The sequence below is a fragment of the Lactuca saligna genome, chromosome 4 (assembly GCF_052625555.1).
Source record: "Lactuca saligna cultivar CGN05327 chromosome 4, ASM5262555v1, whole genome shotgun sequence".
Classification (NCBI taxonomy): domain Eukaryota; kingdom Viridiplantae; phylum Streptophyta; class Magnoliopsida; order Asterales; family Asteraceae; genus Lactuca; species Lactuca saligna.
In genome coordinates this window covers 8,133,968-8,203,635 of record NC_136420.1, presented here as the reverse complement: position 1 = coordinate 8,203,635, position 69,668 = coordinate 8,133,968, and the positions used below count along the sequence as shown (strand labels likewise).

At 39.9% G+C, this 69,668-nt stretch overlaps 1 protein-coding gene across 1 annotated transcript; it reads left to right on the top strand.

Annotated features, from left to right (window-relative positions):
• The first annotated feature begins 23,327 nt into the window (after positions 1 to 23,327).
• Positions 23,328 to 24,035, top strand: LOC145039249 (uncharacterized). Its single transcript, XM_078987327.1, has one exon. The coding sequence runs from the start codon at positions 23,328 to 23,330 to the stop codon at positions 24,033 to 24,035; it is 708 nt and encodes a 235-aa protein (XP_078843453.1).
• Positions 24,036 to 69,668: the final 45,633 nt, after the last annotated feature.

Sequence of the window (69,668 nt, the reverse complement as noted above, 5' to 3'; positions counted from 1 at the left end):
CTTGTCTTGGCAATAGAAGCACGTTGCTTCCTTCGGATCGGAAGAGGGAGGAGCAGAACCGGAATTTGCTTTGGATCCACTAGAGGACCCTTCATGGGACTTTCCCTTCCAACTTGATTTAGAGGGAGATTTCCTCTTCTTCCCCTTTCCTGGTCCAATGGCTTGGACATGAGTGGAATCAGTAGGAATGGGAATGATATTTTTCCCTTTTAAACCACTTTCAGTGGCTCTCAGCAGACCTTGAAGTTTGCTCAAGGTGACTTCGTCAATAGCCAAATCTTCATCAAAGTTTACATTTAGCTTGAGCATACGATCCGCATACCTCTGCATACGTTGCAGGTGGGTCGTGATGGCATCCTTCATCTTGGTCATGATGAATTGTGTCACTATCTCGTACCTTTCTTGACGTGCTCTTTGATGGTAATTTTCCATCAAGTCCTGGCACATCTCTTGGGGCCAATAGTCTTCATAGAACCACTACAGTTCGGGAATCATAGTGGCAACCATGATACACGACACTTTGGTCGTGTCCTTGACATGGGCCTTATGTTCAACAATTTCTTTGGGAGTTGACTTTGACTCATCAATCTCGTTCAGCTCCTTATCGAGGACATACTCTTTGTCTTCGAATCGCAAGGCCATTCAAATGTTGCAGATCCAATCATTGAAATTGGACCCATCGAATGTCACCTTCGCGTGGATGCTTAAGAGTGATAATGAGTTGGAGGAGTTGTTGTTGTTTAAGGATTCAGAAACGTTGTTTGAAGAAGACATTTGCAAAAGAACAAGGACAAGTTGTTGATTAGATATGGAAATCCTCTTTATATAACACCCAAATGAAATATCAAAGCTAGGACCCAACACAATAATTCACAATTCGGAAGAGGGATGTCGTAATCCAATTGTAAATTATTTGAAGGTAGGTAAATGACGATTTACCAATTCCACCATGAAAACGAAATTTAAACAAGATAGGTTTTATTAAATGAAATTCCTTGATCTTTTGATATTCATTGAACCTCTCAATGGCATGTTTAATCTCGATTATGCCCTTAAAGTTTGTGACTGGGATACCGATGATCACAAACAAGGTATGAATAACCATACAAATTAGCTTGGTACTCTTGTTGTCATTTACCACCTAATCAATGTGTCGGTTAACCACACACTCTCTATTGATCAATGATAATTTACGAGCTACCCATTTCCACGCTTTGCTAGTCCGAGTTAGTGTGTTGGTTAACCACACACACTCCACTAATGACTTGGCAAAGTGCAATGTGCAAATTCATGGATTAGCATCAAATTCACATTTTCCTAAAGTAACAAAGACTGGGAATTTATAAAAACATTTAGTTACTTTATATATATCGTTATACTTATTAATGTGAGAATTAATTTCCTATACTACCTGTTCGGCTAACGACCTTCCACTAGTCACGAGCGTGGTGGGTAAGAGTGGATACCCAACGACGATCATTTTATAGGTCGCTTCCTTAAACACCCCTTATAGACCAGCTTCGTGAATGAAGCCTACTAATGGTAAGACTAACTCATCTGATACATATATATATATATATATATATATATATTAATTTTTTAATATTATAATAGTATAAGGGTTGTATGTTAAACTGTAATGCTCAGTCTAGGTATTATTTACATTTTGGTCCCTTATATGTTGAATTATTGTTTTTGGACTTTTTAATTAGTAAGTTTGGAGGAAGGAGGGAATATTTCTGCCAAATCAGAATTTTGGAGGCGGAGGCCGAACGCGGGGCGTTCCCCTGATGAAAGCATTGCGTTCCCGTGCTGAATGCAAACCCTAACTCTTAGGGTTTGGTACCTATATAAAGAACATTGTGTCCCATACCTCAGCCTCCTTACCAGCCTCCCAATCTCAAAAAACCCTAGAAAGCCTAACATTCCTCATCCTTGTGTGATTTTGATCTTATAGAGTTCATTGTGGTGTTTTGAAGCTTAGAAGGAGAAAGAAGAAGTTAGTGAAGAAGAAATTGAGTATCTTGAGCTCAAAGATATGGGATAGCATCATCCTTTGGTACTCTTATGAGGTAAGAAGCTCACAACTTGCCTCATGTATGCTTAGATCTACAGTAATCGTGTTGTGGACCGTTTTGGTCCCAATAATGGATTTTTATGGTTCAAATCCGTTTCTAGGCTTAAGGTTGCCACCCTTGGTGCAATTTGACTCGTTAAGACAGAAAAGTTGCCATCTTTAAGGTCTTAATGGGTTAATAAGAGTTATGACCATCTTTATGGAAGTTGATTACTATTTCTTGAGATTAGGACTTTTAGGTGCATGAAAAGACACCAAGTCCGTGACTTTATGATTTTAGGGGTCCTAGATAGCTTGGATCTATGTGTGGATAGCATGGATTAAGCATTAAGTGCTTAATGGCCGGTTTTGGAGTCTAGATGCGAACGCCCTACGTAAGGATCAGGAATGCGCTACGTTCCCGTTGGGACTCGCGATCTGAATTGAAGAGGAATGCCCAACATTCCACAAGGGAATGCCCTGCATTCGCTACGTCAATGGGTTTATTTGGGCTATTTCCTTGGACCTTACTACTATGGGCCTAGTGGATCATTCTTTCGGGTTGTTATTGGACTATATCATATGTTGGGCTTAAGGAAGGCCCATTTGAGAAGTTGGGCCCAATTTAGAAAATTGGGTCGTAAGTGGGCCGTTAGTGGGCTTGGAAACCCTATATTGAATTGGGCCCTTCATGTTATGAATTTGGGCCTAGGTCATGGACCAAATTAGATCAGGGGTAAAATGGTCATTTTACCCTAAGAAGGATTATTTGATTTTGACTAAGTGTTAGTTGGTAATGATAGCTCGGGAAGTCTTAGAGCAGTCGTTAGAGATCCCTTACCGTAAGATTCTGCATTCAACTTTGTTAGGTGAGTTTCCTCCTGTATGAACGGGTCGAAGGCACCAATGTCGGCTCGTATATGTATGCTAGTATGTTCTGGACCAAGGTCCGATGACAGGCACTGCCAGATGTAGATTTATATGTTTTTGGATTTCGATCCGATTTTTGGTGGTCCCCGAGGAATGTTTGTATGCTTGATGTCTTCGTGATTCTTGCATGTGTTTGTTTTGTATGTTTCCGGATTATGGTCCGATGCAGGGCAAGGCCCGGGGGATGTTTGTATGCTTTCGGATTTCGGTTCGATGCTGAGCGGGGCCCGAGTAATGTTTATATGCTTATGTTATGTGATTATTTATGTGTATTTATTGATATGTTTAAGTAACGAACCGATTTTTCAAAAGAAAATTTTCATTTTTGATTAACCAAAATACTTTCCACAACCCATGAAATCGTAAATACAATTGTTTTCAAAATTCAGATCAAACACAATTTTATTTCAAATCATCAGAGTGTCCCATAAAAACACCTGAGAGAGAGAGAGAGTGCACTTCGTGCCATCAAGCCTTGCCCTTGCCCTTAGGCTCAGATGTACCTGAAACAAATCCACAAATTATAAGCTAATGCTTAGTGAGCTCCCCAGAGCATACCCCAAACATAATCCACATAACACATATCATATAAGCTATAAAAGCTACATATATCACATAAGCCATGCATACAAACATATAAGGATGCCATGGGTCCCCCCATATCGTCTTATACCAAACTGTCATGGGCTTCCCCATGGTCTTTAACTGACAAGACATGGGCTCCACCACATGGTCTTTCATTCGACTACCATAGGCTTCCCCATGGTCTTTAACCATCAAGCCATGGGCTCCCAAACATGGTTTTATCCAAGTGCCATGGGCTCCCCCCATTGTCTTCCCTGGAAGTTGATGGGTTTTGAGCATTCTAACACTTCCTAAGTGTACATGCAACCCTAATAACCTTGGATCTATGTTTGTCTAATTATCATGCAAAGTTGAATTCTAAGGTTATATTCCTATCTAGCATACATGGGGAACAATTTTAACATAAAGTATAGATAGAATAACTTACCTTGTTGTTGTTTGTGTTCCTTGAAACCTTGTGAGCCTAGCACCCCAAGTGTGATGCCTCAAATGCTTCACACAACACCAAATGCTCTTGGAAGAACTATTGAGAGGACACACACTTCTCAAAATCGGCCAAGCCCTCTTGTTTCTTAGTGTAGCCGATTTTAGGTGGAGAACATGTTACTTATATAGTGTTGACACATCTAGGGTTAAACCCTAATGTGTCATGACTCTTCATTTCCATGACCCATGGGTTTGTAACTCCCATGGAGCATCCATGGAGCATCCTATGGGTGGAACCCAACTTGATAGTCCATGGAGCCTTTTAGCCCACTATACAAGATATGGATGATTTACATAATCAATCCATATATTTAATTAGTTATCTTTTGACCACATAATTAATTCTAAATTAATTCTTGATCAAACTAATCAAATAATATTATTAATATATTAGAACTTATAATATATTAATAATCTCCAAGTGTTATTTCTCTCATTTAGTCTATCCAATTGCATGGTGCCATGCAACCCAAATGGACCATGCCGGTTCGGGTCAAGTACATACCAGAAATAGTTATGGACTTAGACACCTTATCCAACAGTCTCCCACTTGGATAAGTCTAATAACTATTACTGCAAGTATGACTTCAGGAACCGATCAGCAATCGTAGCTCTTTACAAGGTTTCTCGAAACTGAGAAGATGATGGTACGCCATTTAAGATAAGTGATCATATAATCCTCTGTTCTAGATATCAGTCGGACAAATACATGGAACAATGTCTTACTTATTGTCCAACAGTTTGTTTCCCGATTTCCGATTTGTTTGACAAAGAACTTCATTGAACACATCAATTTAGTTCTGACCGGGCCCGGTACATAGGTCAAAACAAAATCATCGAGGGGCCCAGATATCAGCTTCTAATCCAAGAAGGAACAGATAAACTTCGACTCATATGTTTGTTCTACTACTCATTGAATTACACACAAGAGCGCGATTTATAACATCGAGTTACCAATGCATTTTTCGTACAATCAATGCATAACCAACTTGTAAGTAACAAATCATATCTCTAGGTTTAAAGACTTATATGATATTACCGTCTCACGATCACTCGAGATAGAATTCCATGAAGTGATTCCAGTGAGCGTGGGTTGAGTCCAATGCTCAGAACTTATGAGCACTCATGATTGTTGTAGCCTTGTCCAAGACCTCTACAACCAAACATGACAGTCTTGATTCATACCTACTTCCGACATATGACCGACTGTGGAGGTTTGAATAATATGTTACACCAAACAAAATTATTCTGGAAGTCAAAACATGCAAAAGAAATATAGTAAACGATCGACAAGAGATAGCAACACTTTACTCATAAATAAAACACTTTTATTCATCATCAAATGTCAATTACACTTTACAAATTTCGAGGTTATCTAACTACTAAATCTAATATCATCCTTCAGCCCTATGCTCCGAGCATGCTGGAGATGCTTAACCCGAGTCAGTCCCTTCGTGAGGGGATCTGCCGGATTCTCATCTGATGATACCCTCTTTGCCACGAGGAGTCCTTCTTCGATCCGATGTCTGATGAAATGGTATTTTCTGTCGATGTGTCTGGATCTCCCGTGATCCCTTGGTTCCTTGGCTAAGGCAACAACACTTTCACTATCACAGAAAATTTCCATTGGCTCTTTAATAGCTGGTACAACTCCAAGGTCTCCAATGAAGTTCCTCAGCCATAACGCCTCCTTTGCCGCCTCGCTAGCTGCAATATACTCTGATTCACAAGTAGAATCTGCCACTGTCTCTTGCTTGGAACTCTTCCAAGAAATTGCTCCTCCATTTAGGGTAAAGACCCAGCCCGACTGAGAGCGGAAGTTATCCCTATCAGTCTGGAAGCTAGCATCACTATACCCTACAACTCTCAAGTCATCACTCCCACCGAGGGTAAGGACCCAGTCCTTAGTCCTTCGTAGGTACTTGAGAATATTCTTTACCGCAGTCCAGTGTGCCTTGCCAGGGTTCCCCTGAAACCTGCTAACCATGCTCAGGGCAAAAGCTACATCAGGTCGAGTACACGTCATAGCATACATGATCGATCCTACAGCCGAAGCATAAGGTACTCGACTCATTTGTGCTATCTCAGCCTCAGTGCTAGGGCTTTGTGTCTTACTCAGTTTGGCGTTACTCTGGATGGGCAACTCTCCTTTATTGGAGTCTTGCATGCTGAATCTCTTCAGCACCTTATCCAAGTAGGTACTTTGACTAAGTCCAATTAGTCTTTTACTCCGATCTCTCAAGATCCTTATCCCCAAAATATAGGCAGCTTCACCAAGGTCCTTCATAGCGAAACACTTTCCAAGCCAGGACTTTACTTCCTGCAGGGTTGGAATGTCGTTTCCTATGAGTAGTATGTCATCCACATACAATACCAAAAAGCTAACTATACTCCCACTAGCCTTGACATACACATAAGATCCATCTTCACTCCTAGAAAAGCCAAATTCCTTGACCTTTTCATCAAAGCAAAGATTCCATCTGCGAGGTGCTTGCTTTAATCCATAAATGGATTTCTCAAGCTTACACACTCTATTGGGGTACTTGTTGCTGACAAAACCCTCTGGCTGACTCATGTAAACATCTTCAGCCAACTTTCCATTAAGGAAAGCGGTTTTGACATCCATTTGCCAAATTTCATAGTCATGAAATGCGGCTATGGCTAACAGAACCCGAATAGACTTAATCTTGGCTACCGGAGAAAACGTCTCATCATAATCCACTCCAGGAATTTGAGAGAAGCCCTTTGCAACCAGTCTAGCCTTATAAGTGTGTACTTTACCATCCATGTCGGTCTTCTTCTTGAAGACCCATTTGCACCCTACAGTCTTTCGACCTGGTACATTCTCAACCAAGTTCCAAACTTGATTGTCATACATGGATTGTATCTCGCTATCCATAGCCTCTTTCCATTTAGCAGACTCAGGGCCTGCCATGGCTTCCTCGTAGCTGTTAGGGTCATCTTGACTTACTAGTGTTCCATCACTAATAAGTGTCTCACCTTCTGCAGTAATATGGAATCGATAGTAATGCTCAGGTGCACTCCTAACTCTCGTGGAACGCCTCAGAGGTACAGATTCGTCAATTGGCTCAACAGGAGTTTCCTCCTCAGGTTGAGGGCTAGAGTTTGAAGTTCCTTCACCACTTGACTCTTGAATTTCTTCAAGATCAACTTGCCTCCCACTGTCTCCTTGGCTTATAAACTCTCTTTCTCGAAAGACTCCTCTTCTTGCTACAAAGACCACATTGTCACTAGGTCTGTAGAAGAGGTAACCAAAGGATTGCTGTGGGTAGCCGATGATAATACACCTCTCGCTTCGAGGTTCAAGCTTATCATGAGTCTCGCGTCTCACGAAAGCCTCGCAACCCCAAATCTTGATGTGGTCTAGTTTAGGTACTTTACCAGTCCACATCTCGTGAGGAGTTTTGGCAACTTTCTTTGTAGGGACTAGATTAAGGATATGGGCGGCAGTCTCTAAGGCATACCCCCAGAATGAGATTGGTAGCGAAGCTCGACTCATCATGGAACGAACCATGTCCAACAAGGTTCGATTACGCCTCTCAGCCACACCATTCAACTGCGGTGTCCTGGGAGGTGTCAATTGTGAGACAATCCCACATTCCCTTAGATAGTCAAGGAACTCTGAACTAAGATACTCACCACCCCGATCGGATCGAAGCATCTTAATGTTCCTGCCCAATTGATTCTCGACTTCCTGTTTAAATTCCTTAAACTTCTCGCAAGTCTCTGACTTATGCTTGATTAAGTAGACATATCCATATCTACTGTAATCATCAGTAAAAGTCAAATAATAACGATTAGCATCCCTTGTGGCATGTTTGAATGGTCCACACACATCCGTGTGTATAAGGTCCAACAAACCTTCACCCCTTTCACACGAGCCTGTGAAGGGTGACTTTGTCATTTTTCCAAGTAAGCATGATTCGCAACTATCATTTGACTTTAGGTCAAACGACTCCAAGACTCCATCCTTTTGGAGTTGGCCTATGTGTTTCTTGCTTATATGTCCAAGACGACAATGCCATAATGATGCTTTATCCAAGTTATTATTATTAGTAGAATCAATACACAAAACATTATTTCCTAAGTTATCTACAACAGATACAGCTTCATACACACCATCACAAGGTAATGCTTTAAAATAAAGAACATTATTAAAGAAAGCATTAATTGAACCAACTTCATTATCAAACGAAAAGGTGAAACCTTGTTTGTACAATGCATGAAAGGAAATAATATTTCTTGCCATTTCTGGCGAATAACAACATTTATTCAAATCTAAATTTAACCCACTACTTAGCGATAAAGTATAAACTCCAATCTTGGTGACAGGTGTAACTTTCCTATTTCCCATGATTAGGTTTATTCTTCCTTGCTCCACATTCTCACTTCTTCCTAGTCCCTGCAAGTCACAACAAATATGAATACCGCAACCGGTATCAAGGACCCAAGATTTCGAATGGGGTGAGTTATTAGAAATGATAGTGTAAATACCTGCATGGTTGGGTTTGACTTTCCCATCCTTCACATCCTGCTGGTACTTTGGGCAGTTCCGCTTCCAATGAGCTTTTTCATGGCAATAGAAGCATTCAGCCTCTTTTGGGTCAGAAGAAGGAGTAATGAAACCTTTCTTGGTTCCACTTGAAGAAGAGCCATCAAGGGTCCGAGCCTTGGTACCCTTCAAAGATCTCTTTCTCTTCCTCCCTCGACTTTGCCCGATTGCCAAGACCGGAGTTGAGTCTGGAGTAGGAGTGATAGCAACCGACTTCCCCTTAAGACCTGTTTCTGCGGTCTTGAGAAGTCCCTGAAGTTTGCTGAGGGTGACCTCTTCCTTGTTCATGTGATATGTCATGCAGAATTGATCATAGCACGATGGTAAGGAGTGCAAAATGATATCTATTGCAAGCTCCTCAGGGAAGTTCACATTAAGCTTCAGCGAACGATCCACATACCTTTGCATTTTCTGCATGTGGCTCGTGACGGAATCCCCGTCCTTCATCATGGTTGTTATCATGGAGCAGATGACTTCGTACCTCTCTTGTCGTGCACTTTGATGGTATCTTTTCATCAAATCTTGGTGCATTTCATAAGGGTAGAAATCCTCATAAGACTTTTGGAGTTCAGCTGTCATTGTGGCCAACATGATGCAAGCCACCTTGGTTGCATCTCTTTCATGAGTATGAAAGTCAGCGATCTCCTGGGGAGTTGCAGTGGACCCATCAATTTCCTTAAGCTCCTTGTCAAGGACATATTCTTTGTCCTCGTAGCGGGTAATCATCCTGATGTTTCTGATCCATTTATTGAAGTTGGATCCATCAAAGGTGACTTTCCCACACAGACTCATAAGAGTAAAGGAGCCATTGGGATTCGATCCAGAAGCATTATTTGAAGACATCTGAAAGAGAAGAACAAGTTTAGTATAGATTTAAGAGAGTCCTTAATAAAACACCCAAATGTAATATTAAGGCTAGGATCCAATCACAATATAATATAACTTAGAAGAGGTATGCAGTAATCTAAGCTATACCATATTTGAAAGGTAGGTGAATGACGATTCACCAATTTCCACCACGAAAACCGAAATATTAGATATTTAGTTTTTTATTGGTTTTAGAAATTCCTAGATTCTTTGAGATCCAATGAACTTTTTCAAAGGCATGTTTCAATCTCGAGAGTGCCCTCCAAGTTTTGTGACTGGGATACCAAGGATCACAAAACAAGGTGTGAAGTAACCATGCAAATCACTTGGTACCCTTAAAGTTTATCACTCAATCGATGTGCCGGTAAACCACACACGCTCCACCGATATTATAATAAACCTTAAGTCACCCTTTACCTACCTTGTTAAGTCCAAGTTAGTGTGCCGGTTAACCACACATGCTCCACCAACGACTTAGACAAAGTGTAAAGTGTAATTTCATGGATTAGCACCTTATTCACATTTTCCTAAAGTAACTAAGATTGGGAATTTAATAAAACATTTAGTTACTTTATTATATTCATCATACTTTGAATGAGAATTTATAAGTCCTTGTCTTACCCGTTCGGCTAACGACCCTCCACCAGTCAAGCAAGCGGTGGGTGAGAGTAAACACCCATTAAGTCACCATTTTATAGGCAACAACCTTATACCCACCTTATAGACCGGCTTCGTGAATGAGGCGTACTAGCGGTAAGATGACTTTATTCTTATACATATATATATATATATATATATATATATATATATATATATATATATATATATATATAATTATTAAATCATCATAATATAAGTATAAGGGTTGAATTTTAACTTTTAAAATTCTAGGGGTTGGAACTTAAAGTTTTTAAGTTAACTTTACTTGTTCCAAAACTTGAGGGCAAGTTTTGTAACTTTCAAAACTTTTCATTTCTTGTAACTTATGAGTTTAATAGAGTAATAAAATGAAGACTCTTCATTTTTCTAACTCTTGTATTTGTTTTAACGGTTTTAACTCAAGTGTGACTCTTGGTTTTCCATAACTTAAGGATAAGTTATGGACTCCATTAAAACACATTATGATCAAGAATTAATCTACCACATAGGTTACAAATAATTCCTATGATCATCTAAAACATCATAAGAACAAGAACATGAATATGAACACAATCAAAAATTACATTTAAAACTTTGTAATTTTGATAATTAGTTGTTGTAAATGAATTAGCAAAGACATTACACCACCAAAAACAAGTATTCAATTACCAAAACAGTTTAGGGTAATGTTTCTAATTCATTTCCAGCAACTAAATCGAAATTCTGCACTCAGTCGACCCTACTCGCCGAGTGCATGAACTCACTCGCCGAGTTGGTTGAAGATACTCATGAACTCGACGAGTCCCCCTATAGACTCGATGAGTCCATTCGCAGACAGCAAGATTTCCGATTCTTTTTTCAACTTTTAAGCACAAATAAGAGCAAACAAGCCTAGGCTCTGATACCACTGATGGGTTTTGAGCATTCTAACACTTCCTAAGTGTACATGCAACCCTAATAACCTTGGATCTATGTTTGTCTAATTATCATGCAAAGTTGAATTCCAAGGTTATATTCCTATCTAGCATACATGGGGAACAATTTTAACATAAAGTATAGATAGAATAACTTACCTTGTTGTTGTTTGTGTTCCTTGAAACCTTGTGAGCCTAGCACCCCAAGTGTGATGCCTCAAATGCTTCACACAACACCAAATGCTCTTGGAAGAACTATTGAGAGGACACACACTTCTCAAAATCGGCCAAGCCCTCTTGTTTCTTAGTGTAGCCGATTTTAGGTGGAGAACATGTTACTTATATAGTGTTGACACATCTAGGGTTAAACCCTAATGTGTCATGACTCTTCATTTCCATGACCCATGGGTTTGTAACTCCCATGGAGCATCCATGGAGCATCCTATGGGTGGAACCCAACTTGATAGTCCATGGAGCCTTTTAGCCCACTATACAAGATATGGATGATTTACATAATCAACCCATATATTTAATTAGTTATCTTTTGACCACATAATTAATTCTAAATTAATTCTTGATCAAACTAATCAAATAATATTATTAATATATTAGAACTTATAATATATTAATAATCTCCAAGTGTTATTTCTCTCATTTAGTCTATCCAATTGCATGGTGCCATGCAACCCAAATGGACCATGCCGGGTCGGGTCAAGTACATACCAGAAATAGTTATGGACTTAGACACCTTATCCAACAGAAGTATCATATAATCACTAGCATACCACTTAGCATACAACTAACTATCATACCACATATCTTTACTACAGCTAGTGTACCACATATCATAAAATGGGATGGATTTGGTGCCTTACCCCATTGGTATGGTGAGGAGACTCACCTCTGTTTGCTGAATCCAAAAGCTGCTTGCCTAACAGTCTGTAACCATTCGTGCTGAACAATAATATCATTAACCCAAGTTAAGGTCAGACATAATCTAAACTCGAGGACCCAAACCCCAAGTCCTTTTTACAATTTCCCAAAAGTCTTCCTTTGCTAATGGGCCCAAAGTCCATGTCCAAATCATTAATGGGCGTCATGGCCCAATAAAGCCCAGCCTTAGGATCCATGACCCAAAAAAGATAAATTGACCCACTAACTCAACACATGACCATGGCCAATGACCAATTAAGGCCCAAAGGCTTACAAGCCCAAAACAAGTCCGAGTCCATCTGTTGTGTGTACGCCTTGCGTACCACCCCGGTACACACAACATACCGAGTCTCTAAGTCGTACACACTACGTACTCGAAGTTACACCCAGCGTACAAACAGATTAAGCACATTTTTCATTAAGTGATTAATACTTGATGTTCTAACGTCCAAACTTTATATCTGAGTTCATTAAGACCTCCTAAGGCATAAAGTTGGCAACTTTATGCCTTTGCATGTCCCCTATGCTCCCAATAACCCATTAAGACCTTTCCAAGATTCTTTATCCATGCATGAGGTCAAAACATACATAAAGACTCCATTTTTATGCTATGAATGGACCAAAGGACTTCATATCTATCCTTCGTAAGCTCTAGAGTTGCTCAAACTCTCAAGAGGTGGTTCAAGAACACAAAAAGAGACTAAGAAGAAAACCTTAGCTCTAGAAATGGAAATGATAACCAAGGTGAAAGCTTTTTACCTTCTTAAAGTCCCTAGACTACTGAAAATGTAAGATCCAAAAGCTCCTCTTTGTTTAAGCTTGAATGCTCATCTTCTTAGTGGCTAACACACAAAAAGGATGGTGTTTAATCACTCAAAAGCTCAAGAACACACTCTCTAATTATTTTAGGGTTTTCAGGGATGTTTGAAGGTGAAGGAGGTTGGTTAGGGCGAAGCTCAAATGAGATAAGCCTGCTTATATAGGTCTCAAGTCCGGAAATTAGGGTTTGAACATCCGTCACATACGCCCCACATACCCTTTGTACGCCCAACGTACATGTTGTCCATCCACGATCATCCATGCATGGTACGGTAAGCGTACCCATGAAGTACGCCCAATGTACTTAAGGGACTTATTATGAAATATTTAAAATTTCAAGGGCTTCAAAGGTAATACCTGATTCAGAGTGTTACATTTTATATGTATACCGAGATTTGATCGATGTTGGGCGGGGCTCGATGCCGGATTTCGGTCCGATGTCGGGCGGGGCCCTATGCCAGACATTGTTCGATGTCGGGCGGGGCCTAATGAAGCGGGCAAGGCCCATGTTATGTTATTATGTGATTATATGATTATGTGTATGTTATTTTGTAGTTTGGGGAGACTCACTAAGCTTTGTGCTTATAGTTTTCTGTTTTGGTTTTAGGTACTTCCGGTAGCAAAGGGAAGAGCTCGGACTTACTGTAGTGCACACACCATTATGTTTAACCTAGGATGTTTTACCCTGATATATATATATATATATATATATATATATATATATATATATATATATATATTAGTCGCCTCATACGACTTGTGAATAGATTCCTTCTGTAGAACTAGCTACCACTAATTACCATGCCACTGAGGCCCTAATAACTTTCTGATCTAACTGATCGAGTCCATACGTCGAATCCTGATGTCACCAAACCCAAGGCTAAAAGTGATTGCTACATGACCATTGGTAGCCTCATGTCATAAATGACCTTAAACAGTCCACTGCTTCCTTACTCTCATCTCTGTAGTGGGGCTTCTACAATCTTATCACTGGCTTAACCCTGTCTAATCTGTCTGGGAAACTCCGAAACCCAATATGTGGATTTCCATATCCTCACTGCTATACCCAAACTGGTGGGTACTATTGCATTCCCGCATCCTAACGATGCACTCACGCTATCTAATAACCTAGTGAATGCTACAACCACACCCGTAGACTTACAACACTTTATCAATATCTGCTGCTAGTGAATGTTACAGCTACTCCCGCAGACTTGCAACTCTCTAACACTATCTGGAAACTAGTGAATGCTACGGCTACACCCGCAGACTTACAACACTCTAACATTATCTGAATGGGTCGAACACACGCTTGACCCGTACTCAGCTGAACTCGTATCCTGACTGGAATCCCCAACTGGATTCCCTAAGGCTTGCTAGAAAACATTACGGGAACGCGATCTCCTTATTGGCAAGTTTTTCCAAATTTCCATCTCACACTATCATCAAACCATACAGTCGCTCAAGATGTCTTCCTTCCTGACAAGGATACAAAATTTATTCTAGTCTCAAAACTGCTCCCGCTTCTGAATCCTTGGGCGATTCTCCCCCACTTTAATTCAGCTAATGCCTTATAGCATACCAGACTGGAAGAATTCCCAATCCTTCTCATCACCCATGACCAATCTGCTAGAACTCACGCTTATCCGTGCTAGGGTTTCAACACCAGCTAATCCAAAAGATCACACAACTTCTAAAAAATCCAAATAAATCTCCGGTAATAACCCACTAGACCCAGGAAGCTCCGAATCTCAATTGGAGACCTCGGAATCTCCCATTGCATCACGGCCTCTATCTTGGTCGGATCGACTAGAATATTTTTCTGATTGACAAGGTGCCCAAGAAATTGCACCCCGCGCAACCAGAACTTACAATTAGAGAACCTTGCGAAAATTCTCTCCCTCCTCAAAGTCTTTATCACCTCCCCTAGGTGCTTCTTGTGCAACTCCTCAGTCTTGGAATAAACCAAGATGACGTTGTACTCTCCTACTCCCGCAAGTGTTGCACCGAATCTGGTCCTGCTGGTCTCTAGAAAGCTGATCCGAAATCTTGGGTCTCCTCTCAAGACCCTTCTATATAATCAACTGCTCTAGTTCCCTCTTACCCATGTGCTCCAAGTCCATATCCCATTCTTTATCTCTAGAAGTCATATCATTCAGGGTCTTGCACCCTTAGATACTCACGATCTCCCTGCTATCATTCTACAGTATGTTCTGATAACTTACCTTCTTCATTTCCTCATCTGCTGCATACTGCGATACCATATAAGCTCTTTCTCGAGACTTGGCAGTGATCTTTGCCACAGTCTCAGTCATTTGGTGGAGATCTAACAACTCTTGCGCCAAGTTCCACGCCTTAAAAGTCTGGGCACACTCTTCCCAGAATCTAGTCTGAAAGTCATCCCATGACATAGCATCAACCGCATCATTACTCAACTCATTACCAACCTTTTCCTATCAATCTCGTGCTCTATCCCTCAAGATATAGGAAGAAAGTCAGATCTTGTCTCCTTTCGAGACGTCTGGTACGAAAAATGTTGGCGACATATGCCACTCATCTGCGGCTAACAATGGGGTCCCTAACCCCCATGACAATCTGAAGCTTCACAAACTCTGAATTCCTGAAACATCAACGTACAGGTCCCTATCATGTCTGCAACCTCAGTGCAGAAAGTGCTCGGCCTCTCATCACAAATCTCTATAATGCCATCCTTGATCATACTGAGGATTAGGGATGTCAAAAAGTCCCGTGGGGGCTCCGTCCTGTTTGGTGGATATTTTTTTAAAAAATTGGGGGCGGGTGCAAAGTTAACCCCCGTTTTAATTTCGGGGGCGGAGGCGGGGGTAGGAAATCTCGTCCCGAAATCCCCATGGGGACCCCGTTAATAAATTACACATATATTAACTATATAAATATAATAAACAATACCATTATTTTGAGCTTCCAAAATTCATCAAAAAATATGTTTTTAAGTTGTTAGTATAATTTTTTAAAATGCCATAACTTTTTTATTTTTAACATATAAATTCTTCTATAAATAATTATCTGTTATCTAAAAAATAGTTTCTTTTAGACTAAATAACAACTTCTTTTTGCCAAAAAAAAAGTAGCCCAAAATCAATCGGGGGCGGGGGTAATAAAGGGGATTCGGGGGCGGGGGCGGGGGTAGGAAGGCTGAACATTCCGGGGGCGGGGGATGCACTCCCCGCCCCGTTTGCCCCCGTTGACATCCCTACTGAGGATCACAGGAGTCTGGTCAATGATGTTGCGCATAACCTCATATGGAAGGAACTCTTTCACCTGATCATCGAGCTGCCCTGCTACAGAGTTCGAGCCTGATCCCTCGTCGACACCAGAACTACCATCTGGTCTACCACATAGCATCACTATACTTGGAAATATACCATCACTAACATCACAATACTTATCCAAACTCGAGGGATCTCACACACTACAAGTTCTCTGGTTTCATCTCATCCTTCCTTGATTCGAGTACAGATCCTCCGCTTTCAGTAGTATGGGCCCCTACTACCTTCCACATCTATCCGTACTTTCCTCAAGAACTGCACTCCACCAAGTCCCTTCTACTACTACTACTGATATCATGCTAATCTCATCCTAGGCTTGCCCTAGGGAAATCTCTGACTCCACTAACTCACTCCCCACCATCAGCTGCATAAGAAGTTCCTACTTTCTTCCCCTAACTAGCTTGCGAATACTATTACATATTACTCAGACTAGATAATTCTTCGAATGAGAGACCCTACCCTACAACGGTTGGACTCAGAAAAGAGCTACGAAATAGGGCTAGGCCTAACCTTCGGAAATTATTTAGTCCTTGCAATATGTAACTTATCATATTCGTTTACTAGTTAGTGAAACACAACTAGAACTCCTAGGAGCACAAAGCAAGCAGCATTCGGGCGTTGAGTACACATACTAAAGCATATACTACTCTAGCTATCATACTGGCTACTTTGTACTAGCATGCATCTCTCAATAAGCTGGTACACATATAACAGGCACATAAGGCATCCTCCTTAGATCTTTAGCCCTAACTAGCATGCAATTCTCATAGAGCTGATACACATATAATAAGCACATAAAACATCCTTCCTAGATCCTTAGCCCTATTCTAGCATGTTGTTCTACTGAAACTGAAATTGATATTCATAACATAAAATTGTATGGGTAATTTGGGAGTACTTACTTGAGCTCGGCTGATTGCATGCACCACACCTTTTCTCTTTTCAAAACTCTTTTCGCTTTTTCTAAAACTCTTTTCTTTATACTTTTTCTAAAATTGTTTTCTTTTCTCAAAATTATTTTGTAACCATGGTTTTTCTCTTGAAAACTTTATACCACTTCCTTAGTTTGAGTTCAGACACACTCGGAAGTGCGCCCGAATCCCTCAAACCAAGGCTCTGATACCAACTTGTAACATCCTAAAAATACAGTCTGAAAATTTTGTTCAATTTAATAATAAAGACCATAGTCGATAAACCTCATATAAAAATCATAAGCAATGTATCTCAAAATATTATAACAAACATAGTATAAACATCCCAGGCTGAACAAATGGTGTGTGCACTGCAATCTTTCCGAGCTCCTCTTTGAATACTGAGTACCTGAAACCAAAACTGAAACTGTAAGCACGAAGCTTAGTGAGCTCCCCCAAACTACCACATACCATATAATAACATATAACACATACTGGGCCTTGCCCACTGCATCGGACCGAAGTCCGGAAAATGCATTGGACCGAAGTCCGGAACTAACCATGGCCTTGCCCTCTGCATCGGACCGAAGTCCGGGACTAACTACATCGGACCGAAGTCCGGAACTGACTGGGACCTTGTCCCCTGCATCGGACCGAAGTCCGAAACTAACTGCATAGGACTGAAGTCCAGAAACTAACCGGGCATAACATAGCATAACATAAACCTATCAACTAGGATGAACACATAAACTGCATACTGCATCGGGGTCGTAGCCCGGAACACATAACACATAAACCCTATCTGAGCCACGAAGGCATCAAACATTCTACCTACTGCATCGGACTGAGGTCCGGAAACTAATATTAATTAAACGGGCTGACATTGTGGCCTTAGACCCGTTCCTACTGGAAGGAAACTCACCTCACACTGCTGAAGTCCCGTAGACTCAATCTCACACTGCTGAAGCCCCGTAGACTCGACCCCAGCTGCTAGATGACAGATTCCCGATCTGTCAACATCAAAATAACACCCAATTAATAATTGGGTTCCACTACATAACTATAATTACATACTTTAGATAATTACTACATTACCCTAAGCTTGGCTTACCCAAGCCCCAGGTCCAATCCATAGGCCCAAAGTTAACTAGGGATCAAAGCCCAACATATGGCCCAATTTTCCAAATTGGGCCCAAACCTCCACATGGACTTCCCTTAAGGTCCAATTGCTCATTCCGGTCCAACATGTCTCATTCTAAGGGCCCAATATCGTACAACTATCTAGGCCCAAACTATAACCATTTATGGCCTAATTTTCCAAATTAGGCCCAATCCTTCATATGGGCCTTATCCTAGAGCCCAACTAATTACTCTAGTCCATTTAATTATTCTTGGATGGCCCAACACAAAGCCCAAGTGAAATTAGGTTTTCTCATAAAATAATAATTAAGGTTAAGTGTTTCTCACTTAACCCATTAAGGGCTTAACCCACTAAGGACTTAATCCATTAAGTCCATTATTGCTTAGATTAATTTCTGCCAATGATTATTATTTAATATTTCACTTATAAATAATTCCCATGTGTGTGTCCTGATAATTTTTCAAATGTTAGTATTTTCTCAATTAGCCCATTAAGGACTTAGTCCATTAAGTTCTTTACTCTACTAGATAAATGACATGGAATAGTTTGGGCTTAATTCACAATCTAAACCCAATGGCCCAAAAGTGGGTCCAAAAAGGTCCAAGGCTCAAATGCTAACAATTAGGGTCTTCCACCCAAACATGGCTCAATAGGCCCAACACCAATCTCTAAGCCCATTAGGGTTTGCTAGTGGGGCACCACCCACTACCACCTCAGGTAGTGGTAGTTGATGGCGGCTCACGGTGGTGGTTACTATTATTTTTATTATTCATGCTAATTACAATTACAATGTTTTTATCCAAAAATAAACATGCACACACACTAACACACACTAACTAACACACACACGCTAAACAACATAAACACACACACAACCACCTTGTGGTGGTTGGTGGTGGGAGATGGTGGCAGAAAATGGTTTCAGGGAATCAACCACCATGGTCGGCGGCCATGGTGGGTTTTTCTCTCAATCTTCGGCTAAGCTTACACATACACATAAGAAACATAATCAGCAACAGCATCACGCTAACTTGAACAAACCCCCACTTAGAGATGTGCAACGGGTGGAGGTCGGCAACAGTACGAAACAGCCGCTGGGGTGGCAGTGGCGTGAGATGACGAACAACAGAGGCAGATACGGCAACAGCAACGGCGGATTCCGATGACAACAACCACGTTCAGCTCTTCTAGTCTCTCCCAAGGGTCCCATCGCCCGATCTCGATAAACCTTGTTCATGCCGGCAACAGATCAATGGCGGCGTTAATGCAACAGAACAGCTGCAATAGTAGCGGTTGGAGTAGACGTCATAATCGCAGCGATGAAACAACGGGACAACAACCATTGCTCGTCGTCGTCTGCAATGGAACATCAACAACATTGACATCGACTGTCGTGGATAGCAGCAACAGTAGGAGGAAGAAGGAGACGGTGTCCGATCTTGGTTCTCGTTAGCAGTGGGACGAAGACGTGCTGGAGGGTGGCTCTTACCGATGGCATGGACGCTGGTGGCCGTCGGGTCTTCGTATCGCCGAAAAAACGTGAAGGAGTTGGTTGCAGCTGGATGAGGTCAAGGGTGTAGAGAAGTTGGCGGCTGCATATAACACTCCATAGGGTTAGGGTTTCGGGGAATTATATCTGCTATATACCCACTGCCATAACACTCTTTATCCCATATGGGCAGGAATGGTCCCTTTTTTATTAAATCCTTTCAAACCAAGGCCCCTAAGTTACCTTTTCTACCCCAACTTCGGAAATTCCCTTCAAATTTTGTACCTGATTTACCAAACAGCCCCTAGACCTCCAAAATCTCTTTAATGAAGTCCCAATAATTACCATTTAGTCCATGTCTTCATAAATACTTACAAAACTAATCTAGAACATACACTTTTAACCCTTAACTGCTAAACTTCTTCACAAATTAGTCTGGGACTTACTTTTATTAATTTATTTAAATAAACGGGCGTTACAACATACATTTCAGTCAATTTTTTTTTGGGGGAAAATGAAATATTTAATACTCAACCAACCATTCCATGTACCTATTGTTGGAAATTTAGTATAAATATGTAACACCCCAAAATACGAGCCAAAAATTTCATTTTTGAAAACATATTTTTAACAAAACATTCGAATTAAAACATTTACTGATCAAAGTATTTTAATAAGATATCGCATGTCTGGAAAACATTTCAATAAACATAATAATGTCAAAGTACAATTCCCCAAGAAGTTCTCATGATGCGGAATATGAAGCATGTGTGTGATGGGCCGCTACCACGCCGGCTCCTTCCCCTTCGAAGAAGAGGTACCTGAAACCAAAACTGAAAACTGTAATCACGAAGCTTAGTGAGTTCCCCCAACCTACCACATACCATACAATCACATAACATGCATATATCGTCAGGCATATAAGGGTGCCCGCCCTACCCCTTCGGTCCTCTCGACCAGATACTGTCTAGCATAACCAGGAGCTTGCCTCCCCTTCGGTCCTCTCGACCGGATGCTGACTAGCATATCTGGGTACTAGTCTCCCCTTAGGTCCTCTCGACCGGATACTGACTAGCATATCTGGGTGCTGGTCTCCCCCTTCGGTCCTCTCGACCGGATACTGGGGACTATTTCACCCCCTACTATTACCACATAACACATATATCTCGTAATCTATCTAGCATGGCTGGGCATGACCGCCCCTTCGGCCCTCTCGACCGGTAATCTGGGGACTATCTCCCCCTACTGTCACTAGCACATACAACTCCTACTGGTGGGCCGGCATTGTAGTCGTAGACCCACCGCTACTGGAAGGTAGCTCACCTCAACGTAGCTGTTGATTTGATCGGGAACTGACTGTCTACTGCTGCTGCTGCTCCGAATGTCCTCCGGCTATAAATCCCACAAAATGATCAATCAAACATTGCTAGATGTTCTTAGGGTAAAATGACCCTTTTACCCTTGACCAGGTCGAAATCCAAGTCAAAGTCAACTTCCAGTTGACTGGACTCACCGAGTTCCTCGAGCGGATCCCCTACTCGCTTCCAATCCACACCAGAACACCCCATACGAGGGTTTGGGGGTTTCAGGGACTTCGTTACACGGTTAATTCCGCGTGCGGTTATGAAGGGTTGACCCTTCAACGCTTAAACCCCTCTTGCTCTGCGAAAGTTCATATGACTCACCGAGTTTGAAGAACAACTCGGCGAGCTCCAGGCAATCTTCTTAGGACTCGCCGAGTTGTTCATCCAACTCGCCGAGTCTAAGACCATCTTCATAGAACTCGCCGAGTTCCACTTTGGGACTCACCGAGTCCCTCGACCTATTTCCCGATTAGGCCAGATGTGAGACATGCAATGCTTCAAAACCACAGATTTATGGTCCTAGGTCATGTTTACCACGTAAAGTTGCAAACTTTACGTGCATGCACGGCCCTATGAGCTCAAACATGCAATTCCAAGCTCTTTAAGAGGACCTCAATCACCTCAACCACAGAGACTTTATGCTACTAGGATGTCCTAAAGGTCCAAATCCGAAGTCCTTGCAAAAAATTAACCATAAACACATAGAGATTTAGGTTCTTAGGGCTTAAAACCTCTTTTTAGGGACAAGGAGGGGGGTTCAATGGACTAAAGATCAAGGTAGGAACTTTTCTACCTGAATAGAATCCCCTCACAGAGTAGATTCCGGATCTTCTTCTCTTCTTGCACTCCTCAACCTTCTCCTTCTTCTCCCAAGCTCCAAACCACCTTCACAATGTTAAAAAAAATCACCCACAAGGACATAAAGGGCTAGGGTTTTGTTCTACAGATCTCTGGGAGTGCTAGGGGAAATGGAGGCTTGGTTAGATCATTTAAATAGGGTGCAAACACCCGGGTTAGGGTTTCAGTCCAGATAGGGTCTACTCGCCGAGTCCCACGAACCTACTCGCCGAGTAGACAGAGCTGATCCCGTGTCTAGTCCTGCTCCTACTCGGCGAGTTAGCCCTTCAACTCGCCGAGTCGAAGATTAAAATGCAATACATAAGGAAAGTTAATAATCAAGAATACATACCAGGAACCAGGTGCTACAAAATATTTATAATTTTTTACTAACATTGGACATATATAAATATATACATATGTTGTATATATAACGAACTCTAAGTGGGTTTATGTTCTCCTCAATGAGGAATTTGAAACGATATATTATATGTCCAAAATAGAGTATAAGTGAATGAGATATCGATACTCAAAGATGCGTATTCGAGAATAATTTTAGCAAAAGAGAGGAATGTGGGAATGAGTCCCACATTGGTATAGAGACCAAACTCAACAAAGTTTATAAGCTTCGTTGAAAGGAAGGCTTACAAGCTTGTGTCTATGGTTATGCAAAAATTCCTACCCACGCGCAAGGGGGTGAAAATCTTGGTTCCGTAGACCAAAAACACCGAACTCGTCCATGGGCACGACCTGCAGACACAAATGCAGCTCCGAAAACTTGGGCACGCGCTACCCTGATTTTGTTAAACTTGACAGTTTTGGTACCTATTTTTGAATTCTATAACGGATGCATTAATTGCGTAATTAATGACATTTATTGCCATTAAACACTCAATCAATTAGTGATTTGTTTCCGTTTCACGATTCAACTATAAAAGAAGACCTTGCCTTCTCATTCAGACACACGAATGAAATTACTCTTCTTCTTCTTCCTTCTCTGCATTCCTGCTTCCGGCGATTCTTTCAGGCAAGTGGTGATATCCGGCAGTACACAATACTATTTAGGTTGTTGTACCATGGGAACAGATGGCGAATCTGTTTAAGGGAATTGAGTCCAACTCGAGCCTCAACCACATCGTTTGCATCTAATTTTTCTTTATAGGAACCTCTCAAGGACGAAAACAAAGACACTATTCTAACAATCTTAAACAGATTCATTCTTTGTTCTAATACTTTCGTTTTCTGTTCTTTTATTCTAAAATCGAGTTTGTATCGATTTTTTTTCCTGTACTAATATATTTGATTGTGATTGCGATTCTTTCAGAATGTCTGCGACTCCCGTTGGTACTAGAACTCCTGTTGTTGGTGCTACCCCTGTTGTGAACCCAAATGCACCGGTTCCAAACATCATGGCTAATCATGTTGAAAGACCTAGAAAAAATTTTGGTCTGAACTTCAAGAGGTGGAAATAGAAGATGCGGTTCTACTTGACCACCTTGAACCTGGCTCGATTCCTAACAGAAATTGCTCCTGTAATTGCTGAGGGGCAGGCTAATGCTCAATCTGTGACTGCAGTGAATGCATGGAAGCATTCAGAATTTTTGTGCCGCAACTATGTGTTGAATGGGCTAACAGATACACTTTACAATGTTTATTGTAAAGTTGCAACTACTAAGGAACTATGGGAGTCGTTGGAAAGGAAGTATAAGACAGAAGATGCTGGAACTAAGAAGCATGTTGTTGCTAAGTTCTTGGAATACAAAATGGTTGACTCGAAATCTATTATGAGTCAAGTCCAAGACCTTCAGGTCATCATACATGATAACAATGCAGAAGGGATGGATCTTAATGAATCATTCCAAGTTGCATCAATGGTTGAAAAGATTCCTCCTAGTTGGATAGACTTCAAAAATTACCTTAAGCATAAGCAAAAGGAGATGTCTGTGGAGGAACTGGTGGTGCGTCTTCGCATTGAAGAAGATAATAGAATAACCTTGAAGAAAGGCAGTGAAGTTGAGTCTTCTAAGGTTCATGTGGTGGAACCTGGTCAAACTTCCAAAAGCGAAGGAAAGGGACCTCACAAAGGGAAAGCAAAGGGCAAAAAACCTAGGCCCCAAGACAGGAACTTTCAAGAAGAAGTTCAAGTGCTACAACTGTGGCCAACCGGGTTACAAGACTTCTAAGTGCCCTCAACCTAAGAGGGAAAACCGTCAAGCAAACATGTTTAATGATAACATGGAGTTGGTGGCCATGATAACTGATCTCACGGCTATGGTTTCTGAAGTGAATCCCATGAATACAAATTCAAAGGAGTGGTGGATTGACACGGGAGCTACTCGTCATGTGTGTCATGACAAAAGTGTTTTCAACACCTACAAAGAAGTTGAAGATGGTGAAAAGCTCTACATGGGAAATGCTGGATATCAAAGGTGTTGGTGATGTCATTCTAAAAATGACTTCGGGGAAAGAAGTGAAGCTTAGGGATGTCTTGTATGTTCCTGAACTTCGTAAGAATCTAGTGTCGGGTGTTTTGTTGAACCAATTTGGTTTTAAGCTAGTGTTTGAGTCGAACAAGTTTGTTTTGTCCAAAAATGGTATGTTTGTGGGAAAAGGATATGCCTTGAATGGCATGTTTAAATTGAATGTAATGGTGACAAACAAAATGAATAATGAAAGTTCTAGTTCTGCTTATTTGCTTGAGTGTTCAAATGTTTGGCATGGTCGCTTAGGACATGTAAATTATAATTCAATTAAGCAATTAATTAAACTAGAATACATACCAAAACTTAATATTGACTCAAATCACAAATTCCCCACATGTGTTAAAGCTAAACAAACTAGATTGTCTTTCCAAACAATCAAAAGAAACACCGAACCTCTTGATTTAATTCACATTGATGTGTGTGATCTAAAGTCAATTCCTACTCAAGGTGGGAACAAATACTTCAATAGCTTCATCGATGATAGCACGAAATATTGCTACATATATTTACTTAAGAGTAAAGATGAAGCAATAGACAAGTTTCTCTTGTACAAAAATGAAGTTGAGAATCAACTCAACAAGAGAATTAAAGTGGTTAGAGGTGATAGGGGTGGGGAATATGTTTCTCCCTATGCTAATTTTTGTGCTAAAAATGGAATTCATCATGAATTCACATCACCCTATTCACCTCAATCCAATGGAATTGCTGAAAGAAAGAAACATACCTTGAAATAAATGGTCAATGCCATGATAATTAGTTCGGGTGTAAACCAGTCAATATGGGGGGAAGCTATTTTGTCAGCTAACTATCTTTTAAATAAGATACCTCACAAAGAAAAGAATGAAACACCGTATGAACTTTGGATGGGTAGAAAGCCATTGTATAAGTACTTACGAGTGTGGGGTGCCTAGCTAAAGTGGTAGTGCCACCACCTAAGGTACAAAAGTTAGGGCCTAAAACAGTGGATTGTGTATTTATTAGGTATGCACAAAGTAGTAGTGCTTATCGGTTCCTTGTGCATGATTCTAGGAATCCTAAAATACACAAGAATACCATAATGGAATCAAGGAATGCTTCATTCTTTGAAGATGTGTTTCCCTGTTCGAACAAGGAAGTTGAAATCCCATCTTTACGAAATAACGAAGTTGTTCAAGAGGAAGAACAAGCTCAATCCGAGGAGGAAGAGATAGAACCCAGAAGAAGTAAGGGCTAGAGTTGAAAAAACATATGGTGATGATTTTTTCACCTATGTGGTGGAAAGTGAACCTAAAACCTACCAAGAGGCGGTAACTTCTTCTGAGGGACCTCAATGGAAAGAATCCATCAAAAATGAGGTAGAATCTATTTTACAAAATCATACATGGGAACTAGTAGATCTGCCTCCAGGTAGCAAGCTACTAGGTTACCGTTGGATTTTTAAGAGAAAGATGAAACCTGATAGCAGTATTGATAAATACAAGGAAAGAATAGTAATCAAAGGTTATAGACAAAAGGAAGGTCTAGAATACTTTGATACCTATTCGCCGGTAACACGGATAACATCCAGTAGATTAGTTCTTGCCATTGCAGCTATCAGAAACTAGCAAGTTCATCAAACTGATGTGAAAACGGCTTTCCTAAATGGGGAGTTGGAAGAAGAAATTTATATGGAGCAACCTGAGGGATTCATTGCCTCAAGACAAGAGAACAAGGTTTGTAAACTTGTCAAGTCTCTATATAGATTAAAACAAGCTCCTAAACAATGGCATCAAAAGTTTGATCAAGTCATGATGGAAAGTGGCTTTAAAATCAATGAGTGTGATAAGTGTATCTATGTGAAAACACCACTCATGGTTATGTCATCCTGTGTTTGTGTGTTGATGATATGCTTATCATTGGTAGTGATGACAAGATAATAAGATCCACGAAGGATATGTTGAAATCCAGGTTCGACATGAAAGATATGGGTTTAGCAGATGTGATTCTTGGAGTGAAGATCACAAGAACCCAAAGTGGTTTGATTTTGAGTCAAACACACTATGTGGATAAAATTCTTGAAAAAATCGCTAAGGGAGACACTGGCATAGCAAGAACTGCAATTGACACTGTAATACCCCCCCTCTGGCACGTATCACAATATTGTCCGCTTTGGGCCACTCGGCACGAGGACTTCCCAGGGGGTCACCCATCCCGGTACTACTCCCGCCCGAGCACGCTTAACTGCATAGTTCTTATGGGATCTGCTGCCCTCACGACTTTAAAACGCGTTGTGATAAGGAAGGTATCCACACCCCTTTATAAGGAAATGTTTCGTTCTCCTTCCAAGCCGATGTGGGATCAGATCTAACCCACTTTCACCCCCCATTATAGGGTTCGACGTCCCCGTCGAACACATCGACCCGTGCCCTAGCTCTGATACCATTTGTAATACCCCCCCTCTAGCACGTATCACAATATTGTCCGCTTTGGGCCACTCGACACGAGGACTTCCCAGGGGGTCACCCATCCCGGTACTACTCCCGCCCGAGCACGCTTAACTGCAGAGTTCTTATGGGATCTGCTGCCCTCACGGCTTTAAAAAGCGTTGTGATAAGGAAGGTATCCACACCCCTTTATAAGGAAATGTTTCGTTCTCCTTCCAAGCCGATGTGGGATCAGATCTAACCCACTTTACTGTGACATCCCCAAAATCTCGGCCAGAAAAGACCGATTTCATTTATGCTTTTTAAAATAATTTTCAGAGTAAATCCTTTTAATTTTAAAAGAGATGCGTAATTTGTTCCCAAAAACAAAACATGATAAAATAGATATTTATCAAAACATTTCATAAAGAAATATGATTTCATTTCACAATCAAAAGTCGGGATGTCATGTTCCGATACAGATCATAAAGCATAAACGATAGCATTACAAGTCATTCAACAAATATATACATATACAGACTTGTAAACAAAACAACTTGATGTTCGCCCATCTTAAGCTCTTGCGCTACTTCCTGTAAAATAATTCAACTGAGTGGGTCAGGCTTGGGAGCCTGGTGAGCATATAGGGTTTTCAACCCACAATAATTATATTTAATTTCAACAATCAACAATAAACCCGATTACCCATTCCCGTTATCCTCACCTTACGTTCCTAAAAATAACGTCTATTATAAGGAACCTATTTCAGGATTTTTCATCGGGACGGATATTACTGCAGAGGGGCTTCCTCAATAATAAGTATCCTAAAGGCAACCATGTGGGGGATAGAGTACACCGGTGAACACGTCGTTCACAACACCTACAGGTAATGAGCCTGCTAGTGTTCCACAGGACAGTCTAGAATAGTCCGTGGTCGTCATCCATACTCTGCTGAATGACTAGAATAACACTAATAACACCGAGGCCTCTCATCTGTTTATTACACACCAATTATCTACCCATGTTCTACCCAACATATTAGTAGATAAAAATATACATTTTTATACATAGTTTAAAAACCTGTATAACATGTTTTAATCAACACATATTCCACATAACAGATGAGACATACACACATAACACGTATTTCATAGAGAATACATCAGATCTATAAGATAGAAGAGAGTGAATATACACTCACACGTATAACAACCAAATATATACACATAACACGTATTTTATAGGAAATACTTCATAATATTGCGTTGGAATGAAAATAACTACACACTCACTTGATCAAAAGATGATTGGGCCGCACTACGGCTTGCAGAAGAGGTGTTTCTCCGTAGATCTGGAAGATCTTCACAAAACCGGGCTCCTCGCGGGCAGCGTTTCGGCTCGGGAATAACGCTCTTCGGGATCCTCGGGGCTTCGGATCTTACTTCGGGGCTCGGGAATGATACCGGGGCTTTGGGGTATAAACGGAACGCAAATCGAGGCAAAACTTAGAGAGAGGGAAGAGTTTGAACAAGAGAAAATGGCTGAATTCGAGTTCTATTTATAGGCTGCTGGGTCTGGGATTACGCGGGGCGTACTCAAATTACGCAGGGCGTACTCAGTACGCGGGGCATACTCGGGTTACGCGGGGCGTACTTTGACGTCACTGCGTGCGTCGACTGGTGGCACTCGAGTATTGGTCAGACAAGTTGCATCCGACTGAGTACGCGGGGCGTACTCAAATTACGCGGGGCGTAATTGACTTGTCAAACTTCTAAATTGCGTAACTTTCGCATACGAGCTCCGTTTTCGACGTTCTTTATATCCACGCGAAGGTCAGACCATACTCTACAACTTTCATTTAGACTCCGTCGGCAAATTTTGACTTTTATTTTTATTATTTATTTTTAGAAGGCCGGGACAGAAAAACTTCGTTATAAATTCATAACTTCTTCGTCTGACGTCCGTTCTCGCCTAACTTTTCATTGTTTCGCTACTAACAACGAGATCTTCATTTCTCATTTAGATTGTTTCGGCTAAAAACCGCTCGATCTCAAATCGAGTATTCGGGCTGTATACTGCTAAGTCGAAACTTCATAAAATCATAACTTCCTCATACAAAGTCAGATTTGGGCGTTCCTTTTATGCACGCTCTCGGTTTAACGAAATCTACGACTTTCGTTTAGATCGCTAAGGCTAAATATCGCTCTATCTTAAATTCATATTTTACGTCACTCAGCGTCGTACCGGTTCTGTCTCGAAACTTCGACAGGTCATAACTTCTTCGTTATAACTCGGATTTTGGCATTCCTTATATCTCCGGAATCCTTGTTTCGACCACTACAACTTTATGAAAAGATGTCGGGCTTATCTCACACTTAAATTTTGACGCTTATTTTATTCTTAATTTATTAAATTATAAAAATTAAGAAAATACACACATAAATCACATAATTCAAATAATTCACAAATAATACATTCTTATTATTTCAAGTTGAGTTACAAGGTTAACCTAGACTATTAAATTGCTAAAAATGGCAAGCCTAGAAACACGGGCGTTACAATTCTCTCCACCTTAGAATGATTCCGTCCCCGGAATCACACACCAGCAAACAAATGCGGATAGCGACTCATCATGTCACTCTCCGTCTCCCAGGTGAGATTTGGCCCATTCGTGTGTTTCCATCGGACAAGCACTAACTCCACCATCTTACGTCGCAATTTCTTAGTCTTTCGGTCAACAATTGCCTCCGGTTCCTCAATCAACCTTTTGTTCTCATCGATCCTCAACTCTGAAAGTGGAATTATGTCGGGAACTTCTCCCATGAACTTCCTCAAATAACAGACATGGAAAGTGTTATGAATTCCATTCAGTTCTTCTGGTAGTTCGAGCTTGTAAGCTTGGTTCCCAATCCTCTGAAGAACTTTAAACGGTCCAATAAACCTTGGACTTAACTTTCCCCTTTTTCCAAATCTTATAAGTCCCTTCCACGGCGAGACTTTAAGCAAAACCGAATCTCCAACTTCAAAAGTCATCGGTCTTCGCTTTTTGTCAGCATAACTCTTTTGTCGATCCTGAGCTACTAACATTCTCTCCCTAATTATTTTCAACTTTTCAGCAGTTTGATGGACTATCTCCGGCCCCATAAACTGCTTTTCCCCAGCCTCAAGCCAAGAAGACGGCTTACGACACTTCTGTCCATACAAGGCTTGATAAGGTGCCATCTTTATGCTCGAGTGAAAACTATTATTATAGGAAAATTCTACCAAAGGTAAATGTTCATCCCAATTACCTAGGAATTCCAAGGTACACGCTCTCAACATATCTTCAAGTGTTTGTATCGTCCGTTCGCTCTGACCATCAGTCTGCGGATGGTAAGCTGTACTTAAACACAACTTGGTACCCAATTCCTCTTGTAGACTTTTCCAAAATCTTGAGGTGAAACGACTATCACAATCCGACACAATTGTTAGCGGAACACCGTGAAGTCTCACAATTTCCTTCACGTAAGAATTCGCAAGCTTTTCCATAGACCATTTCTCGTTGGCTGCTATGAAATGCGCACTCTTAGTGAATCGATCAACGACCACCCAAATCATGTCGTGACCATTCTTTGTTCTGGGCAGTTTAGTGACAAAATCCATAGTAATGTCTTCCCACTTACCCATAGGCACAGGCAATGGTTCTAAACTCCCGTACGGTTTCTGATGTTGTGCCTTGACTCTTGCACAAGTCACACACTCGGCCACATACTTCGCAATGTCGAGCTTCATCGTCGGCCACCAATAATAGGGTTTCAGGTCCCTATACATTTTAGTGCTACCGGGATGAATTGAGTACATGGTCTTGTGAGCTTCTTCCATCAGAAGATCTCTGACTCCTCCTGTCTTAGGTATCCAAATCCGATCTTGGAACACCTTCAGTCCGTGACTGTTTATACCGAACACCAACGTTTTGCCCAAACGTTCCTCCTTTCGGTCATTCTTCTCCGAAGCTTCCTCTTGAGCTTTCTTTATACTTTCCAAAATAGTCGAGACAACTTCAATTCTCAACGCTCTTGGCCTTCTCCTTTCAAGATTGACTTTCCGACTGAGAGCATCAGCGACAAAATTGGCTTTACCGGGGTGGTAAAGTATCTCACAGTCGTAGTCTTTAAGTAGTTCCAGCCAGTGTCGTTGCCTCATATTCAATTCTTTCTGACTAAAGAGATATTGGAGACTCTTATGATCAGTAAAAAGTTTGCACTTCGTGCCATAGAGGTAATGCCTCCATATTTTCAGAGCGAAAACTACCGCTACCAACTCCAAATCATGAGTCGGGTAGTTCTTTTCATGCTCTTTCAGCTGTCGAGATGCATACGCGATCACCTTATCTCTTTGGGTCAAAACACAACCCAATCCAACACTAGACGCATCGCTATAAACAGCGAAGTCTTCAACTCCATCGGGTAGAGAAAGTATCGGTGTCTCGCATAGTTTCTTCTTTAGCTTCTCGAATGCTTCTTTATGCTTATCACTCCAAGCATAAGTAGCTCCTTTGTGGGTCAAAGCTGTTAATGGACTAGCAATCGAAGAAAATCCTTGGATAAACCTTCGGTAATATCCGGCTAATCCTAAAAAGCTTCGAATCTCCGTGGGACTTTTTGGTTGTTCCCACTTCATTACAGCTTCAATCTTTGCTGGATCAACAATTATACCTTCTTGGTTGACCACGTGACCCAAGAATTGGACTTCTCGAATCCAAAAATCACATTTGGAGAACTTCGCATACAGCTTCTCCTTCTTCAAGACTTCCAAAACTTCTCGCAAGTGTCTGCCATGCTCCTCTTGGCTTTTTGAATAAATCAGAATGTCATCAATGAACACTATCACAGATTTATCAAGGAACGGATTACAAACCCTGTTCATTAAATCCATGAATGCTGCAGGAGCATTGGTTAGTCCAAATGACATAACCAAAAACTCATAGTGTCCATATCGGGTTCTGAATGCAGTCTTCTCTATATCCTGCTCTCTTACTTTTAGCTGATGATATCCTGACCTCAAGTCGATATTTGAGAAATAACTTGAACCTTGTAGCTGATCGAACAGGTCATCAATCCTCGGCAACGGATATCTATTCTTTATTGTTGCCTTATTCAGCTCTCGGTAATCAATGCACATCCTCATGCTTCCATCTTTTTTGTTTACGAATAACACCGGAGCTCCCCAGGGCGATGAACTAGGTCTAATGAAACCTTTATCCAATAACTCCTGAAGTTGCATCATTAGCTCCTTCATCTCCGTCGGTGCTAATCGATAAGGTGCTTTTGCAATTGGCGTTGTTCCGGGCAACAAGTCAATACGAAATTCTACTTGTCGATCGGGCGGTAATCCAGGAAGATCTTCGGGAAATACTTCCGGATAATCACACACAACAGGAATATTTTGCATCACCTTCTTTTCCTTCTTAGCATCGATCACGAATGCTAAATATGATGTACATCCCTTAGTCAAACACTTTCTGGCTTTCATTAGGGAAATGATTCCAGAATTTACTCTGCGTTTATCTCCATACACCATAAACGATTCCTTTCCAGGTGAATTCACTTTCACTATTTTCTTCTTGCATAAAATTTCGGCATCATTGGCACTAAGCCAATCCATTCCTAAAACGATGTCGAAACCATTAAGTTCTATAGGTAATAATTCCTCGTGGAACTTATTCCCATTCAAATCAATTAAAATGTTTTTCATACGATGGCTAACAGGTACAATCTTGCCACTAGCAACTTCGACTAATAAAGCATTATCTAGTCTCACAATAGGCAAAGCTAGTTTTCTACCAAATTCATGCGATATAAAGGAGTAGTTGGCTCCAGAATCAAATAAAATTTGGGCAGGCAATTTGTTAACGAGAAAGGTACCTGAAGCGACATCAGCTTCATCTTTAGCAGCTTCCAGTGTCATCTGGAATGCTCTCGCCTTTGGCTTTGGCGGAATGTTGGGTCTTGATGCTTCCTTCTTTTTCGGACAATCTCTTGAGATGTGCCCCTCCTCACCGCAACCATAACAAACATTCTTGGTGAAGGTGCATTCGTTGGCATAATGCCCTGGCTTTCCACATTTGAAGCATGTGGTTTCCCCGCCACACTTCCCATGATGCTTCTTCTTGCACTTGTCGCACCATTTCGCCTTTACCTTTCCTCCACTTCCTCTCGAACTAGACTTCGAGAATTTACTTTTCTTGCTGGACCCTGAAAATCCATCGATTTTCCTTTTCTCACCAACCTCTGACCTTTCTAGACCTTTTTCCCTGATCTGGGTCTCAACATTTCTAGCAGCCCAGATGGCGGCTTTCAATGTGGTTGCTTGCTTAACCATTGGACCATAGTCCGCTGGTAGTCCAAGGGCAAACTTGTTGACCTTAGAGAGTTCTGTAGGCACCAAATATGGGATAAACTTCATCTTTTCCGTGAAACTTGTAGCGTATTCAGTAACGCTCAATTTCCCTTCTTCAAATTCTGAAACTCATTACTGATTTCCAGAAGGTCCTGCTCGGAGCAGTATTGCAGTTTTAGTTGTTCATAAAAGTCTTCCCAACACATTTTGCTTGCCTCTCCCTTGGGCATAGAGTCAGCTAACAGCTTCCACCAACTCAACACGCTAGATTTTAGCAGAGGGATCGCAAGAGCGGTCTTCTGCCTGTTGCTGCATTCGCAACTTTCAAACATAGTCTCCATTTCAGAGATCCAATCCATAACTTGCACCGGCGTCGGGCTTCCGGATAGGCATGGTGGTTTGGATGCCATGAAATCCTTATACTTGCACCCACGACCATCATTTCCTCCATACTGGTTATTGCGTCTAACCACTGGTTGTTCGTCTTGACCAATGATTCCACTAAAGTTTTCTCCTTCAGATTGCCCTCCATTCTCCTCGGGCTCTTCCGCTTGAATTGACGGTTCTTCACGATTCTGCCTAAGCAGGCGTCTTGTTTCTTCCATTTGACGATCCAACATCATTTGAATCATCATTTGTACACCAGCCATTGTTATCGGCTCAGGTGCAGCAGCTACGATAGGTACTTGCTCGATTACAGGCGGTTGATTCCTGTTTTCATTAGCATTTCCAACTCCGCTTCTTGTTCTCACCATTTTGATCTATACACCGAATAATTTCACCTTATTACTCCAAACGATTACATGCTAGTTCTAATATCGTATACATACGCTTAGAATCCTAAACACATAAACCTTCAGATCCGGTTGGCAACAAACCGTAGATCCGAACAATTAATATCATGTATGGCAACATATAACATTTAGCACATAGAAGCATTTTAGGCAACTTTCCTAAAATAAACTAGTGCTCGTGTCTAAAATTTATCAGACACACATCTCACAATCTCCACTTAGCATCCTAAGTTTAAGTTTAGAAATCCTACAAATTCCTAATTCGCTTAAACTAATGCTCTGATACCAACTGTGACATCCCCAAAATCTCGGCCAGAAAAGACCGATTTCATTTATGCTTTTTAAAATAATTTTCAGAGTAAATCCTTTTAATTTTAAAAGAGATGCGGAATTTGTTCCCAAAAACAAAACATGATAAAATAGATATTTATCAAAACATTTCATAAAGAAATATGATTTCATTTCACAATCAAAAGTCGGGATGTCATGTTCCGATACAGATCATAAAGCATAAACGATAGCATTACAAGTCATTCAACAAATATATACATATACAGACTTGTAAACAAAACAACTTGATGTTCGCCCATCTTAAGCTCTTGCGCTACTTCCTGTAAAATAATTCAACTGAGTGGGTCAGGCTTGGGAGCCTGGTGAGCATATAGGGTTTTCAACCCACAATAATTATATTTAATTTCAAAAATCAACAATAAACCCGATTACCCATTCCCGTTATCCTCACCTTACGTTCCTAAAAATAACGTCTATTATAAGGAACCTATTTCAGGATTTTTCATCGGGACGGATATTACTGCAGAGGGGCTTCCTCAACAATAAGTATCCTAAAGGAAACCATGTGGGGGATAGAGTACACCGGTGAACAAGTCGTTCACAACACCTACAGGTAATGAGCCTGCTAGTGTTCCACAGGACAGTCTAGAATAGTCCGTGGTCGTCATCCATACTCTGCTGAATGACTAGAATAACACCAATAACACCGAGGCCTCTCATCTGTTTATTACACACCAATTATCTACCCATGTTCTACCCAACATATTAGTAGATAAAAATATACATTTTTATACATAGTTTAAAAACATGTATAACATGTTTTAATCAACACATATTCCACATAACAGATGAGACATATACACATAACACGTATTTCATAGAGAATACATCAGATCTATAAGATAGAAGAGAGTGAATATACACTCACACGTATAACAACCAAATATATACACATAACACGTATTTTATAGGAAATACTTCATAATATTGCGTTGGAATGAAAATAACTACACACTCACTTGATCAAAAGATGATCGGGCCGCACTACGGCTTGCAGAAGAGGTGTTTCTCCGTAGATCTGGAAGATCTTCACAAAACCGGGCTCCTCGCGGGCAGCGTTTCGGCTCGGGAATAACGCTCTTCGGGATCCTCGGGGCTTCGGATCATACTTCGGGGCTCGGGAATGATACCGGGGCTTTAGGGTATAAACGGCACGCAAATCGAGGCAAAACTTAGAGAGAGGGAAGAGTTTGAACAAGAGAAAATGGCTGAATTCGAGTTCTATTTATAGGCTGCTGGGTCTGGGATTACGCGGGGCGTACTCGGGTTACGCGGGGCGTACTTTGACGTCACTGCGTGCGTCGACTGGTGGCACTCGAGTATTGGTCAGACAAGTTGCATCCGACTGAGTACGCGGGGCGTACTCAAATTACGCGGGGCGTAATTGACTTGTCAAACTTCTAAATTGCGTAACTTTCGCATACGAGCTCCGTTTTCGACGTTCTTTATATCCACGCGAAGGTCAGACCATACTCTACAACTTTCATTTAGACTCCGTCGGCAAATTTTGACTTTTATTTTTATTATTTATTTTTAAAAGGCCGGGACAGAAAAACTTCGTTATAAATTCATAACTTCTTCGTCTGACGTCCGTTCTCGCCTAACTTTTCACCGTTTCGCTACTAAAAACGAGATCTTCATTTCTCATTTAGATTGTTTCGGCTAAAAACCGCTCGATCTCAAATCGAGTATTCGGGCTGTATACTGCTAAGTCGAAACTTCATAAAATCATAACTTCCTCATACGAAGTCAGATTTGGGCGTTCCTTTTATGCACGCTCTCGGTTTAATAATAAGAATGTATTATTTGTGAATTATTTGAATTATGTGATTTATGTGTGTATTTTCTTAATTTTTATAATTTAATGAATTAAGAATAAAATAAGCGCAAAATTGAAGTGTGAGATAAGCCCGACATCTTTGCATAAAGTTGTAGTGGCCGAAACAAGGATTCCGGAGATATAAGGAATGCCAAAATCCGAGTTATAACGAAGAAGTTATGACCTGTCGAAGTTTCGAGACAGAACCGGTACGACGCTGAGTGACGTAAAATATGAATTTAAGATAGAGCGATATTTAGCCTTAGCGATCTAAACGAAAGTCGTAGATTTCGTTAAACCGAGAGCATGCATAAAAGGAACGCCCAAATCTGACTTCGTATGAGGAAGTTATGATTTTCTGAAGTTTCGACGTGGCAGTATGCAGCCCGAATACTCGATTTGAGATCGAGCGGTTTTTAGCCGAAACAATCTAAATGAGAAACGAATATCTCGTTGTTAGTAGCGAAACGATGACAAGTTAGGCGAGGACGGACGCCAGACGAAGAAGTTATGAATTTATAACGAAGTTTTTCTGTCCCGGCCTTCTAAAAATAAATAATAAAAATAAAAGTCAAAACTAGCTGACGGAGTCTAAATGAAAGTTGTAGAGTATGGTCTGACCTTCGCGTGGATATAAAGAACGTCGAAAACGGAGCTCATATGCGAAAGTTAAGCAATTTAGAAGTTTGACAAGTCCATTACGCCCCGCGTAATTTGTGTACGCCCCACGTACTCAGTCGGATGCAACTTGTCTGACCAATACTCGAGTGCCACCAGTCGACGCACGCAGTGACGTCAAAGTATGCCCCGCGTAACCCGAGTACGCCCCGCGTACTGAGTACGCCCCGCGTAATTTGAGTACGCCCCGCGTAATCCCAGACCCAGCAGCCTATAAATAGAACTCGAATTCAGCCATTTTCTCTTGTTCAAACTCTTCCCTCTCTCTAAGTTTTGCCTCGATTTGCGTGCCATTTATACCCCAAAGCCCCGGTAATATTCCCGAGCCCCGAAGTAAGATCCGAAGCTCTGAGGATCCCGAAGAGCGTTATTCCCGAGCCGAAACGCTGCCCGCGAGGAGCCCGGTTTTGTGAAGATCTTCCAGATCTACGGAGAAACACCTCTTCTGCAAGCCGTAGTGCTGCCCGATCATCTTTTGATCAAGTGAGTGTGTAGTTATTTTCATTCCAACGCAATATTATGAAGTATTTTCTATAAAATACGTGTTATGTGTATATATTTGGTTGTTATACGTGTGAGTGTATATTCACTCTCTTCTATCTTACAGATCTGATGTATTCTCTATGAAATACGTGTTATGTGTGTATGCCTCATCTGTTATGTGGAATATGTATTGATTAAAACATGTTATACAGGTTTTTAAACTATGTATAAAAATGTATATTTTTATCTACTAATATGTTGGGTAGAACATGGGTAGATAATTGGTGTGTAATAAACAGATGAGAGGCCTCGGTGTTATTGGTGTTATTCTAGTCATTCAGCAGAGTATGGATGACGACCACGGACTATTCTAGACTGTCCTGTGGAACACTAGCAGGCTCATTACCTGTAGGTGTTGTGAACGACGTGTTCACCGGTGTACTCTATCCCCCACATGGTTGCCTTTAGGATACTTATTGTTGAGGAAGCCCCTCTGCTGTAATGTCCATCCCGATGAAAAATCCTGAAATAGGTTCCTTATAATAGACGTTATTTTTAGGAACATAAGGTGAGGATAACGGGAATGGGTAATCGGGTTTATTGTTGATTGTTGAAATTAAATATAATTATTGTGGGTTGAAAACCCGATATGCTCACCAGGCTCCCAAGCCTGACCCACTCAGTTGATTTATTTTACAGGAAGTGGCGCAAGAGCTTAAGATGGGCGAACATCAAGTTGTTTTGTTTACAAGTCTGTATATGTATATATTTGTTGAATGACTTGTAATGCTATCGTTTATGCTTTATGATCTGTATCGGAACATGACATCCCGACTTTTGATTGTGAAATGAAATCATATTTCTTTATGAAATGTTTTGATAAATATCTATTTTATCATGTTTTGTTTTTGGGAACAAATTCCGCATCTCTTTTAAAATTAAAAGGATTTACTCTGAAAATTATTTTAAAAAGCATAAATGAAATCGGACTTTTCTGGCCGAGATTTTGGGGATGTCACAGTTGGTATCAGAGCATTAGTTTAAGCGAACTAGGAATTTGTAGGATTTCTAAACTTAAACTTAGCATTCTAAGTGGAGATTGCGAGGTGTGTGTCTGTTGGATCTTAGACACAAGCACTAGTTTATTTTAGGAAAGTTGCCTAAAATGCTTTTATGTGCTAAATGTTATATGTTGCCATATATGATATTATTTGTTCGGATCTATGGTTTGTTGCCAACCAAATCTGAAGGTTTATGTGTTTAGGATTCTAAGCGTATATGTACGATATTAGAACTAGCATGTAATCGCTTGGAGTAATAAGGTCAAATTATTCGGTGTATAGATCAAAATGGTGAGAACAAGAAGCGGAGTTGGAAATGCTAATGAAAACAGGAATCAACCACCTGTAATCGAGCAAGTACCTGTCGTAGCTGCTGCACCTGAGCCGATAACAATGGATGGTGTACAAATGATGATTCAAATGATGTTGGATCGTCAAATGGAAGAAACAAGACGCCTGCTTAGGCAGAATCGTGAAGAACTGTCAATTCAAGCGGAAGAGCCCGAGGAGAATGGAGAGCAATCTGAAGGAGAAAACTTTAGTGGAATCATTGGTCAAGACGAACAACCAGTGGTTAGACGCAATAACCAGTATGGAGGAAATGATGGTCGTGGGTGCAAGTATAAGGATTTCATGGCATCCAAACCACCATGCCTATACGGAAGCCCGACGCTGGTGCAAGTTATGGATTGGATCTCTGAAATGGAGACTATGTTTGAAAGTTGCGAATGCAGCAATAGGCAGAAGACCGCTCTTGCGATCCCTCTGCTAAAATCTAGCGTGTTGAGTTGGTGGAAGCTGTTAGCTGACTCTATGCCCAAGGGAGAAGCAAGCAAAATGTCTTGGGAAGACTTTCTGGAACAACTAAAACTGCAATACTGCTCCGAGCAGGACCTTCTGGAAATCAGTAATGAGTTTCAGAATTTGAAGAAGGGGAAATTGAGCGTTACTGAATACGCTACAAGTTTCACGGAAAAGATGAAGTTTATCCCATATTTGGTGCCTACAGAACTCTCTAAGGTCAACAAGTTTGCCCTTGGACTACCAGCGGACTATGGTCCAATGGTTAAGCAAGCAACCACATTGAAAGCCGCCATCTGGGCTGCTAGAAATGTTGAGACCCAGATCAGGGAAAAAGGTCTGGAAAGGTCGGAGGTTGGTGAGAAAAGTAAAATCGATGGATTTTCAGGGTCCAGCAAGAAAAGTAAATTCTCGAAGTCTAGTTCGAGAGGAAGTGGAGGAAAGGTAGAGGCGAAATGGTGCGACAAGTGCAAGAAGAAGCATCATGGGAAGTGTGGCGGGGAAACCACATGCTTCAAATGTGGAAAGCCAGGGCATTATGCCAACGAATGCACCTTCACCAAGAATGTTTGTTATGGTTGCGGTGAGGAGGGGCACATCTCAAGAGATTGTCCGAAAAAGAAGGAAGCATCAAGACCCAACATTCCGCCAAAGCCAAAGGCGAGAGCATTCCAGATGACACTGGAAGCTGCTAAAGATGAAGCTGATGTCGCTTCAGGTACCTTTCTCGTTAACAAATTGCCTGCCCAAATTTTATTTGATTCTGGAGCCAACTACTCCTTTATATCGCATGAATTTGGTAGAAAACTAGCTTTGCCTATTGTGAGACTAGATAATGCTTTATTAGTCGAAGTTGCTAGTGGCAAGATTGTACCTGTTAGCCATCGTATGAAAAACATTTTAATTGATTTGAATGGGAATAAGTTCCACGAGGAATTATTACCTATAGAACTTAATGGTTTCGACATCGTTTTGGGAATGGATTGGCTTAGTGCCAATGATGCCGAAATTTTATGCAAGAAGAAAATAGTGAAAGTGAATCCGCCTGGAAAGGAATCGTTTATGGTGTATGGAGATAAACGCAGAGTAAATTCTGGAATCATTTCCCTAATGAAAGCCAGAAAGTGTTTGACCAAGGGATGTACATCATACTTAGCATTCGTGATCGATGCTAAGAAGGAAAAGAAGGTGATGCAAAATATTCCTGTTGTGTGTGATTATCCGGAAGTATTTCCCGAAGATCTTCCTGGATTACCGCCCGATCGACAAGTAGAATTTCGTATTGACTTGTTGCCCGGAACAACGCCAATTGCAAAAGCACCTTATCGATTAGCACCGACGGAGATGAAGGAGCTAATGATGCAACTTCAGGAGTTATTGGACAAAGGTTTCATTAGACCTAGTTCATCACCCTGGGGAGCTCTGGTGTTATTCGTAAAGAAGAAAGATGGAAGCATGAGGATGTGCATTGATTACCGAGAGCTGAATAAGACAACAATAAAGAATAGATATCCGTTGCCGAGGATTGATGACCTATTCGATCAGCTACAAGGTTCAAGTTATTTCTCAAAGATCGACTTGAGGTCAGGATATCATTAGCTAAAAGTAAGAGAGCAGGATATAGAGAAGACTGCATTCAGAACCCGATATGGACACTATGAGTTTTTGGTTATGTCGTTTGGACTAACCAATGCTCCCGCAGCATTCATGGATTTAATGAACAGAGTTTGTAACCCGTTCCTTGATAAATCTGTGATAGTGTTCATAGATGACATTCTGATTTATTCAAAAAGCCAAGAGGAGCACGGCAGACACTTGCGAGAAGTTTTGGAAGTCTTGAAGAAGGAGAAGCTGTATGCGAAGTTCTCCAAATGTGATTTTTGGATTCGAGAAGTCCAATTCTTGGGTCACATGGTCAACCAAGAAGGTATAATGGTTGATCCAGCAAAGATTGAAGCTGTAATGAAGTGGGAACAACCAAAAAGTCCCACAGAGATTCGAAGCTTTTTAGGATTAGCCGGATATTACCGAAGGTTTATCCATGGCTTTTCTTCGATTGCTAGTCCATTAACAGCTTTGACCCACAAAGGAGCTACTTATGCTTGGAGTGATAAGCATAATGAACCATTCGAGAAGCTAAAGAAGAAACTATGCGAGGCACCGATACTTTCTCTACCCGATGGAGTTGAAGACTTCGCTGTTTATAGCGACGCGTCTGGTGTTGGATTGGGTTGTGTTTTGACCCAAAGAGATAAGGTGATCGCGTATGCATCTCGACAGCTGAAAGAGCATGAAAAGAACTACCCGACTCATGATTTGGAGTTGGCAGCGGTAGTTTTCGATCTGAAAATATGGAGGCATTACCTCTATGGCACGAAGTGCAAACTTTTCACTGATCATAAGAGTCTCCAATATCTCTTCAATCAGAAAGAATTGAATATGAGGCAACGACGCTGGCTGGAACTACTTAAAGACTACGACTGTGAGATACTTTACCACCCTGGTAAAGCCAATGTTGTCGCTGATGCTCTCAGTCGGAAAGTCAATCTTGAAAAGCGAAGGCCAAGAGCGTTGAGAATTGAAGTTGTCTCAACCATTTTAGAAAGTATAAAAAAAGCTCAAGAGGAAGCTTCAGAGAAGAATGACCGGAAGGAAGAACGTTTGGGCAAAACGTCGGTGTTCGGTGTAAACAGTCACGGACTGAAGGTGTTCCAAGATCGGATTTGGATACCTAAGACAGGAGGAGTCAGAGATCTTCTGATGGAAGAAGCTCACAAGACCATGTACTCAATTCATCCCGGTAGCACTAAAATGTATAGGGACCTGAAACCCTATTATTGGTGGCCGACGATGAAGCTCGACATTGCGAAGTATGTGGCCGAGTGTGTGACTTGTGCAAGAGTTAAGGAACAACATCAGAAACCGTACGGGAGTTTAGAACCATTGCCTGTGCCTATGGGTAAGTGGGAAGACATTACTATAGATTTTGTCACTAAACTTCCCAGAACAAAGAATGGTCACGACATGATTTGGGTGGTCGTCGATCGATTCACTAAGCGTGCGCATTTCATAGCAGCCAATGAGAAATGGTCTATGGAAAAGCTTGCGAATTCTTATGTGAAGGAAATTGTGAGACTTCACGGTGTTCCGCTAACAATTGTGTCGGATTGTGATAGTCGTTTCACCTCAAGATTTTGGAAAAGTCTACAAGAGGAATTGGGTACCAAGTTGTGTTTAAGTACAGCTTACCATCCGCAGACTGATGGTCAGAGCGAACGGACGATACAAACACTTGAAGATATGTTGAGAGCGTGTACCTTGGAATTCCTAGGTAATTGGGATGAACATTTACCTTTGGTAGAATTTTCCTATAATAATAGTTTTCACTTGAGCATAAAGATGGCACCTTATCAAGCCTTGTATGGACAGAAGTGTCGTACGCCGTCTTGTTGGCTTGAGGCTGGGGAAAAGCAGTTTATGGGGCCGGAGATAGTCCATCAAACTGCTGAAAAGTTGAAAATAATTAGGGAGAGAATGTTAGTAGCTCAGGATCGTCAAAAGAGTTATGCTGACAAAAAGCGAAGACCGATGACTTTTGAAGTTGGAGATTCGGTTTTGCTTAAAGTCTCGCCGTGGAAGGGACTTATAATATTTGGAAATAGGGGAAAGTTAAGTCCAAGGTTTATTGGACCGTTTAAAGTTCTTCAGAGGATTGGGAACCAAGCTTACTAGCTCGAACTACCAGAAGAACTGAATGGAATTCATAACACTTTCCATGTGTGTTATTTGAGGAAGTTCACAGGAGAAGTTCCCGACATAATTCCACTTTCAGAGTTGAGAATCGATGAGAACAAAAGGTTGATTGAGGAACCGGAGGCAATTGTTGACAGAAAGACTAAGAAATTACGACGTAAGATGGTGGAGTTAGTGCTTGTCCGATGGAAACACACGAATGGGCCAAATCTCACCTGGGAGACGGAGAGTGACATGATGAGTCGCTATCCGCATTTGTTTGCTGGTGTGTGATTCCGGGGACGGAATCATTCTAAGGTGGAGAGAATTGTAACGCCCGTGTTTCTAGGCTTGCCATTTTTAGCAATGTAATAGTCTAGGTTAACCTTGTAACTCAACTTGAATTAATAAGAATGTATTATTTGTGAATTATTTGAATTATGTGATTTATGTGTGTATTTTCTTAATTTTTATAATTTAATGAATTAAGAATAAAATAAGCATCAAAATTGAAGTGTGAGATAAGCCCGACATCTTTGCATAAAGTTGTAGTGGTCAAAACAAGGATTCCGGTGATATAAGGAATGCCAAAATCCGAGTTATAACGAAGAAGTTATGACCTGTCGAAGTTTCGAGACAGAACCAGTACGACGCTGAGTGACGTAAAATATGAATTTAAGATAGAGCGATATTTAGCCTTAGCGATCTAAACGAAAGTCGTAGATTTCGTTAAACCGAGAGCATGCATAAAAGGAACGCCCAAATCTGACTTCGTATGAGGAAGTTATGATTTTCTGAAGTTTCGACGTGGCAGTATGCAGCCCGAATACTCGATTTGAGATCGAGCGGTTTTTAGCCGAAACAATCTAAATGAGAAATGAAGATCTCGTTGTTAGTAGCGAAACGATGACAAGTTAGGCGAGGACGGACGTCAGACGAAGAAGTTATGAATTTATAACGAAGTTTTTCTGTCCCGGCCTTCTAAAAATAAATAATAAAAATAAAAGCCAAAACTAGCCGACGGAGTCTAAATGAAAGTTGTAGAGTATGGTCTGACCTTCGCGTGGATATAAAGAACGTCGAAAACGGAGCTCGTATGCGAAAGTTACGCAATTTAGAAGTTTGACAAGTCAATTACGCCCCGCGTAATTTGTGTACGCCCCACGTACTCAGTCGGATGCAACTTGTCTTTCCAATACTCGAGTGCCACCAGTCGACGCACGCAGTGACGTCAAAGTACGCCCCGCGTAACCCGAGTACGCCCCGCGTAATTTGAGTACGCCCCGCGTAATCCCAGACCCAGCAGCCTATAAATAGAACTCGAATTCAGCCATTTTCTCTTGTTCAAACTCTTCCCTCTCTCTAAGTTTTGCCTCGATTTGCGTGCCGTTTATACCCCAAAGCCCCGGTAATATTCCCGAGCCCCGAAGTAAGATCCGAAGCCCTGAGGATCCCGAAGAGCGTTATTCCCGAGCCGAAACGCTGCCCGCGAGGAGCCCGGTTTTGTGAAGATCTTCCAGATCTACGGAGAAACACCTCTTCCGCAAGCCGTAGTGCTGCCCGATCATCTTTTGATCAAGTGAGTGTGTAGTTATTTTCATTCCAACGCAATATTATGAAGTATTTTCTATAAAATACGTGTTATGTGTATATATTTGGTTGTTATACGTGTGAGTGTATATTCACTCTCTTCTATCTTACAGATCTGATGTATTCTCTATGAAATACGTGTTATGTGTGTATGCCTCATCTGTTATGTGGAATATGTATTGATTAAAACATGTTATACAGGTTTTTAAACTATGTATAAAAATGTATATTTTTATCTACTAATATGTTGGGTAGAACATGGGTAGATAATTGGTGTGTAATAAACAGATGAGAGGCCTCGGTGTTATTGGTGTTATTCTAGTCATTCAGCAGAGTATGGATGACGACCACGGACTATTCTAGACTGTCCTGTGGAACACTAGCAGGCTCATTACCTGTAGGTGTTGTGAACGACGTGTTCACCAGTGTACTCTATCCCCCACATGGTTTCCTTTAGGATACTTATTGTTGAGGAAGCCCCTCTGCAGTAATGTCCATCCCGATGAAAAATCCTGAAATAGGTTCCTTATAATAGACGTTATTTTTAGGAACATAAGGTGAGGATAACGGGAATGGGTAATCGGGTTTATTGTTGATTGTTGAAATTAAATATAATTATTGTGGGTTGAAAACCCTATATGCTCACCAGGCTCCCAAGCCTGACCCACTCAGTTGATTTATTTTACAGGAAGTGGCGCAAGAGCTTAAGATGGGCGAACATCAAGTTGTTTTGTTTACAAGTCTGTATATGTATATATTTGTTGAATGACTTGTAATGCTATCGTTTATGTTTTATGATCTGTATCGGAACATGACATCCCGACTTTTGATTGTGAAATGAAATCATATTTCTTTATGAAATGTTTTGATAAATATCTATTTTATCATGTTTTGTTTTTGGGAACAAATTCCGCATCTCTTTTAAAATTAAAAGGATTTACTCTGAAAATTATTTTAAAAAGCATAAATGAAATCGGACTTTTCTGGCCGAGATTTTGGGGATGTCACAGACACTAGTCAACATCTACGTAAAAATAGAGGTGATAGTGTTAATCAAGTGGAATATTCAAGAATTATTGGTAGTCTGATGTATCTAATGAGTTGTACCAGACCTGACTTAGCATATGCTGTGAGCAGACTAAGTAGATACACTAGTAAACCTAGTTCTGAACACTGGAAGAATATTACTAGGTTGCTGAGGTATGTGAGATACACACGAGAATATGGACTGCATTATGGCAGACATTCAGCAGTTATCGAAGGATACACAGATGCAAATTGGATATCTGACATAAAAGATTCTAGATCTACAAGTGGATATGTGTTTACACTTGGAGGTGCTGTTGTAGCATGCAAATCATCCAAGCAAACAGTTATATCTAGATCCACGATGAAATCTGAATTTATCGCCTTAGATATTTGTGCTGAAGAGGCGGAGTGGCTACACCAATTTGTAGAGGACATTCCTAAATGGCCTAAGTCGGTAACGGCCATATGTATACATTGTGATAACCAATCGGCAATTGGTAGAGCTCAAAGTACAATGTATAATGGGAAATCAAGGCATATTAGACGTAGACATAAAACGATATGACAACTAATCTCTACGGGGGTTATCACGGTTGACTGGGTGAAGTCAAAGGATAACATTGCGGATCCGCTTACAAAAGGCTTGAGTAGAGATGTAGTTTATAAGTCATCAAGAGGAATGGGACTAGATCACATGAATGAATAAATTCATACGAAGGAAACCTTACCCAGAAGACTGGAGATCCCAAGATCTGGGTTCAAAAGGATAACCTAACTGTATGAGTGGGGCATGTCACTATAGGGGGAGTTAACATTTCTTCCTAGTCCATTCCTTTATGTAGTGACAAAATTAGGCTAAACATATGGTTTTTAATGATTCTTGGAATCACTTATGTGAGAGAGAAGTGGGGTCGTTTCGAAAGGAATTATAGGGGCAAAAATTCCTAAAGCTCTTGCAGAACCAGGTTAGTGTTCATGACCAAAAACGAACACATCTATGAGGATATGACCTTGTCAGGGAGAGTCCTCTGTGATTTACATTGTCGTCTACATAAATGGCAGCTTAGTTCAAAGACATCGAGATCTACTAACTGCTAGGAGATTAAGTGTAACTTCTTAAGGGAGGGTTCAAAGGGTAATACCTACCTATCCTATGCAGGATTCAACTGTTGAAAATTGCGTCTGGAAATTGGATGTGCAGAGATCGATCTCAATTCATGTGGGGGATTGTTGGAAATTTAGTATAAATATTAAATTTTTTTTACTAACTTTGGACATATATAAATATATACATATGTTGTATATATAATGAACTCTAAGTGGGTTTATGTTCTCCTCCATGAGGACTTCGAAACAATATATTATATGTCCAAAATAGAGTATAAGTGAATGAGATATCGATACTCAAGGATGGGTATTTGAGAATAAGTTTAGCAAAAGAGAGGAATGTGCGAATGAGTCCCACATTGGTAGAGAGACCAAACTCAACAAAGTTTATAAGCTTCATTGCATGGAAGGCTTACAAGCTTGTGTCTATGGTTATGCTAAAATTCCTACCCGCGCGCAAGGGGGTGCAAATCTTGGTTCCGTAAACCAAAAACACCGAACTCGTGCATGGGCGCGACCTGCGGACACGAATGCAGCTCCGAAAACTCGGGTACGTGCTACCCTCATTTTTTCTAAACTTGACAGTTTCGGTCCCTATTTTTGAATTATGTAACGGATGCATTAATGGCATAATTAATGAAATTTATCCCATTAAATGCTCAATCAATTAGTGATTTGTTTCCGTTTCACGATTCAACTATAAAAGAAGACCTTGCCTTCTCATTCAGACACACGAATGAAATTACCCTTCTTCTTCTTCCTTCTCTGCATTCCTGCTTCCGGCAGTTCTTTCAGGCAAGTGGTGATATCCGATAGTACACAATACTGTTTAGGTTGTTGTACCCTGGGAACAGACGACAAATCTGTTTAAGGGAATCGAGTCCAACTCGAGCCTCAGCCACATCGTTTAAATCTAATTTTTCTTTACATGAAACTCTCAAGGATGAAAAAGAAGACACTATTCTAACACCTATTTACTTACAATTTGGGGTTCCTATACCTATTGGGAATCGAAGATGTAGTATGAACTTTTCGGGGGTTGGGAATTGGAGATGTGGCACCAGATCCGAGATTAAAAACATAACCAGAACTACTCTAGCTCTGGATGAGAATTCAATGGAACTTCTTGTTAATCATTTTCACCCAAAGTCACTATATATGAATGGAACTTCTTGTTAAATATTCTTGAAAGCAAGTTCCATTCTTATGCTTACTTTGATGCCTAGAAGAGATATTGATATATGGTAGTCTTAAAAGAAAAAGAGGAGGAATTGTCCACAAATGTGAATGGAGACATCATATTTGTAGTCATGTTAACTTTTCCAAGAAGGAACACTTGGTTCTCTGATCTTTCAGACTCTTATTTTTTGTCATGCTAACTTTGCCAAGAAGGTTACCACTTGGTTCACATACATTATTTTCGAAAAATTAACATCATACTAACAAGGCTTTTTGAACCTCTTCTTTATTGTACTTTACCAACATCTCTTATTTATTATACTTTGTTTCTCCAGTCACGTAAATGTGTAGAAATAGTAATGTACTTTAACACACACACACGTAAATGTACTTTACCAACATCTCTATGAACCTCTTATTTATTGTTTTTTTTCATGTTGTCATGTACAAAAGTTGCAGTAGACTTTGTTTCTCTAGAAAACAGAAATCAATGTATCATACTAATAAATGAGATTCGTAAGCTTCCAAGAAAGCACATGACCAGAGAAGACAAACTAGAGGTCACATATATTTCACCCATTATGTCGCTCTAATGTGATTATATTTACCAATAAAGTTTTGAATGAGAAACATATGTTTTCATGGAACAGATAAAAAAGATGTTCTTGCATGAGATGGAAAGAACTCTTATTGATATTCAACAAGTGTCTAAATCAACACATTTTATAACCTTTGACAACAATGATATGAGTTTTTGTCCCTTTCCACCGTTTGTACAACTGAGTGCACATAAATTATCTTTATGTTACATGAGTGTTAATATGTTTGGGACTAAATTAGTCTTGTAATGGACATATTGTTATAAATTTGAATATTTAGTGTATAAGATGAGTAAATTTGAATTTTTAGTGTATAAAATGCATATAAATATTATATTTCTTTCGTAGTTATTCTAGTAGTTTATCTGGAAATTTTGAGACCAAATCTCAAAAAGATGACGACACAAATTTGAGAACCTAACGTCAAAGAACGAAAAGAGTCAACGAAAGTATATCTACAAAATTTGAGAACCTAACTCCAATGAGCAACAAGAGTCAAAAAAGTCAACCGTTTCTACAACTGAGTTCTTGTTACCAATTCAAAAATTGTTGATTTCAATTGTAAACTTTGGAAGAGGTTTAATTAAAATTGAAAGCTCAAATTTATGAAGTCACAAAACAACATTCATACGGTTATACATCCAAAAACACAGACAATCAGTGATACATCCAAAAAACATTCATATAGTTAAAAGCGTCAAGGGCGCATACATAGTAAATATCCCTTATAAAAGAAGTGTATTTCCCAATTTTCCAAAAAGTTCAATGCCCCTTTACTCTGTTAGTCTATATATTATTAGCCCGCTTGTTTATGGGCCCTTTAGTCTTTAGCCCATTAGGGTTTTTGTCTTGCTAGTATTTATATCCGCTTTATTCTTTGTAGTCTTTATGCTTTTCTTTGGAAACTCTTGTAATCCCTCTTTATCATAATCATATGACAATATTAACATGGTATCAGAGCGGAGGTTCGATACGTTGTTAGAAGTCTTTGTAGCAGTCATCAGTGGCGCGGATCGAACTGTAGCATGTTGTCCTTGTTTTCTGCCACTGGTATTCATTGTTGCTTTTTATTCGTTGCTACTATTGATTCGTTGGTGCTGTTGATTCATCATTGTTGTTCATTCGTTATCTGATTGATTGCTTCCGCTGGTTTGCTACTCCTTATTCTCAGATTCTTATACTGTCATTGTGGTTATTTATTCATTGTTAACATGGCTGGAAAGGATGATGCCTTTCAATCAATCAGTATTCGTTTGAATGGAAATAATTATACATATTGGAGTTACGTTATGAAGAACTTCCTTCGTGGGAAGAATATGTGGGGATATGTCACTGGAAAAAAAAGCAAAACCCTGAGTGCCTCAAACTGAGAATTATGATTTGTTGCTTGATGCATGGGAGACTGATAACTCCAAGGTCATTACTTGGATCAATAACTTTGTTACTCGGTCTATTGGTATGCAGTTGGCTAAATATGACACAACAAAAGAAGTTTGGAATCACTTGGAGAGACTGTATACTCAGTCCAACTTTGCTAAACAATATCAGTTGGAACATGATATTCGTGCCCTTCAACAGAATGACCAGAGTATTCAAGATTTCTATGATGCTATGTGTGATCTGTGGGATCAATTGGCTCTTACTGAATCTAAAGAGTTAAAAGAATTTCCAGCCTTACATTGATAGGAGGGATGTGTTGGATTAGTGTCTAAGTCCATAACTATTTTGGTATGTACTTGACCCGATTATGAGCATGGTCCTTTTGGGTTGCCTTCACCATAGCAATATGTAGGATGATTTAAGGAGAGAAAGGTTTAAATATGATTTATTAATATATTATGAGAATAATATATTAAAGGAGAAATCATATTGTTTAATTAATATTAGTCAAGAATTAATTAAGAATTAATTTTGTGGCTAAAAGAGATTAATTAAATATAGGGGACTGGACTGCAATTATTGGATAATTGAGTTATTGGGCTAAGGAATGCTAAAGGAATAAGGGGTGAACGAAATTATGATGGAAGCCCATCATATTTTCGTTCATAGCCTTGTCCAGAAGGTTCCATGGACTGCTTAGAGTTTAAGTTGTCCATTAGGGTTTTGACTGAAACCCTAACAGCCCACACTAGTATATAAAGGACCCCTTAGGCCCCAAAAACGTGGACAACTGATTCTCTAGGGTTTCTAGTCGTTTTTGGGCAGCCTCTCTTCTTCTCCTCTTCATCCAAGTTGCATATGGTGTTTGTGACTCCATTAGAGGTACTACACTTGTGGTACTTGCTTTCAAGAGCTAAGGAAATTCAAGGAACTAGTTGTTATTGCTATATAACAACAAAAGGTATGTATTCTAGCTTTATATATGAATTTCGAAAATTATAGTAGCATGCCAAGTTTCTTTTTGTGTTCATAAAGCTGTATAACTAATAGTGAAACCATAGATCTAATACTAGGGTTGCATGCACACATAGGATTGTTTGTATAAGATCCATCAGGAAGAACAACGCTTGGTCCAGTTCTTGATAGCCTTACGTTCTGATTTTGAAGGCCTACGTGGAACCATTCTTCATCGCTCTCCTATTCCCTCAGTGGATTCTATTGTCCATGAGTTAATTGCAGAAGAGACCCGTATCAAGTCTCATGCAGATAAAGGTTTTAAAACAACCTCTATTCCTACTCCTGCTCCTGCTGTTCTTGCTGTTTCCTCCAACCAGTCTCGACAAAGTTCAAGGGTTGCTCATGATGAGTGTGCATTCTGCAAACAGAAAAATCATTGGAAAGCTCAGTGTCCATTGTTAGTCAACAAGGGTAAATCTGGTCAACCTCAGTCAGGGCAACAAAATAGGTTTGGTCAACAGAAGTTTCAGCCACGTTCCTCTGGTACTCCTCCATGGACCTCTCATCCTCCGCAGTTTGCTATTGCTGCTGTGCCACCAGTTGACACAGAATCTGTTGGAAACATGCCACCATCTGCATTGGATCCCAAAGTGTTTGATAGTTTCAGACAATATTTGGCTTCTAATCCCACTGCCATGTTTGCATCTATGGCTTATTCTGGGCCTTCTTCATCTGATACATCAGGTATTCCCTCATCTTTGTGGATTTTAGATTCTGGTGCCACTCATCATATGACTCTTCATTTGTCATCATTTGCTTCTTTGTTGCAAGTGTCATCTATTTCTGTTAAGTCTGCTAGTGATACATCTATGCTAGTTGAGGGTGTTAGGTCTATCTCTGTTTCTCATATCACTCTTCCTTATGTTTATTACATTCCTAAACTTACTTTGAATCTTGCCTCAGTCAGTCAGTTATGTAAGTCTGGTAACTGGGTGTTCTTTTCTGATTCTGTCTGTGTTATACAGGATCAACACACCCAGAAGGTGATTGGGATTGGCCGTAGGGTGGGAGAACTATATGTCTTGGAGGTCCTCAAAGTATCTGTTGTTGCTGCTTCCAGCATTGATTTATCTTCTTTTCGTTTGAGTCCTTTGTCGTCTGAGTTTTATCTTTGGCATTCTCGTTTGGGACATGTGTCTGTATCACGTTTGAATTTTTTAGCATCTAGTGGTGTTTTGGGCCATTTAAACTCTTGTGATATTTCTGATTGTAGTGGCTGTAAACTAGCAAAATTCTCTGCTTTACCCTTCAATAAAAGTATGTCTTGTTCTACTGCTCCTTTTGACATTATTCATTCTGATGTGTGGGGTCCTGCACCAGTATCCACAAAAGATGATTATACTCGATATACATGGGTTTATCTTATGAAACGCATATCTGATTTCTTTGATATTTACAGCAATTTTAGAGCTCTTGTTAAAACTCAACATTCGGCTATGATTAAGTGCTTCAGGTGTGACTGAGGGGGTGAATATACCTCTAATGATTTCACTAAGTTACTTGCTTCTAATGGTACCATACACCAGTCTTCGTGTACTGACACACCTCAGCAAAATGGTGTTGCAGAACAAAAACACAATCATATTGTTGAGACTGCCCACTCATTGCTTCTGTTTGCACATGTCCCTAGTCCCTTTTGGGGAGAAGCAATCCTAACTGTTGTTTATGTGATTAATCGTATCCCTACTTCATTGAACTCAGGAATGTCTCCTTTTGAGAAGTTGAATGGTCATCTACCAGATTACTCTTCCTTACGAGTTTTTGGATGTATTTGTTTTGTTCTTCGTCCTCATGTTGAAAGGAACAAGTTGGGGCCGAAATCTGCTATTTGTGTATTTTTGGGGTATGGTATTGGACAGAAGGGATACCGTTGCTATGATATCACACCCCAAAACCATTGAACGACAGAAACGTTCTGGGGCGGAGGACGTCATGTACAGTATCACAACAATGAAAAGTAGTAAACAAGCAACAACATCATCCATTGCATTAATAATATAATTTTAATACAAGTGTCTTCTGTCAAATTATAATAGACACTAAAGTATAAATCAAAATGAAAGACGAGTCTTGAACGAGCACCATCTTCTCTAAACCTTGCACCGGTACCTATCTAGCTATGGTTGACCTGAGGATACAAGTTATTTTGAAAGCGAGTATCAGCTTTAAAGATGGTGAGATCATAAGCATTTTAGTGTCTTAATTTGTATGTATGTACTTGTATGTATTTGAAATGTAAGTGTTTGTACGAATGAACTGTAAGTATTTGTATGTAATGAACTGTAAGTATTTGTATGTAAATGAACATCCTAGAAAACCCTATGTTTCCTACTAACTGTATCCTTCTATCAAGGCATCTAGTATCCATGTGTGTGTCTCTTGTAAGAGTGTATTTTCCGAAATCTCACTATCATTAACCAAAAATATAGTTTCTACATTACCGTGCATTGTGTGAAGGTTCACGAAGTGAATGTAATGGGAAAATGAAATAGTACTATTGTGTAGTATCAAATAACTACAACCGTACTAACTACCTTAAGTCTATTGAAATCTTGAAAGTACTGTAGTATTTGTAATAAGTGACTACCGCTGTACTAACTACCTTAAAACAAAAAGGTATTCAATATAACATGTGATCAACCTGTATCCTGCTACCGACTCTAGTAAATAGACGATGTAAGACGCCGTAAGAAATGACATTTGGAACCCGTAGACTTGCAAGTCCCACTGTAGTAAGCATCAAGGTGTAGGATAGTCAATCCAGTATAGATCTATACGCAAACTCATACACTCCCCAATTAAGGAGATTTGGGATACAAGCGCGGTCATGGCAGGAAGTGCCATGACCCACCCAATGGTTCACATAACTACATAAATGTATATGTAATGAATGTGCTAACTGAAAGTGAAATCTTTCTCTGTCTAGCCTGTATGTACTGAAATGTTCTGTCTGTGCTAGCTGTAATGTATGTTCTCTCTATCTAGCATGTATAGTAATGTACTATGTGTACTAGCTTTAATGTATGTTCTCTCTCTATCTTGCAAGTATTGACTCATGAATGAACTGACTCATTGTACGATATCGTGTACTAGCAATAGTTCTAGTATTTTCCTGAACTACCCCTATGGTATCTTACTAGTAATTTAATTGGTACGTATGAACATGGATGTATACCCTTGCTACCCAAGGGTATTGAATGAACTGGAAGAACCGTTATGACTATATATGTACACATGATATATAACTAATATTTAAACGACCTTCGGACGGGTACCCGATATCCCACCAGACCACATCTCAAGCGCGAAAAGGAAATAGGGTGGATAGCCTTCCTAAGTCTTTTAAACATTTCTTATATAACTATACGTATATAGGCATGCAATTTATATTATAAAATCATAAAATAAGTTTTGTAAAACCATTTGAACATGATTACTATCTAAGAAAAGATCGACTTGATGTCAATCTATAAAACGGGTTAGAGGTATTTATCTAACAAAATAGTTTTAAATACAAAGAAACATTTGTTTGAAACACAATTGTAAATGGGTTTGAATTGAAACATACAGTGCATAATGAACAATTAAATCAGGAGTTTTAAACATGTAAAACATATATGAAAATCCTTTGAATAACAACTGTTTGGTAAAACAGCTAATGTGTAGTAAATCATTTGAATGCTGCTTATTAATCACATGTGATTTGATATATTAACTAGCATGATTCTAGTTGTACCCCCCCGCCCCCCAATAAAACATTTAAAAACATTTAAAACATTGATTAAGGGGTATGAACTCACCTGTTGTGGGTGATACGGATGAACGGAAGAGGTAGGACTGCTAGGTGTCAAGTGAAGTCTTGAACACACTCTATGATCCTAGTTAACATATAATATCACATATATGTAACAAATTAGTCTATAAACAACTAATAAACAAGTCAAGACACCCTAGGACATGCTAAACACCTTTATCAAGTGTTATTAGCCTCTAGGATTGCATCTAAGTGTTTGTAGGGAAAAGCTATTGTGTGTAGGGATCAAGGGAAACTCCCTAATGGAGTTCACAGCCCTAATGTCACCAATTAATGGTTTTACGATCGTAAACTCTTGAGTTTACGGCCGTAAGCTCATACTTACTTGGCCAATTGATGTTTGAGGCTCTATAAGACCCTAAGAAGCAATTCTACTTAATGGCCTGGTCTTTTGTAGAGTTTAGGGCATTATATAACTCCTTTTGGGAGTTCACGGCCCTAGGACCAAATCCCATGGAGATTACGGCTGTAATCTCCTTTGGATGGGTGTTTTTGGAGTTTTCAAGTCCCTAATTTAACTAGGAACTAAACTAGGCTATTGTATAGGGCTTTAGAAGAGTTTATAGCACCATTTGGCACTATTATTTGGAGTTCACGGCCATGGGACTTCTTGGGCCATGAACACCATACTCTTTGTGTTCTAAGGGTGTTTGCTAGTCCTAAACTCATTAGGGTACATGTCTAAACTAGTCTCTTGGCTTAAGGAAGGCTTTTGGGGTGTTTTGGCACCTAAAAATGGAGTACACGGCCCAAGAACATCCTTGGCCGTGAACTTACTTCTAGCCTTTGTTTCTTAAATATTTTATGGTCTAAACATGTCATTTTAGTTTCTAGGTTGAGTTCCAAGGCTTGGAGGGACGTTGGGCACACTTTGGCCATTATAAAAGAGTTTACTCCACAAGGTGTTCTTGGGCCGTAAACTCTCGAATCTTGCTGTTTTGCTATGATTTTGATGTTATTAAACACAATCTAAGCTATATAATACAACTAGATAGAAGTACTCACGATTTGAGATGAAAACCCGAAGATCCGTGAGAGAGAAAATGGCTTTTCTCTAGTTGGAACTGTAACTAATGAATAAATATGGCTCAGATTTCTATATATAGTCCTGGGATTTTTGGCAGAAAATATTTTATTCCCGAAATGAACTCTAATATCATAGAGTTTTGTAATAATAGTGTTGCACAAAACCCTAGTGCATCCACCCTCATGATATCTCCTTAAGTGTAAATCCTGAAAAACTATCAAACTTATACCCAAAAGTCTGGAACTTAACTATAACTGTTCTAACTTCTATTGACTTGATATGGTTTGTATAGAATGGAAATTTCGGGTTGTCACATCATACCCCCGTTAAAGGGAATTTCATCCCGAAATCAGAATTTAGGTAAGGAAGTAGGTATGAATGATCGAGTCATGAGGTGGGTACTTCCTAATCGATTGGTTCTTGCGCTCCTAAGTGAAATCGGGTCCTCAGTTGGTATCCCAACGAACCTTCACTAACGGGCAATGGCGTTGCTTCGTCCACTTGACCTCTCTATTGAGGGTCACTATGGTTCTAACACGAAGGCGAGGATCTCGTTAATTTCGATCTCTTCGAGTGGACTTACGAGAGCCCTGTCGGAAAGGTACGGTTTCAAGATCGAGACGCGAAGGGTAAAATGTACATTTCTGAGTTCGCGGAGTAGATCTAGTTTGTGAGATACAGGACTGATTCTGGTAAGAATCTCGGAGGTCCTAACTATCTTGGATTTAGCTTTCCATACAATACGAAGCGTATTAAGCCATTCCCATAGTGATTTTTCCTAAAGAACTTGGTCTCTTACTTGGAATTTCCAAGGTTTCTTTTTTCTTGCTCAACCTCCCAGTCAAGGGCCACCCCTTGCTGGGTCAATGTCGTAAGGGTTTCTGTAATTTGAGAGGAGTTCTGAATGGCCTATGATAGTAGGTCGGTAAGACCTAGAATTTGGCGAATGTCTGTCGGCGTCTCTGGTGTCGACAAATTCTCAACGGTTTTGACAAATTGAAAGAGCACTCAAAAATTCCCACATCACTAACAGTGTGTCATAGGAACCTGACTCTTCAATTTCAAAACTTTTTCTTAGAGAACTTCGCGAAAGTTCCTCCGAAGGTAATGTTTCCATGGGTTCCTTCTTACTACGAGGGTAGATAAGTAAGTCATTACAAGGATAATGCCGAACTGATCCAAGTAAGGTTGGCGTACCCTATTCGTTAAGTTCATGAATATTATGGGCGTATTGGTCCTATCCTATGGGTATCAATACGGACTCGAAGTGTTCGCATCGAGTTCGGAAGGTAGTCTTCGAGACATCCTTCACTATCACTCGAAACTGCTGATATTCGGATCTCGATCCATTTCTTGAAAGGTAACTTGTTCCTTGCGTTTGCTCAACCAATTCATCTATACGAGGCAGAGATAACGATTTCTAATGGAAATCTTGACGGAGTCCTCGATTGCTGAGGTACGTATGGTGCAATCCGTCTATCTCTGGAGGAATAAGACCGGAGTTCTCCAGGGTGAGAAGCCTAGTCTTCCAATTCTATTTATGTGTAGTTCGCTAAGTTTTCCAGACGGTTCTTGTATCTCTGTAGGTGTTTAGACTGAAGGGCAATCTGTTTACAGAAGCGTACTGGGTTCTAAGTTTGTTCACATGAGGATGCGACTTACTCGTAGTCTTGGGCAGTTCTCCGTTCTAAAGTTCATTTTAGAATCCATACATGGTTTAACGATCACAATCTCGTGTATACGAGTCGTATATAATTAACATTGAAAAGATAGTCGAATAACTTATTCTTCTTTAAGCTCACATCCTTACGAGGAAAAAGAAGTTAAAGCGGAATCATCAATTCTAAACCTGTAGAACCTTGATTATATATCGCCCCTATGTATACATTCTTCAGCGACAACTCGAGCGTATGAATCCTTGGATTGAACTTGACGTACTGTACGAGTGGTACTTCGGGGATTTCTTCGGAAAGGAAAAGAACTATGGGGTACTCTATGCATGATTACTTCGGTGTTATAAAATGATGGCTTCGCTAAAAGACGCTTACTGAGAAAGAGATGTACGTATGAAGCTGGTATTGCAAGGATCGAATTTACTCGAGTCGTATGATAAAATCGGAATCATACAGAAACTAAAGACATTAGATTTGAACATAAGGCGTTACAGACAAACACCACAGTGCAACCATCAATAGAGTTACTATACTTTAGACTTACTATAAGTCAATTGTTGTGAATGAGGTATACTACAAAAGACAAGTATACGCAGCACAAGCATCCCTATACCGACAGGGTCTCAAAAAAATAAGACTCTAGTTGCACTAGTTTTAAACATGTTTTAGAACATACAAAATATTGACGATTGGGAGGGAACCTATACTATAGTAGGGTCCTTACTTCCTCTTTCCATTATGAGGTCCAACTCCCCCGAATTCGCCGTTGTTCTTCTCTGATGGGCATTCCCTCTTGAGGTGTCCCATTACACCACATAGATGGCATATTCGAGAAGTTCCGACATTTGTGGTTGAAGTAATGTGTTGGATCGAAGTATTGCAGTAACGGATGGTATGTCCCTTTTTGTTGCAGTTTAAGCACTGCATTTCCCAACAGAGTCCATGGTGGTGGTAATTGCATTTGATGCATTTTGGGAGTTTTCCAGCATAAGGTCTTACTGGGTTAACTGGGATACCAAAAAGAATGGCAGTGGAAGGTGTAGACGTCGTGGCTATGAAGGCTGTCAGTGGTTGTTGTCTTTTGCTCGTCCCTTGGTGTGATTTTCCCTTGAATCCATCCCTAAACTCTCGTTTTCTATTCTTGGGCTTACAATTCAGAGTGTTGCGGTAGTTCGTTGCTCCTGGGTGTACTTAGTTGTCTCTTGGATTGGAATCGTTGATACTCACTCCGCTAACATTTGCATAGTTAGCATTAAGGTGGGTCAGAATAGCTGCCATGGCAGTTAAGACTGCGACTAGAAAGGTAGCTGCATCAATATAAAGGGTAGGGGTTTCGTTCTTCGGGTGACTATTTCCGGATGGAGGCATGATTCTGCAATACGAAAGATAAGGATTTCGTGAGCGATTCTGGTTGACCCTAGATGTACTTCGATTGTTCAAGTAAAGAGTAAGACTATGTTCTCGAAAGTTTAACCTACATCCCTATGATGCAGTCCTAGTATGGATTGGAAGTGTGTTCACGAAGGTTTGACCTACATCCCTATGATGCAGTCCTAGTACTGAGTGAGAGTGAGTTCGTGAAGGGTTGACCTACATCTCGATGATGGAGTCCTAGTAATGAGTGGAAGTGAGTTCGTGAAATGTTCTCAAGACGTTTGTCGTTTAAGCCGAGGTATTATTGGTTGGTGAATAACATGATCCAACCACTAAAAGAGACTTGGAAATGTCTCCGGAGCTAAATTGCTATAGTCCAATGACTTGACTAAAGCATGTTTCAAGTATACTCACATGAAGTATGATGAGAGTATTTGAATAAAGAAAATGACACGAAAGTTAGCTGACTGTCAATATATTTGATATTCATGACGTAAAAGTTCGGGAAAATGACCTTGTAAAAGGTCTTACATCATATCCAGAGAAGATAGTCTTTGACAGCATAAAGAGTTAACCAAAAGTACTTACAGTACAAGATAGTTTCATAGAAAATGCCACATAGGGAATAGACAGAAAAACGATTCCTTACAACATGGAAAATAAAGTAAAGCATCTACTACTGGTGACGGTCATCCCTCTGGTGAACTCTCAGTTAAGCCAGTTAACGTTCCATATCAAGTAGGTATCTTTCGTATACCCTCTGACGTACTCGGAGCTCTATGACTTCAACTCGGGTTTCAGCTAGTGCTTGTAGTAGGGTTTCGTGGTCTCTCTCAGATCTATCACGAGCATGTTCAAGGATGTTGGTGCGAAGGATATGCATCCCTCCATTGGTGTCAACTTCCTCGATACGACGTAGAGTTGTCCTGCCCTGAATTTCGTTCCGAGCAACTCTACGGATCAGGATTGGTAGAAATCTATCTGCTGTGCTCCCTTCATTTACATTGTAGAAGCTGCGGTCTCCATTAAACGACATAGGTTGATCTTGATCTTCGATCCATGCTTCCAAACATTCGACCCATGGAGGCGTCGGGCCATGAAAAGCCATAAGAGGGTCAGGATTTGGAATGGGAGCTACCGGGGGTAGGTTCTCAACCTCGGGTTTGAAGTTACCATCATCTGTTAGGTCTTCATCGTGGTGATCATTCAAAGGAATCGGATGATCATTCTCTAGTTCTTCTCCAAACCAACCAGCAATGACTTCGTTCGGAAGATACTGGTTGCCGTGGGGATGGAGTCCAGCCATGTTATCTACGCGAAAATTTGGGGTAAGAAAATAATTATTAGATGAATTATCTAGATAATTATTTGGAAAATCTTCATTAGTTACATCGCTATTTGTGAAGTGCATACCAGTTATATGTAATCGAAATAGGATAGGCCTTCGAATAAGTGACCTTAATTCCAAATTCAGACAGAATAGGGGTAAAGTAAAATTTTCACAGATTCTAAGTCTATAACATCCTGATTACATACAGCCTTAGTGTATCCACTTAGCAACTATCAACTTAGTAATGAAGATCCTGTTTTAGTTCTCATGTATAAAGTACTTATAGTAACACCAAATACTCCTATGGTATTTTAAGTTTAATGTTATGTTCTACTGTTCTCATTGTGGTATTGTTGGTAAGATTTTAGACTTGTTGTAACCACACAACTACACTTAGGCACATGCTAGTCAACCCTCGGATAATATAGGTGATCATGCTATATCTTCCTAGTTTTGACTATATGTCTCTAAGTCCACTTGTGTTGCCCAACAATCGTAATTCTTTTGTACTGTCCTAGTGACACTGATTTTAGTATGAATGCAGCACGTATACTTAATTAAATATTTTATTATTTAAAGTATAAACTCTTGGTCAGAGTATTTTAATCCCATTGTATTTATAGTCTGTATATCTTTTATGGGTTGATATACCACTATAAACAATGCTTTGATACCAATCTGTCACACCCCAAAACCATTGAACGACGGAAACGTTCTGGGGCGGAGGACGTCATGTACAGTGTCACAACAATGAAGAGTAGTAAACAAGCAACATCATCATCGATTGCATTAATAATATAATTTTAATACAAGTGTGTTCTGTTAAATTCTAATACACTAAAGTATAAATCAAAATGAAAGATGAGTCTTGAACGAGTACCATCTTCTCTAAACCTTGCACCGGTACCTGTCTAGCTATGGTTGACCTGAGGATATAAGTTATTTTGAAAGCGAGTATCAACTTTAAAGCTGGTGAGATCATAAGCATTTTAGTGTCTTAATTTGTATGTAAGTACTTGTATGTATTTGAAATGTAAGTATTTGTACAAATGAACTGTAAGTATTTGTATGTAATGAACTGTAAGTATTTGTATGTAAATGAACATCCTAGAAAACCCTATGTTTTCTACTAACTGTATCCTTCTACCAAGGCATCTAGTATCCATGTGTGTGTCTCTTGTAAGAGTGTGTATTTTCCAAAATCTGACTATCATTAACCAAAAATATAGTTTCTACATTACCGTGAATCGTGTGAAGGTTCACAAAGTGAATGTAATGGGAAAATGAAATAGTACTATGGTGTAGTATCAAATAACTACAGCCATATTAACTACCTTAAGTCTATTGAAATCTTGAAAGTACTGTAGTATTTGTAATAAGTGACTACCGCTGTACTAACTACCTTAAAACAAAAAGGTATTAAATATAACATGTGATCGACCTATATACTGCTACCGACTCTAGTAAAACGACGATGTAAGACGTCGTAAGAAATGACATTTGGCACCCGTAGACTTGCAAGTCCCACTGTAGCGAGCAGCAAGGTGTAGGATAGTCAATCCAGTATAGATCTATACACAAACTCATACGCTACCCAATTAAGGAGATTTGGGATACAAGAGCGGTCATGGCAGGAAGTGCCATGACCCACCCAATGGTTCACATAACTACATAAATGTATATGTAATGAATGTGCTAACTAAAAGTGAAATCTTTCTCTGTCTAGCCTGTATGTACTGAAATGTTTTGTCTGTGCTAGCTGTAATGTATGTTCTCTCTATCTAGCATGTATAGTAATGTACTATGTGTACTAGCTTTAATGTATGTTCTCTCTCTATCTTGCAAGTATTGACTCATGAATGAACTGACTCATTGTACGATATCGTGTACTAGCAATAGTTCTAGTATTTTCCTGAACTACCCCTATGGTATCTTACTAGTAATTTAATTGGTACGTATGAACATGGATGTATACCCTTGCTACCCAAGGGTATTGAATGAACTGGAAGAACTGTTATGACTATATATGTACACATGATATATAACTAATATTTAAACGACCTTCGGACGGGTACCTGATATCCCACCAAACCACATCTCAAGCGCGAAAAGGAAATAGGGTGGATAGCCTTCCTAAGTCTTTTAAACATTTGTTATATAACTATACGTATATAGGCATGCAATTTATATTATAAAATCATAAAATAAGTTTTGTAAAACGATTTGAACATTATTACTATCTAAGAAAAGATCGACTTGATGTCAATCTATAAAACAGGTTGGAGGTATTTATCTAACAAAATAGTTTTAAATACAAAGAAACATTTGTTTGAAACACAACTGTAAATGGCTTTGAATTGAAACATACAGTGTATAATGAACAATTAAATCAGGAGTTTTAAACATATAAAACGTGTATAAAAATCCTTTGAATAACAATTGTTTGGTAAAATAGCTAATGTGTAGTAAATCATTTGAATGCTGCTTATTAATCACATGTGATTTTATATATTAAATAGCATGATTCTACTTGTATCCCCCCCCCCATAAAACATTTAAAAACATTTAAAACATTGATTAAGGGGTATGAACTCACCTGTTGTGGGTGATACGGATGAACGGAAGAGGTAGGACTGCTAGGTGTCAAGTGAAGTCTTGAACACACTCTATGATCCTAGTTAACATATAATATCACATATATGTAACAAATTAGTCTATAAACAACTAATAAACAAGTCAAGACACCCTAGGACATGCTAAACACCTTTATCAAGTGTTATTAGCCTCTAGGATTGCATCTAAGTGTTTGTAGGGAAAAGCTATTGTGTGTAGGGATCAAGGGAAACTCCCTAATGGAGTTCACAGCCCTAATGTCACCAATTAATGGGTTTACGATTGTAAACTCTTGAGTTTACGGCCGTAAGCTCATACTTACTTGGCCAATTGATGTTTGAGGCTCTATAAGACCCTAAGAAGCAATTCTACTTAATGGCCTGGTCTTTTGTAGAGTTTAGGGCATTATATAACTCCTTTTGGGAGTTCACGGCCCTAGGACCAAATCCCATGGAGATTACGGCTGTAATCTCCTTTGGATGGGTGTTTTTGGAGTTTTCAAGTCCCTAATTTAACTAGGAACTAAACTAGGCTAGTGTATAGGGCTTTAGAAGAGTTTATAGCACCATTTGGCACTATTATTTGGAGTTCACGGCCATGGGACTTCTTGGGCCATGAACACCTTACTCTTTGTGTTCTAAGGGTGTTTGCTAGTCCTAAACTCATTAGGGTACATGTCTAAACTAGTCTCTTGGCTTAAGGAAGGCTTTTGGGGTGTTTTGGCACCTAAAAATGGAGTACACGGCCCAAAAGTCTGGAACTTAACTGTAACTGTTCTAAAATCTATTGACTTGATATGGTTTGTACAGAATGGAAATTTCGGGTTGTCACATATGATCCTGTGAGTCAGAAGTTATATGTTTCCCAACATGTTACTTTTTTGGAACATATTCCTTTCTACTCAATCCCTGCTACAGCCCACAATGTAACATAGTCCGATCTTTTGCATATTGATCCTTTTGATGAAAATATAGAGGCTCGAGATTCATCTATGTCACATGATTCATCAGATCATGACACACCCACCTCTCCAGAGGGTGCCTCGTCTCCACCTGTTCCTGAGCCTGATCCTCCAATTATTGAAATCGAGGATCCACCTCAACCACCACCCCTTAGGAGATCTTCTCATCCTGTCAAATCCACCAAGCTACCAAATTTTACTTAATCTACATATTTAGTATCGTTTGCTTCATTTATAGGAAGCATTCATCATCTGTCTGAACCTGAATCATATAAAGAAACTGTTTTAGATCCTCTTTGGCAGAATGTTATGGTTGAAGAACTCACTGCTCTCCATCAGACTCATACATGGGATTTGGTTTCTCTTCCTCCTGGGAAACATACGATAGGCTGTCGTTGGGTGTACAAGATAAAGACTAAAGTTGATGGGTTTTTTGAATGGTACAAGGCTATACTTGTAGCAAAAGGGTATTCCCAATAGTATGGTTTTGACTACGAGGAGACATTTGCCCCTGTTGCAAAGATGACGACAGTTCGTACTATGATTGCAGTTGTATCCGTCCGATAGTGGAAGATCTTTCAAATGGATGTCAAGAATGTCTTTTTGAATGGTGACCTACATGATGAGGTTTATATAACTCCTCCCCCTGGTATTCAACACCGGACGGGTGAAGTTTGTCGGCTTCGCAATGCTTTTTATGGGCTCCAGCAAGCCCCTCGTGCTTGGTTTGAGAAATTCTCTACTCTGATTACCTCTCTTGGATTTGTCCAGAGTAATCATGATTCTACTCTGTTTGTTAGATGCTCGAGTGCGGGACGGATTCTTTTATCCTTATATGTGGATGACATGATTATTATAGGTGAGGACCATGGTGGTATTGAGTCTTTGAAGCATGATCTCGGTCATCAATTTGCTATGAAGGATTTGGGCTTGCTGCGTTATTTCTTGGGTATTGTGGTTTATCTGTCTAAGAAAGGGTACCTTCTTTCTCAGACTAAATATATATATCTGACTTGTTTACACGAGCGGGCCTCTCTGACAATCGGACTGTTGATACTCCTCTTGAAACCAATGCACGATATTCTCCTACTAATGGTATTCCTTTGTCCGATCCGAATCTTTAAAAAACTATTGTGGGAAGTTTGGTTTATCTCACAGTTACTCGTCCAGATATTGCTCATGCTGTTCATGTTGTCAGTCAGTTTGTTACTGCTCCTACCTCTGTTCATTGGGGAGTTGTTCTTCGTATTCTGAGATATCTTCGTGGCACTCAGTTTCAGACTCTCTTGTTTCCCTCGACATCTTCTCTTGAGTTACGTGCCTATAGTGATGCTGATTGGGATGGTGATCATCATGATCGTAAGTCCACCACTGGATTTTGTGTATTTCTTGGAGAGTCACTCATTTCATGGAAGATCAAGAAACAGGATATTGTCTTTAGATCTCCTACAGAGGCTGAATATCGTGCTATGGCTGTAATTACATGTGAGATTATCTGGTTACGGTGGCTGCTTGAGGATATGGGAGTTTACATTTCCTCATCTACTCCCTTGCATTGTGATAACAAAAGTGCGATACAAATTGCAAAGAATTTTGTTTTTCATGAGTGGACAAAGTACATTGAGATTGATTGTCACTTTACCCATCATCACCTGCAGCTAGGGACCATTTCGCTTCCATTTGTTTCATCAACATTGCAACTTGCGGATATTTTTACGAAGGCTTTATCAGCTTCTCGATTTCGCTTCTTATGTGACAAACTCTCAATGCTAATTGTTGCGGCATTGTGAGTTTGAGGGGGGATGTTAGTCTATATATTATTAGCCCGCTTGTTTAGGGGCCCTTTAGTCTTTAGCCCATTAGGGTTTCTGTCTTGCTAGTATTTATATTCGTTCTATTCTTTGTAGTCTTTATGCTTTTCTTTGGAAACTCTTGTAATCCCTCTTTATCATAATCATATGACAATATTAACATACTCCAATTTTCGAGACTAGTTGATAAGAAGTCTATATGAAATTAGGTAGAAGTTGTTAGGGAATCAAGAGATTGCCAGGGAATCAGAAGATTGCCATGAAATCAAAAGGTTGCCAGAGAATCAAGAATTTCCAAGGAATCATAGGTTGATGACATGGCAAGTTTCCAACGGAATATGCTTTGTACTTGTAGCATATGTTGGTTGGTTCTTTTGTGGGAACCACAAAGATATCCCTTCACAGAGTGTGGCTGGAAAAATTCATTAATTACTCACATAAAGTGTAACAACGTAAATTTTAAAACAAAATTTTCATTTTTGCAAACGTCAAAAACCATCGTTTAATATTCCAAATTCAAACGTGAACAATGTTATATAACAAAATACATCCCATGATCATAAAAACAGTTCCTCATTCAGTGTGTACAATCACGTTGGCGTCTTCCCACGGTCCTCGCTAGTACCTGAAACACATAACACAACAACTGTAAGCATAAATGCTTAGTGAGTTCCCCAAAATACTACTTACGCACATACGCCCTTCCAGGCCCTGACCTTCCGGTCCATGTGTCTCAGGGGACTTCCGTCCCGCCTCGGTAAACCTTCCGGTCCTACCTGCATCAACCTTACGGTCCACATCACAACGCCTTCCGACCCATAACATATACATCTTCCGGTCCATAACATAATGCCTTCCAGTCCATAACATAATGCCTTCCGGCCCATAACAAACATATCATACATAGCACATAATAACGATTAACTTATCATTTACAATGCATATAACTCGTAACATATTCGACCTTCCGGTCACACAATAAAAACCCTTCCGGGTACAGTATAGTGAGAAAACTCACCTCCTGGAAAGTCTAGAATCTCATATACTTGCTATCTCCAAATCCCAACGACGACTCTACCTCGCCTAAACATAATAAATATCACTTTCATTATTAAAGACTTCCAAAACTAGACTTTACCCCATATCATCATTCCTCCAAGGGTAAAAGACCATTTTACCCTCCCTTGACTCAAAGTCTTCATGTTGACCAAAACCCTAAAAGTCAATAAAAGTCAACCTTTTGAGTACGTGGGGCGTACTGCTTGCTGTACGCGGGGTGTACATCACCAACCTATGGATCGGGGTTTCCACCCAGTACGCTGCGCGTACTGGGAGTTACGCCCAGCGTAACCATCAGACTTTAGCATACATCATTTTTGGTCTTAATCGGTTAAGCCATTACTCCAACTTTTAGATCCGTCTTTATTTATGCATCTATACCCATAAAGTCGAGACCTTTAAGCCTTGGCATGGCTGTAAAGGCTCCAACACTTCTTAACATCATTCTATTCCAACTCAAGGACCTAGATCTCATGCATGGTGCAACATTCACGTCCAAGCTTACATTTTTATGAGTCTACAACTCAAATAGACCATAAATATGATGGATCTAAGCTTATTGAGACCATTTGCTCAAAAAGTCTCCACCTTTGGGACTAAAACCCTAGAAAATGGTACTTGAAGCATATAACATGAACTATATGACAAGATCCGAACTTTTTACCTTATAATGAAGCTTCAACCTTTGCAAAGCTCAGATCCACACTTGAACACCACTTCTAGCCTTCCCAATGAGCTCTTCTTTTCCTTTGCTACCTTGAAATGGCACCACCAAGCTTAGAATACTCACAAATGGCCTAAGAACGAATGCACACTCTCTTTAGGGTTTCTTTCTGAGGGATGGTGGCTGAGGAGTCGAGCCACACATCCCTTTTATAGCCATTCGAAATAATTAGGGTTTTTAGGTTTGGACCGGTTACGCCCAACGTAACCTTGGGTACGCCCAGCGTACCTGAGGGTGAACGCGTCCAAATGAAGCGCGCGAGTACGCGCAGTGTACTCCTTGTACGCCCAGCGTACTCGCCTAACATGAAAACCCTAATTGGCAACATATCAAAGATGAAGGGCTAAATAGAAGGGTACCTGGATTCCGGGCTGTTACATAAAGACGAAGAGAATATCCTTAAAGAACTACTAAAACTTAAGGACTCATCCTTTGGAAGTTAGATACAATAGGTCAAAATTTGACCGAATTTGGGTGCTTGATACCGAATCTGGGTGTCAAGTACTGAATCTAGAAGTCATGATGCCTAATCAATAGAGGTTCGTCGATGTCAATGGTCTTCTATTTGATGAAGAATAGGATCAAACTGATTCAGAGATTTCAATATTCTTTATTATGAGGATGTAGAGCTTAGGTGTAGCATGTGTTCTCTTTGTTTTGATAGTACAAACATTTCGGTCAATTTTTTTTGGGGAAAATGAAATATTTAATACTCAACCAACCATTCCTTGTACCTATTTACTTACAATTAGTGGATGGAGAGCTTAGGTGTAGCATGTGTACTCAACCAACCTCTTCTTTCTTGTACATTACCAAAATCTCTTATTTATCTTACTTTTTTTCTCTAGTCACATAAATGTGTAGAAATAACAATGTACACACACATAAATATACTTTACCAACATCTCTATGAACCTCTTATTTATTGTTTTTTTTTTCATGCAGTCATGTACAAAAGTTGTGGTAGACTTTGTTTCTCCAGAAAACATCAATCAATGTATAATAATAAAAAATGAGAGTCGTAAGCTTCCAAGAAAGCATAAGGCCAGAGAAGACAAACTAGAGGTCACAAAAATTTCACCCTTTATGTCGCTCTAATGAGATTATTTTTTCCAATAAAGTTTTGAATGCGAAACATATGTTTTCATGGACTAGGTAAAGAAGACGGTCTTGCATGAGATGGAAAGAGCTCTTACTGATATTCATCAAGTGTCTAGATTAACATAGTCAACATGATCATTTTCATACACTCGATTTGGAAACCTTGAAAACGTACCATCTTGGTGTAGCATAATTCAAAAAAGGTACATATGATGTTCTGTAAGGGCAAAGAAAAGACCATAATCGATAAAATCTTTTGATAAACAATTAATGACTATTATGTCATTATTGTAGAAGTAACAATAGGACACATGGTCGGATTTGCCACATTTTAGCAACCTTTGACAACAGTGATATGAGTTTTTGCCCTTTTCCACCGTTTCTATAACTGAGTGGACATAAATTATCTTTATGTTACATGAGTGTTAATCTGTTTGGAACTAAATTAGTCTTGTAGTGGACATATTGTTATAAATATGAATATTTAGTGTATAAAATGAGTAAATCTAAAATTTTAGTGTACAGAACAGGTCCACAACCTCCCGGTTGGATTGCCTCGGGTTTGTTGAGTTACATCACAAAGCTAACAACTTCTACCTAACCATCATTTGTTGACATAAGCAACGGATAAACATATAACCAACAAACAAATAATCATGCAGATCTAGCATATCAATATCATAAAGCAACATTGTATATATTAGGATACATAACCTAGTGGGCCGACATTGGTGCCTTTGATCCACAAGTATAGTGAGGAAAACTCATCTCATAATTTGATGAAATAGCTGAACAACAAGCTGCTACGAATACCAACTCTATCAGTCACCTTACAACAAACATATGATCAAAACTCATACTATAGCTCAAAATACCCAAAAAAACCCCTAGGTCAAACTTGATCAAAATCCTAGTCAATGGACAAAGTCAACAAGTCTGAGTATGCCTAGTGTACTCGGCTCGTACACATGGCTTACTCATCATTCAAAAATGGGACTCCACATGAGTACGAACAACGTACTCAATCAGATGACATTTTTCCATTAAGTACTTAATCTCTAAAGCCCTTTCGTCCAAAGCTCATATCTAGTCCCAAATAGTGTTATAAATCATAAACTTTCCAACTTTATGACCTTACATGGCTATTAAGTGCCCAAACCTTAAAACACTAACTTTTTAACCAATTAAGACATCATAACCTTTGCATGGTAGGAAAAGAAGGACCAAGATCACGTTTTGTGACATCCCTATTTTCACGGCCAGAAAAGACCGATTTTGTTTATGCTTTGTTTAAAAAATCAGAGTAACATTTTAAATAAAAGTGTTGTGGAATTTGTCCCAAAACAAAATATGATAAAGATTTATCAAAAGCATTTCCATAGAAATGTATTTCATTAAAAAGATTCGGGATGTCATGTTCGATACAAATCATAAGCATAAACAATACAACATAGGCCTTACTACATT

What these genes read in the sequence shown, in the direction of transcription:
- LOC145039249 (XM_078987327.1), top strand. Translation starts at nt 23,328, where the DNA reads ATGCGGTTCTACTTGACCACCTTGAACCTGGCTCGATTCCTAACAGAA.